The sequence below is a fragment of the Benincasa hispida genome, chromosome 9 (assembly GCF_027475165.1).
Source record: "Benincasa hispida cultivar pf3 chromosome 9, pf3_genome.v1.1, whole genome shotgun sequence".
Lineage (NCBI taxonomy): Eukaryota > Viridiplantae > Streptophyta > Magnoliopsida > Cucurbitales > Cucurbitaceae > Benincasa > Benincasa hispida.
In genome coordinates this window covers 93,213,579-93,275,628 of record NC_143486.1, presented here as the reverse complement: position 1 = coordinate 93,275,628, position 62,050 = coordinate 93,213,579, and the positions used below count along the sequence as shown (strand labels likewise).

General features: G+C 34.7%; 3 protein-coding genes, 1 long non-coding RNA gene and 2 pseudogenes across 6 annotated transcripts; 4 read left to right on the top strand and 2 right to left on the bottom strand.

The window, feature by feature from the left end:
* The first annotated feature begins 6,110 nt into the window (after positions 1 to 6,110).
* Positions 6,111 to 8,880, top strand: LOC120087325 (thylakoidal processing peptidase 1, chloroplastic-like). Its single transcript, XM_039044304.2, has 6 exons — positions 6,111 to 7,142; positions 7,601 to 7,669; positions 7,765 to 7,833; positions 7,966 to 8,052; positions 8,147 to 8,214; positions 8,408 to 8,880. Exons 1-6 carry the CDS (start codon positions 6,438 to 6,440, stop codon positions 8,523 to 8,525), a joined length of 1,116 nt encoding a protein of 371 aa, XP_038900232.2. The 5' UTR covers positions 6,111 to 6,437; the 3' UTR covers positions 8,526 to 8,880.
* Positions 8,881 to 10,721: 1,841 nt separating this feature from the next.
* Positions 10,722 to 13,357, bottom strand: LOC150034205 (uncharacterized; annotated as a pseudogene).
* Positions 13,358 to 20,960: 7,603 nt separating this feature from the next.
* Positions 20,961 to 24,320, top strand: LOC150034204 (protein TUNICAMYCIN INDUCED 1-like). The gene is made up of 4 exons (XM_090317452.1): positions 20,961 to 21,274; positions 21,362 to 21,676; positions 22,232 to 23,017; positions 23,819 to 24,320. Exons 1-3 carry the CDS (start codon positions 21,080 to 21,082, stop codon positions 22,976 to 22,978), a joined length of 1,257 nt encoding a protein of 418 aa, XP_090173578.1. The 5' UTR covers positions 20,961 to 21,079; the 3' UTR covers positions 22,979 to 23,017; positions 23,819 to 24,320.
* A 4,083-nt stretch (positions 24,321 to 28,403) lies between these two features.
* LOC120086641 (uncharacterized) lies at positions 28,404 to 42,836 on the top strand. Of its 2 annotated transcripts, none has more exons than XR_005484277.2 (6): positions 28,404 to 28,644; positions 30,273 to 30,395; positions 30,467 to 30,613; positions 30,696 to 31,523; positions 31,605 to 31,952; positions 42,227 to 42,836. It is a non-coding gene; the product is annotated as an uncharacterized LOC120086641 (long non-coding RNA). The 2 variants fall into 2 exon arrangements; XR_005484278.2 differs by lacking the exon at positions 42,227 to 42,836 and adding an exon at positions 35,699 to 35,899.
* A 1,704-nt stretch (positions 42,837 to 44,540) lies between these two features.
* LOC120086375 (serpin-ZX-like) lies at positions 44,541 to 46,279 on the top strand (annotated as a pseudogene). The gene is made up of 2 exons (XR_016531846.1): positions 44,541 to 45,166; positions 45,344 to 46,279. The product of XR_016531846.1 is annotated as a serpin-ZX-like (transcript).
* A 3,700-nt stretch (positions 46,280 to 49,979) lies between these two features.
* On the bottom strand, positions 49,980 to 50,468 carry LOC150034203 (secreted RxLR effector protein 161-like). Its single transcript, XM_090317263.1, has 2 exons — positions 50,335 to 50,468; positions 49,980 to 50,214 (listed from the first exon to the last, which is right to left on the bottom strand). Exons 1-2 carry the CDS (start codon positions 50,466 to 50,468, stop codon positions 49,980 to 49,982), a joined length of 369 nt encoding a protein of 122 aa, XP_090173389.1.
* Positions 50,469 to 62,050: the final 11,582 nt, after the last annotated feature.

Sequence of the window (62,050 nt, the reverse complement as noted above, 5' to 3'; positions counted from 1 at the left end):
GCCGACTCAATAAGACTTCCATTTCAGGGGTAAGACCGGATAGATAGTTGGGGATATAGGGTGCAAGACAGAGTTCACGCCTACCCGATTTAGGGATAGGAGAAAAGTTGTTCTCTCAAGTACTGAATCCAGGTCTTGAACAAGGGGCCCCACCCTCTCACTGGGGTGAGAGAGTTTGGTTTGGTGATTGGATCACAAATCAGTTGTTCATTAGAGGATCAGTAGGGACTTGAGGAATAAGACGTAATATCGGGGGTAAAACAGATATTTGACCCAACCGTTATTACGAACAACCTGTGAAGGGTCGACTTGCTGATTATGGTTAAATCATGTGGACATAATATATCTACGGTAAGGGGAGTGCAACTATGAGCTTTAGTGGAATGACCCATTAGTTAACAAATGAAGATTAATATGGTCTAATGAGTTTAGCTAATTAATCTCGGATCGTTGGAGCCTATGATCTGTAGATCCGCGAGGTCCTCCTACTAGCTCTAGAATAGCGTGATAAGTTAATTTGAAACGTTCAAATTAGAATTAAGGGAATTAGTAATTATATGAGATATAGTTATGTTTAATTTTAGAATTAAACGGTATAGGAGAATTTATATATTTAAATATGATTTAAATATATAAAGATAGATATGTGTTAAAATTAATTAAGTTTTATTTATTAATTAATTTATGAAATTAATTAATTTTTTATTTTTAAAATCAAATAGATTTATTAAAACAAATTTTGATTTTTGGATAAAATTGGAAAAGGAAAAGAAAACAAAAACACATTTAAAATGGAAAAATGGATTTTTCCATTATCCATCTATGAAGTAACTAGCTCACAAACATTGCATTATCTTGCCTTTGTCTTCTCCAAGCATGAGCTGCAACTCATGCAGCTCTTCTCTTTGCATGTTGATCTGCAATATAATGAGAAGATTAGAGTAAAAATCGGGCATGCAATCAAAAGGTTTTTGAGAGAAAAACTGGTTTGAAGAAAGGTTCTTCAACCTTGTTGCAGCAGTGAGCTTTTCTCCTTCATCACTTGATTCAAGCTTGTTTTGAGTCCCACAACTCAATCTAGAGCACCAAGAGAATAGTGGGAAAGATCTTGAGGTGGTCTATAATAAGATATGGAGAAGATTGCAACTGGAGATGGAGCTTTGAAAAAGTTCTTCAAGAGGTATGTCTTGAAACCCATTTTTCTGTAGAAGCATGCTATATTATGCCAAAATTAGTGAATTTGAATGCTTAGATGATCATTGTTCTTCTGCTGCATTTGATACAATCCTACAATTATATATCTATCTATGTGACATTTGCCTTTATGGCTCATCATTTGGGTTTTTGGTCAAATTAGATGCTTGCTCTATCCTTGTGCTTTTTTGGAAACTTTTGAGCAAAAGGATATTGAGTCTTGCAAGAGTTTGTCATTGTTTAGATAATTTTGATATGTTATTTATTTTTTGACTTAAATTGATTAGAATTTTATTAAGTGCCTTTTAATCATGAAGTTATACATATTCTATGGTTTACATTATTGAATGAAAATCATTTTGAGTTGATGTGTGTGTTACGTTGAAAATGTATATGATTTGCAATATTGTATAGAAGAGTTGTTAAATTCTTTTTCATAGGGTGTATTCATAAAATTGGTACTTTTTTTTTTTAATCTCCAGTAGCATTTTGTTCAAAATTGGTTTAAATTGATTTGTGTTGCTACCATGCTTATATTTGATTGATAATGTTTTCTCTTTGAGTGACATTGAATTTTGATAATATTGATTTGCCTTTATTTGGTATTATTATATGTTTTTCAATAATTGATATTTATTTTCTAATATTTGATATTTCGATTGTTTGAATTTTGTTTGAATGAGTTTATCTCCTTGGTGTTTATTAATTTTTCAATTTTTCTTAGGGGAAATTGATTCTCGTATTATTTTATTGTTGTGTGCCTCTCTTATTCTTATTATTTATCATTTTAGGGGAAGTTATTGCATTTCCAGTAAAATTGTGTTATGAAAATTTATTTGATATTTCTACCCTCAAGTTGAATTAAGTGCTAAATAATTTTTTGTTCCTTATTATAAGGAAATTCTCAATTGATTTTAAAATGGGGAAAATTTTGTGAAATTGGTCAAGATAGAATTAGCTTGAGCTTGGTTGATTTCTTATGATATCTCTTGAATTTATCGTGTTGCTTATTTTCAAAAGACATGTTAATAGGAGAAAAAATGCACAATTATGTATTCATGATTTTAGGAGAAGCCTTCATGTCCTTATGTTACTTTTTTAATTATCTTTTTTTTATTGATTCCAAAAGGAGGAGAGGTAATAGAAAAAATGAAGCACGTTGATATTGAATATTTTTGTTGTTTTTGAATTGAAAATTGTTGTTATTGAAATATTTATTATGTATGTGTGTTCATTGTGATTCAAGTTCATATTTTATATCATACACCACTTTTGATTTCATTTTTCTTGAGATGTTTGTTATCATAAAAAATGAGAGATTGTTGGTTTTCCAGTACTTAATATTAAATCAATTGATTTTAATTAATTAATTAATTAATATTTTGATGATAACAAACCTAAATTAATTTGTTAATAATTTGAGTGTTTTGAAGTGTTTATTACATAGAGCTCGAAAAAACATTTTAATGCAATTTAAATCGCACAAATCGAAGCTCAAACAAAGAAGATATAGGCAAATAAACTTAACGAAAAAATCCCAAGCTAATGACATGACATATTCTTTTTCATAGAGTGGATCAATTAAAATGTGTCATTTAGAGCATGGGAGGAATGACACATGGTGTACTTTTGATTTTTGAATTAGTTTAAAATAAGAATTAATTTAAAAAGAAAATAAATATAATATTATTCTATGTTTGTGTCTAAAGGCTAGTTGGACACATGATGAACTTTTACTTTTTGTTGGATTTTAAAAGAACGTGATTTAAGTGTGTGTATATATATATATATATATATTATGTTTGTATCTATCGGCTAGTTGGGTTTAAATCTTCACCATTCAAATTTCTTTTTCAAGATCCAATGATTCAAATTAATTGTGGTTTCCAACATTTTTTTTCTATTTAAACCCATTGTCTTCTCCAAATCATAACAACAATTTTTACTATTTTCAACCTTTCATAATTCATTAAACCACCATCGTTGCTCTCTCTCCAAGTTTCAATTTTCTTCCTTTCATCTTCTTCTTGAAGGAGATATTTTATGTTGTGAGAATTGATTCATTGAGTGCTAATTTTGGGAATCTACTCTTCAAGAGAGTTTTTCTCATATGGTTTTTCATTTCCAAATTCATTGTAAGGGTTGCTCTGGATTCCTAAAAATGGTGGTTATAATGGTTTGATCCTCAACCGTGGAAAGGGTCAAGTTCGTTCTTGCTTCCAAAAGAAGAAAACTGTAGTGGTTCAACTCTAAACCGTGGAAAGAGCCAAGTTCGTAGTGACACCCAAAAGGAGTTTGGGAACTGGATGTAGGTCATTTGTGCTGATCCACTATAAAATTTTAAGTGTCAATTTCTATATCCCTTTCCTATTTAATTTTGCAATTAATTTATTAACATATTTCATTGCATAGAGTTAATTGTTACAGTTTGTTCTTGAATTTGTTTATGCCAATTTATTGATCTTTTTGAATTTATGCATTTGCATAAAATTCTTATTTAAATTACTAATTAACAAAAGTTTGTTAATTTGTTTAATTTGGTACACATTAGTAAATAGTTTTTCATTAAGTTAAATAAACCTTATTCACCCCTCTACAGTTGCTATACCGATTCTACAAAAAAAAACTTAGAAATCAAATACACTTATTCTTCAAAATTTAGGGACAAAAAAGATAGTTTTTTCCAACAATTTAATAACCAGTTCAAAAGTAAAAATAAAACTATATAAACTTGTTGGTGATAATTGAAATAGATTCTAAAGTTGAAGGATAATATGTATAATTTATTAAAAATTTCAAATAATATGTATACCAGTGTTGAAATCAACGTATATTTATGTTTGTACTAATTTTCGTGCTGACCATTTATCTTTAATTTTTAGTTTTAACAACTATTCCAACATGAGAATAACTCGGTATTTGGGTACTATTTTCGTTTATCAACAGTTTCAAATTTTCATCTCACGTTTGTTGCATTAGAAACTTATTTTATTATTTTTTTTAATGAAAAATACTAAGAAATCCTAACAAATGTAGATAAATTTAATAATATAAACACTTTGAATATGGATAATTTTTTCAATTTATCACATTTAAAGTTAGGTTTTGATATTTAAGAGACGTTTGGGGCAAAGATTATCATAAAATTATAATAATCACCTCTAGTTACCATAAATACTATTTCAAAATCTTCAATTAGCTACAGTAAACACTATTTCAAAACCCCATTTACTACAATATTTACTATTTACCACCGTCTTTACTATTTCACATTCATCATTTTTTTTTATTATTTGCTAGAGTGCTTACTATTTCCTTTTCAAATTAAAATAATTTACACCTCAAACATATACTATTATAATCCAAACTAAAATAATCTACACTATAAACAAAAACTATTAAAACCCAACTATAATAACCTAGGAGTATAATAACCAACTATTTGCTCTAAACACCTCCTTAATGTTTTAACCCTTTTAGTTATACTTAAGTTTTGTCTGAAAAAAACTATCCTTAAAATAGGTTAAAAATAATCGTTAACAAACGTGGATGTGTGACTACATGAACTTATAAATAATAACATCGTGTTGTTAAAATTTTGTTTATCATTGAATTTTGACTTAAATTTCCACCTTGTCTTAAGAAAAGGTATATAAATGTGTGGAATTGTTTTTTTTTATGCTGATATTTGTACCAACAAAGTAACATTATACACTCTCATATTTTGCTTTTGGTTTTACTTAAAATGCCTCATACTAATGAAGACGGTTGTTATCTCACATAATATCATTCCTTTATTTAACTAATGCGAGCCTTTGATCATATTTCCAACCAATATTGAATTATATTCATTTTAGGAATAGAGTTTTTGTACTTGAAATAAGGTTTTTTTTTTTTTAAATGTATGTGTTATAATGACAGTTGGGTATAAGCGATTTAATTTTGAATTTAAATATTTTTCTTTGACCATAATATTTGCATAGTCGGAGTTTGTTTGCTTTATTATTCGTTTTTTTTAATAATTTAATTGAAGGAATTTGAAATTAAAGAAAAGAAAATAGTGCGTGAAATGTGAACAAGGGATACTATTGTCTTTTGGTTAAGTGAACTGTCCCGTTTATTTGGATGTCCACGAAGTTCGCATGAAGCATCGGAAGTTTGTAGTCGTAGCTACAAATTATATTTTAATCAAAGTCAAATAAAGTTGTCGATCTGAAATGTTTTCATTTCAACTGCCCATACCCTACACCAATATTTACGGTCATGCCACCGTTGTAAAGTTTTTTTCCCCTTATTAATCTTTATAAACAAATTTATTAGAAAAGTGAAAATACATTAGTAGAAAAATAATTTTTAAATAGGCTATTTTGATGGATTATATCACTATATAAATTGTAAGAGGCTGTTTGGAACACTGAGATGATATAAGATGTGGGAAGTTATGATGTCTGAAGAGTTTTGATCGAGTATGATCAAGTATGTTCAAGTACTAAGATGATATACGATACACGGAAAAAATGATGATGAGATACGAATCACGTTTCGAAAATGGGAACACAAACCATTAAAATCGGTGAAGATGGGATAATGAGCCTTCAAACACTGAAATGATATGAGATATGAAGATATATCATCTCAAATTGGACCTTCAAACAGACTCTAAATAGTTTGACTAATGCGTGATATTTAAAAACACCGCTTATTATTTTGATTTTGGATTGTAATTAAACGAAATGGCAATTGAGACTGAAAGTCAACAATTTTAAAAGAAATAATTATCAACGAATATTTAAAGGGAAAAAAAGAAAGAAAGAAAAAGAATACTGAGAGAAGTGGCAAAATCGTTAATAAAGTCGACAGAGAAGGCCAAATTTGTCAACGAGCATCCTCTTTAGAACCGATCGACCCAATGTGGATGGTGATTTGTTTCCTTCTGTAGAATCTTCGCGCCGTCGGTCCGAGAGAGATCGCCGGGAGAACATACGCCGTTTCTCATATCCGATCACTGGCTTGCCGTTTTTTTTCTCATTGTAAATATTGTTTCTGATTTTTCAAGCCCCTTATTGATTCGGGTTTTGTCTTCCAATATAGCGGCGTTTTCGATTCTTCCTCTCCGTCGCTGGATCGCTTGTTTTTCCTGCAGAAATGGCTTTCATGGGCTTATAGGGTTTCATTCTTATACGTTACTAGTCAGTGAGGGCTCTTTGGTTTAGGATTTTATTTGGGTTCTCCAGATTGCAGGTATGGCTATCAGGGTTACCGTCTCCTTCTCGGGTTATGTCGCTCAAAACCTTGCAACCTCTGCCGGAATACGTGTCGGTAATTGTCGCGCTGTTCACGAATGCTGGATTCGATCTCGATTTTTTGGCTCAAATCAGAAGCCGGAATTTGACCATCCCGGTTCAGTCCGCCATTACCATTCCGACGTCCTTCCGTCTAATTCAAGATGTTGGGTTAAGAATTCAGCATCTTCGTTTGGCACTATCGCTGGAGAAATTGTTGGTGAAAGCTTTAGAAACCCCATTGTTCTAGGTTTGATCTCGATTATGAAGTCAACTGTAGTTACTTCCGTTTCCTCGCCAATGGCTATGGGTGTATTCGGTGTTTCTTCCTTCAACGCCGCTTCGGTTATCCCATTTTTACAGGGGTCGAAGTCGGTAACGGGAAACGACTCGGTTCCAAGCTCAGCTGGCGGCGAAATAGAAAGTTATGGAGTTTTTGACTGCGTAATGGACGAGGGCATGAGCCTGCCGCCCAATCCTCCGCAGTTAGAGAAGAGCAGCTGGATATCGCGCTTCTTGAATAACTGTTCTCAAGATGCGAAGGCCATCGTTACAGCTTTGACTGTTAGTGTGCTTTTTCGCTCCTTCTTGGCTGAACCAAGGTCCATACCTTCTTCATCAATGTATCCCACCCTTGACGTGGGCGATCGCATCTTGGCTGAAAAGGTAAGACAATGTTTTTCTACTGAAATTTTAGTTTTAAATATCTGAAAGAACTAGAAGAGAACGTTCGTTAGACTATTGGGGTTGGTAATTATATGTTTGAATTCATATGGAAATGTTCAAATTTGTTTCCTTCGTCAAATGTTCAAGCTCCTTGAAAATTTCCTATTATTTTGCCTAGAATAGTGAAAAGCTTGTTTTAATTGTCATGGTTGGGTGTTTGATGGTGTACATTATGAGATAGAGTTTACTTTCTTTTATATCTCTTGTATAAGCCCTGCTTCCTTAAAGAATTGAATTTCCCTTTTCAGTTGTCAAATGACATCTAGGGATGATAACTGAAGGAAGTGTTTGATGATTGTTGAAGAAGGATAAGTAATATCAATATGATCAAGACCTGGTTTGAAATTATTGATCACTTGTTTCTTCGTTAACTTATCCAGTCTTCTTATGCTTTTCAGGTGTCATACTTTTTCCGAAAGCCGAGTGTTTCTGATATTGTCATATTCAAGGCACCTCCAATCTTGCAGGTAGCGTCTACGATCTCTATTTTCAGGAAACGTTTTCCTCTGTTCGAAGTTCATTCATGTTGCTTATCTCGTTGAAAATTCTGGTACATTTGCAGGAGATTGGTTACAAGTCAAATGATGTATTTATCAAGAGAATTGTGGCAAAGGCTGGTGATTGTGTTGAGGTTAGCTATTCTCATCTGTTTGAATGATTTCACTGGGGCTCGAGTCTTCGTTCTCACTGGCCCTTTTGAATGCAAATCAATTTACAATGGAATTTTCCGATTCCCTAAGCTCATTTTGTTTCATTGCTACAGGTACGAGATGGAAAACTCTTGGTGAATGGTGTTGCTCAAAATGAGAAGTTTATCTTAGAGCCACTTTCTTATAACATGGATCCAGTGGTAATATATCCCAACCCTTTAGTGATGAAACACACATTTATATTTGGTAGAGCATGCCCACTCAAATTATTGGACGTCATGTTTTATCTTGCAGCTTGTGCCTGAAGGGTATGTTTTTGTATTGGGAGACAATCGCAACAACAGTTTCGATTCTCATAACTGGTAATTTAACTATCCTGGATTCGATTTGCTACTATTTTCTCAACAAACCATGTGATACTTTATAATCAGGAGAACCAGCTCCTCATTTTTTCTCATTGTGTCATTGTCGAATTTCTTTACATGTTGCATACAAGTCTTCGACCTTAAAGAATTGTCGAAATGCTTCTAACGTGTTCTAATTTGGGTTTTCCAGGGGTCCACTTCCTGTCGAAAACATTGTTGGTAGATCAGTGTTCCGATATTGGCCACCGTCGAAAGTTTCTGATATCATGAGTGATCAAAATGCAGACGAAGATGCGGTAGTTTCTTGATGTTTCACCATCTGTTGTTTTTATTTTTATTTTTTTGCCGAGATCAGAATCTGTTTGATTGATTTTGGTATTTGTTCTCAAATTACATATTCAATTTCTTTTTTGGCCAAGTGCTGAGGGCTGCAGTAGAACATTGGATGGATGGGAATTAGATTTATCTGCAATTTCTTTGTGGTTGAAACTGTAACCACTACTGTATTTAGATTACATTTGACATCCACATTGGCCTGGGAAAAGATTCATATAAAGATGAGAACGTTTGTTCATTGTTTTCTCAAGTTTCATTTTCCCAGTTTGTATATAATTGTGAATTACAACATCGGTTTCATGTATATATTGCAAAATGTTCTTCATATATTTGTTAACGTTGCGAATCTCGTTTAGATATGAAGGTAACTAAGTTCAGTTTTGATTGGATTGTATATGGGAAAGGATTATTTAAATCCCTATTCTAATAATTGAAATGTCTGAGATGTACTAACATCCTCATCTCTAACATCTTTTTGAGGTTGGAAGTTCAAATTCTCATCATAATGACGAAATTGTGGACTAGGGGACTGCTTGGCCCTTCCATAGTTCAGCTTGTTTCTTTTCTAACTTACATTTGAAGATTTTAGATTGTACTTATTATGTGGCTGAAGAAGAGCACTGCGGTTACAATCAGCTTTTTAAGTTGACCGGATAAAGTTTGAACAAACTAAAAATTGACCCTAAAAAATAACTATTGTATATATTACTAAATTAGTTATATTTGAAAATGTTGTTAAGTGATATTATAGTCTATGTTGGCCATGGTATTAAATTTTCGTCGATATCTCAATATTTTCACATTTTTACAAATTGGATATCGACATGAAGATTTTCATTATATCATAGGAAAATTTACGAAACATAGTAAAATAAACAACAAAATATCATTGATGTAAATATCATATAAATAATAAACATGTTAAAGGTCCAAGGGTTTCAATAAAAACAGAATTGTGTTTCATACTATATTTATAAATCATAAAACTAGTTTTTAACAATTACATATTAGTTGATAATGAATGATTATTAATTTATTTACGAGCATGTTTTAGGTTTTAAAATATTTGTGTAACTATAATTTTGTAATATTATATAATTTATAATACATAACATGATATATAATTTAATTTTTAAAAAATGAATTGAGTTTATTACCCGACATACTTTATTTCTAAATGTTTTCATCTTTACATAATAGATTTTAAAATTTAAATTTAAAATTTGGATAAAATAAAAATATAAAAATGTTTGTTTTCAGAATTTACACAAAATTCGAAAATAAATTTTCAGAAATAAAATTAGACAAACAGACTTAATTGATATTGATATTTTTATAAAATTAAGGTTTCGATATTTTTTTGTTTAGATCAACATTTTAAACCGGGATGTCAACACGCTAACGAAGACAACTTTGCATTTAATAACTATAACCCACCTCCTCCTTTCTATATTCAAGCTAAGCATAAGAACCACATCTTCCTCTCTCTATATATGAGTTAAAAATACTGTTTTGAGATCTGGGCCCTCCTTTTTTCTATCATTTTATAAAGCTGACACGTTACTAAATATTCTACTTCTAATGAAAGAGCTGAATTTTATTGCTAGACATGTCTAATTGTCTAATTAGGTGATTCAGCTACTTACAATTTAATGACATAGTCAAACATATTTTTATAAAACAATAATTTTAAACACATCCCTAATTGTTTAGAAGCTTCTTTATGGATTATAATCTGTATGAAAATAAACTTCAATCATTTAGAATATTGTAAGTTTTATAAATAATTAGTGAAATGTTGTTGTTTTGAAAATAATTAGAGAAGTATGGTAGTTTTGGAGATTTGACTTGTACGATTTTTTTAATTGACGTACGTCGAGGGTTGAAAACTCGACCTAACTTTGTTCTTTTTCTTTTCTTTTTTTTTTAAAAAAATATTATTCTTTACCTTCTCTAAACAAAGTATCCTATGCAAATTTACCGTTCTATTTCTTGAAAAAAAAGAAGAAAAATTTATCCTTGTATTTCTTAATAATAAGTAAAATTTACATTATTAACTCTTAACTCCAAGAGACATCATAAAAAAGAACAAATTCTCAATCTTTTTTTCTTCCATATCAATACAACAATTTAATGTTTCTCATTCATTTTTTTTTTTAAAAAAAAAATCAATGTATTCCACAAGGCGGACGTCATTGATTTCGAGCTGGTTGTTGTCATCGACTTTGAACTTTAGGTTGCTCTAGTTCCTCTTGATGTCACTTTGGTGGCTTTTGTACATCTGTAGGTGCTTCATAGTATAAATATTCGTTACGCTCTCCACGGCCGCGACCATGTCCATGCATGTATGAAGACGATGGACCGACCTCTAAATCATAATATACTAAACCAAAAGGTGGCATCATCATCATTGGACTAGCATAACCAGTCTGGCTCTATGTTTGCGTCGTAGGAGGCAACTCTTCCACATTGTGGTTGACCTCATCAAACTCACTTCTTCTACTCGAGCATGTCCCCTACGCCTAGGTACTGACAAAGGAGCAATAGGTATATCGTACATATAATGTATCTCCTTCATATAGCTATTGTTATTACTACATATAGTAAGGACCTAGTCTGAATCATTTGCAACACCACGAAGGCGACTATTGTTCGATCTCTGTTAATTATAAAAAAACTAGACAATATTTAAAATAATTTTGAATTAAAATTAATTAGAAAATATTTAATTATGTACTAGATGACCCACAGCTGCTCTCGGACGAGTAACATATCGCCTTGTAATAATATTGTACCAATTGATGTAATTTTGAGTTGCATCCCTATCAAATTGCCCAACTGGATACCCTATTGCAATAAATCTTGCACGGTAATGCCATTGCACTACCAAATGTGCAACTTTTTCAGACCAATCTCCAGTTCTTAGGTCGATGTCATGTAGTAGAGGTTCAATATTTTATTCTGATGGGACATCTTGTTGGAGACCAAGTTGTCTTATCACTTTGTTAGGAAAATGGCACTCACAAATGTAAAAACATATAAGAGGATTTATCGTTCGCCATATGTCTTGATCGTCTGTACATAAATTGGGAAAAATGTCCACGAAAACTTTGTAAGACTCCCAAATAATCTGAAACATAAAATATTATACTAAAACTATTAAAAATGTTGGGGTTGATGTCCTAAATCTCGTAGGGTCCTATAGTTTGTAATTGTAATGTAAAAACATCTTATTTATTTAATAAAATATATGGTATTTTATTTCAGTTTTAGTTGCATTAACCACAAACCAATAAACTAAGATCTAAGGTTATCTTGTACCTTAAATATGTATGTAGAGACATACGGGTCGATCATGTTTAAGTGATAACCTAAATGGTATGTAGTAGATGGATAAGGCTTGATATCATATCCTGGTGACACTACGAGTATGACCTACTTTGTCAATGTTACAATTGTTGTAAAGTGCTACAAATAATCTGATCCTGATCATTCATGTGGAGACATGTAAGCGGTGATATTCTATATAAAGAAGTTTGTATAAGACATGTTTAGTGTCATTATATAACTGAAGGATCCTGCAGCGAAAATGGATTGTCCCAATTCTAAAAAATTTACAAAACACAATTTTACATAGAAACAGAACGGATCATGCATTTAATTAAACAAAACATATAGCATGCTTGAGAAACTAAGAAGAGAAAAATGGAATAGAAGACTTACCCCTGAAGAACACATTTCCTCTTCACTATGAAAAACACGAACACCAAAAGGGCACTACCACAAAAGCAACCTCAGTATTCTCTGGATGAGAATCCAGGAAGAGTGGACTTTGACTATTTTGGTGAGGGAATGGATTGAGAGAGAAGAAGAAGAAGAAAAAAGGAAAACCTGAGATATCAGAACCCTAATTTTTTTGGGGAAAAATATAATTTTTTTTAGAAAGAGAATAATATCATTTAAACTCCTAATTTTTGGTAATGGTATCAACTAAAACTATTAATTAATAATTATATAAATTTAAAATTTGAATTTTTATAATCCATCTATTTACACCCTCTTTCCAATTTTGCTCGATTATAAGTTTAAATGTAATAGATGTACATGTTGATGCCAAATTTAGGCCAAGAAAAAACAACCATAAATTTGTAATTTGGAGAAGACTTACAAAATAAAGAAAAAAAACTCTGGTGTTTAAGTAAGAAGTTTTCAGTTACAAAGCCATTATGTATATTTATAAGAGATTTGATTTAGAATTTATCTTAAATCTTTTCGAACTAAGATATGAAAATTTTTTAATCTAAAACAAGATCAAGCCTTATCCTATTTTATTTTGTCTTATTTTATATTATCTCATATCGTCTTTGTTGAAATTAGGGTTTTTACTCTAGGCGCATTTTCGTCTTTATACTTTACTCTAGGGTTTCCCTTTTTTTCTATTTAGGCTGGCAGTCACTGTGTATTCTTTGTATCAGTCATATAATAAAATTCCTTCTTTCCGTGGTTTTTTCTCCCTGATTAGGGTTTTCCACGTAAATCTTGTGTGTGCTATTTCTTTCTCTACTATGTATTTTTCATCATGGTATTAGAGCATGGAGACGAAATCCTAGCCACAACTAAGAAAAACCTAACAGGAGAATCTCAAACCAATGGCACAGAAATAGCCATTATTATCCAAAACGCCATTGACCATTATTTCCAATCTCGACCAGTCGGCGATTAGATCCGACCAGCCAGCTTTCCGCCCGATTCCGCTCGATCCCATACAGCCGCAACCGATCGAAGCACAGCAAACCCAGTCCATGGCTTCTACGCCGTACCGCACATCAAATATGTTTGTCGACGCGTTTTAGGTGGCATAGCCGACTGTCGCCGAATTGCATAGGATGAAGCCGAATCTGCCTTTCCAGCCAACCCACGACCTTCCGCCGAACTTCCAGCCAGGTAATGTCGTTTTTTTTTCGTCGAGCCAGGCATTTTTTCTTATGTGCGGGTTAACCCATCAAGTTCGGTCGGTAAGTTTCAGCCGATCCCTCGAATAGGTGCAGACAAAGATTTGCAGGTGGGAATAAATCTAGTCAGTGGCTATCATTTAATCAATCGGGAGGTCATGGCTCAGTCGGATGCGAATAGTAGTTTGGGACAGTCATCACCTATCATAGGTGGATTTGGAGGAGAAGATTCATCATCCCATCAACGGGATCAGGGGACTATAATCCAAGACCAGTTTACTCAGTTGCAACTACAGATTAAGAAGTAGAATGAGATGTTCCAACAACAGATGGCTGCCATTGGAGAAGCACTGGGATCGACATCCAATGTCCAGTCAGATCTGAATCAGAATCAATCGATTTACCCTGGAAATTTGATAACTTCTTTCCTTACGTACTCTTCAAATTTATTCTTTGGAGCTATAGGCAATTCTTCTAGCTTTATTGTAGGAGAAAAGTTGAATGGTGAAAATTACTTTTCCTGGTCCCAATCTATTAAAATAACCCTTGAGAGTCATCACAAATTTGGGTATTTAATGGGAGAAATACCGAAACCAAGGCCAGAAGATCCCCAAGAACGAATTTGGAAAGGGGAGGATTCTTTGCTGAGATCTATTCTGGTAGGAAGTATGGAACCCCAAATTGGAAAACCCTTATTATATGTAGCCACAACTTGAGGTATTTGGGAGGCAGTCCAAAAACTTTACTCGAGGAGACAGAACACTTTGCGATTATATACCTTATGTAAGCAGGTCCACGAGTGTAAGCAAAGGGCAATGGATGTTACAGCTTACTTCAATAAATTGTCATTCTTTCACAAGAGATGAATTTGTGCCGTGAGATTATTTGGAATTGTCCTTGTGGAGGAGTTTTGCACTATTAATTTGAGGAAACCGATCGTGTATATGACTTTCTTGCCAGATTGAATTCTAGTTTGATGCAGAAAGCAGTCGTATATTGGGAACCCGTCCGATACCGTCCCTAATGGAGGTCTGCTCTGAAGTACGTCTTGAGGAAGACAGGTCTAGGGCAATGAATAATACTATTGTAACCCTCAACATATTTTGCTGCTTTCAAAACTTTAGTCCCTAATAACCAGAACAGTAAGCCGCCACTAGTTTATGAACATTGCAAGAAACCCCTGGCACACAAAAGATCAATGCTGAAAATTACTTGGCCATCCACCGAATGGTAAAAAGCGACAGTTAGGCCGGGCATTGGTAGGTGAATCAATAACTGGGGAGACACAGCCTCAGAATCAGGAAAACAGTTAGAGCACTATTGATACAGTAGGAGTCAGTGCAATTGCTCAATTAGGTACTTTTCACTCATTTGGCTTTGTTAGTATAACTGGTAATAAACCATGGATTTTAGATTCAGGGGCCACAGACCACTTGATTGGTTCCTCTGACCAGTTTCTCTTTTATCAACCAAGTGCTGGGAATGAAAGGATCAGGATTGCTGATGGATCTTTTGCCTCGGTTGCTGGAAAAGGACGGATGTCACCCTTTGAGGGTTTAGTTCTCCAAGATGTGTTGCACCTGCCAAAAATTTCTTACAACCTTTTATTTATTAGTAAAATTACAAGGAATTTGAAATGTCGTGTTATCTTTTCACCTGATGCTGTTGTTTTTTAGGATCTAAACTCGGGGCTGACAATTGGCACTGCCCGGTATGACAAGGGCTCTATTTCCTCACTGAAGAAGCCTCATTTAGGATATGTGATAGGACTAGTTTGCTTTCATCTCATTTCTCTGTTTCTGAAACTGACTATATGTTGTGGCACTATTACTTTGGGCACCCTAATTTTTAGTATATGAATTATTTGTTCCTCATCTTTTTCATAATGTTAATATTTCTAAGTTAAAATGCGATGTGTGTGTCCAAGCCAAACAACCACGTGTTTCTTTCAAGTCTCAACCTTATAAGCCTTTGAAACCATTCACCTTGTTCCATAGCGATGTCTGGGGTTCGTCATTTATTACTACCATCACTGGAAAGCGATGGTTTCTAATCTTTATTGACGATCATACTAGGCTAACCTGGATTTTCCTTCTGACCGAAAAATCCGAAGTTACACCGGTCTTTCAATAATTCTACAACTCTATAGAAACCCAGTTCAATTCCAAAATCACTATTCTCCGGAGTGATAATGGTCGGGAATAACTTAATAATTCCTTAAGAGAGTTCCCAATCTCGAAAGGAACAGTCCATCAGAGTTCCTGTGCATACACCCTTCAACAAATTAGAGTGGCCGAACGGAAAAACCGTCACCTAGTCGAAGTTACTCGGTCTCTTATGTTGTCAACTTCACTTCCTTCCTATTTATGGGGTGATGCTGTCTTGATAGCAGCCCATCTGATAAATCGAATGCCGTTTCGAGCTTTAAAGTTCCAAATCCCCTTAGATTCCTTTAAAGAGTCATATCCAAATACCCGATTTTTTTTTTTTGATGTACCCCTCCAAGTTTTTGGATTTGTTTTGTTTGTTTATACTCATGGCCCTAATCGAACCAAGTTTACTCCTTGGGCTTAGAAATGCGTCTTTGTAGGGTACCCACTTCATCAACGTGGGTACAAGTATTATCATCCCTCTTCCAAAAAATACTTTGTCTCCATAGATGTAACATTCTTCGAAGATCATCCATTCTTTCCCAATGGTTCTGTTCAGGGGGAGAATACTAGTGAAGAAACTAATTGGGGTTTGAGTCTTTCTGTCCTGCCTAAACCCATCCTATACATCAGTACCAATGAATCTATTCTACCGACCAAACAAGTCCCATGGATCACATACTATAGGAGGAATGTTAGGAAGGAAATGGCGCCATCTGTTATTTCTCCAACTCCAGTCCATGAGTTAGAACAGAGAACAGTTCCAGGTATTAATAGTTTTTATCCCTGATGATAATAAATGTGATGAAACTGATGCTTGTGTTGAAAATGGTGAGAGCAAAAACAAGGAAGACAATAATAGCAAAGATGTCATCGAGGCAGAAAATGATGATTGTGAGACACTTGTTCCAGCAGAGAATATTGTTGAATCTGGAAAAGAAATGTCACCTATTCCAGCTGAAAACACAAATGAAAGTGGAAAAATGACAAAACATGAGACGTATGAGCATGAGAGTGAGTGTAGTTTGGAGTCTGAAGGAAGTAAAGAAAGAGATGCATCCCTTGACCTCCCGATTGTCCTAAGGAAAGGTACCAGATCATGTACAAAATATCCAATGCAGAGTTACTTGTCTTATAGCAACTTGTCTCTTGAGTTCAAGGCCCTCACTACGAACCTAGACATAGTGGTGATACCAACCAGTATACACACAACATTGAAAATTCCTGAATGGAAAGCCGCAGTCATGAAAAAAATGGGGGCTCTCGAGAAAAGTCATACGTGGGACCAAGTCACTCTTCCAAATGGTCAGAAGGTAGTTGGATATAAATGGGTGTTCATAGTAAAGTATAGACCCGATGGAACAGTTGATAGATACAAGGCCAGATTGGTTACCAGGGGGTTTTACTCAGACATTCGGGGTTGATTATTTCGAGACTTTTTCACCAGTAGGAAAGCTGAATACAGTACGGGTTCTGCTTTCAGTTGCAGTTAATAAAGATTGGCCCATTCACCAGCTTGATGTGATAATGCCTTTCTCAACGGAGAATTGGAGGAAGAAGTCTTCATGAGTCCTTCCTTAAGATTTGAGAAACAATTTAACTATCAAGTTTGTAGACTAAGAAAGTCCTATATGGGTTAAAAAAAGTCCCCAAGGGCTTGGTTTGGCAGGTTTACTATGTTTGTAAAGTCACAAGGGTATAGTCAGGAACATTCAGATCATACTCTCTTCACTAAGAGGACAGTATAAGGAAATATTGCAGTTTATGTTGATGATATTGTCATTTTAAGTGATGATACCTCAGAGATTGACCGATTAAAGGCAAAGATGGCTGAGAAGTTCGAAATCAAGGACCTTGGAAAACTAAGGTACTTTCTTGGAATGGAGGCAGCTCGATCGAGAGAAAGGATTTTAGTTTTCCAACGGAAATATACTTTGGACTTGCTTAAAAAAATAGGTATGACAGGCTGCAAACCTGTTGATACTCCTATAGAAGCAAATACAAAGTTAAGTGATATGAGTAAATGTGTTCTAGTTAATAAAGAGAGATATCAACGGCTTGTTGGAAAATTAATATGTCTTTCTCATACTAGGCCCGACATTTCATATGTAGTGAGTATGGTAAGTCTTCATGCAGTCTTCGTATGAAGAACATATAAGGGCAGTGGAGCGCATTTTGAGATATCTAAAAACCTTTCCAGGGAGAGGTTTGATGTTCAGGAAAACTGAAAGACGATGCATCGAGACATACACAGATGCAGATTGGGCAGGGTCTGTGGTAGACAGAAAGTTGACATCAGGGTATTGTACCTTTGTGTGGGATAACCTTGTCACATGGAGGAGTATAAAACAAGGTGTTGTGCCAAAAGTAGTGTCGAAGCTGAGTACAGGGCCATGAATCTGGGAATCTGTGAAGAAATTTGGTTTGAAAAAGTTCTAAGAGACCTTGACCAAGATCATACCGGTCAAATGAAGCTCTACTGTGATAACAAAGCCGCAATAAGCATAGCAAATAATCCGGTTCAACATGATAGAACAAAGTATGTGGAGATTGATCGGTATTTCATCAAGGAGAGACTTGATAGTGGCAACATCTGTGTTCCTTATGTTCATTCCAGCCAACAAATTGCAGATGTCCTAACAAAGGGACTGCCCAGACAGTTATTTAACTCGTGTGTGAGCACGTTGGGTCTTATTGACATCTATGCCCCAACTTGAGGGGGAGTGTTGAAATTAGGGTGTTTTTTTTTTTTTTTTTTTTTTTTTTTTACTCTAAGGCATTTTCCTTTTTATACTTGTACCCTAGGGTTTTCCTTTTTTCTATTTTAGTTGGTAGTCCATGTGTATTCTTTGTATCAGTCATATAAAAAAATTTCTTTTTCCGTGGTTTTTTCTCCCTGATTAGGGTTTTCCATGTAAATCTTGTGTGTGCTATTTTTCTTTCTCTACTCTGTATTTTTCATCAGTCTTGAATTTTTTTTTTGAGAAAATCTTGATTTTTAGCTTTACTACAAAATTCACTCTTCAATAGTACAAAGTGATACAATTATTTTTTCAAAGTTTAAATTAATGCAACCATCAAATTTTATATGCATTTTAAAATGGAAATATGAAGATCATAATTTAATAGAAATTTCGATAAATATTGATTTCTATAAATATTTTAAGAAAAATTCTAATAAAAAATTTAAAAATAAATTTAAATTAGTAAATAAACAATTTATGTTTTTTGTAACTAGCTGTAAAACACGTGTAATGCACGTGACTAAAGATTTTTAGAACATGAATTTTATCAATAGAATTTCAATAACAAATTAATATAACTTATATTAAGTTTGAATAATAAATATATGACATAAAATTAAAAATAACAAAATAGTTAATAGCCAAAATTCTTTCTCCCCATACACACGCGTGTGTGCACACACGTTTTGTATTTTATGTTAATTTCAACAGATATAAAAATGAGTTGCTCGTGGTTGAGGATCTTTGAAAGATTTGGAACATAAATTTTGAATCTATATACTTTTGATGGGAGTAGTATAAACTGTAAATTTTTTACATGAAACTAAAAGTGATGGAATAACAATATAAATCATCAACTAACTCAGTAATAATATCTTTTATGAATATTGTTTTTGTTGGCATGCTTATGTAATTCAAGATTAGAGATATATATGATACTAATACATTTGTTTTAGATCTATTGAATTTATCAAATTGGACTTGTTTCTCATTGTGATAATTTTCATGGGTAATTCTCCTAACACAATAAATAATAATGTTAAATCCAAACATATGAAAAATGGGTAAAAATTTTGGTTTAAACAAATAAATAAGATATCTAAAATTTTGATTAGGTTGAAACTATAGAAATCTAATAAAAGATCTAATTGAAAATAATAAAATAATTACAATATAAATTTTCAAGTACTAACAAAGATTATATGCTCAACATTTAAATTTTAAAATAAAACAAATATGCAAATATGGTTGAAAATGAATACACTTTATATAATTTCTTACAAATTAAAAAGTAAAAATTGTTTCCACTCCTTGATTGAACTCAACTGTTATATTTTTTAATTAAAAAAATTATAATTGTTAATAATATTCGCTCCTGAACTTTATCTTTTATTTTCACATCCATTCTTCTCCTATTTTCCTTTTTCAAACCCACTCCCATTTCTTATCTATAGACTCATTTTGGCTTATTGTAATTTATCTCACTCGTCTCATTACTAAAAAAGGAATTTTTTAAAAAATAAAGAAAATGAAACCAAATTTCCTATGAAATCATAATTTAAATTTGATAATAACTAAAATATTTGTTAGTGTTGGAAATAAATCTAATAATCAAATATTGTATCAAAATTTAAACTTCAAGATACCATGCACATCTGATTTTTTCCCTCAAATATAATAGTCAATGGATAATAATAAATTAAAATTTAAATATGAAGATAACAATCATACCTTTTCGTAGAAAAAAATAAGCTTATGGATTATTTAGACGAAAACTTCAATTATCATTATAGAATTCTTTCAATCACGACATTCTTAAAATGGAGATAGACTGAAAGAAAATAGGAAAACTTATTTATTCATAAAAAATATTTAGCTATTATGTGAAGGGTTGCGTACTATTTGTAAAGTATGCATTTATTTGAATTTTAGTTTTTATGTGAAGGGATACATCAAGAGGATTTTATAGTAGATGAAAATGTGTGATTATTATTTATTTAAAAAATATTTAATCATTATATGAAGTTAAAATTAAATTACTTATTCACAACACAAAATACAATTTGTTTTCCAACTATTTTATTTGTCTGAAAAATATAAAATTGAGAAAAAAAGGTTAAAAATATCAACAAAAATGAGTACAAATAAGATTGTTTTTAATTATAAAGAGATATAAATATAATTTAAACTAATTAGTTACTTTTCACTCTCTCTTCTCTCCATTCTTCATGTTGTTTTCCTCTCTCCTCCACTCATCTGATGCCTTTTCCTTAATTTGTTAAAAATAAAAATCTTAAAAAAAGCACTGATAATTAATAAAAATGATATAATAAATATTTAATAAAAAACGAAAGTGAAAGATTCCCCCTATATAATCTATTTTAATATAAGTTAATACGTCTATTATTTATATTAAATTTACATTTTATAAATTTTCCTATAAATCTAAACCTATCCACAAATAGATGTACGATATTTTATCGATAGAAATATTGTCATATGAAACTAAAATTTAATACCATGAGCGTAACTTAGATTTTTTTTTTTTTCCCTTTTTCGAAAACATCAAAAGGATGTTAGTTCAAAACTCTCCATCTCAACGTACAAGGGAAAAAAATTAGGAGAAAGTTATCAGTTCATAATTCCGGAGATACTGAACGAAGAGAGAAAGAGAGAGAGAATGGGAAGATTCAATCCGTTTGGATCCATACTGATCCGTCTCAGTGAGGCAAAGGTGATGAAGATTCCCCATCGGACGCCATTGCTGTTCCTGCTGCTTCAACTTCAAGCTTCTATATTTTTCAACTCTCTATCGATCGTTTCCTCCCTGAATCATTCCTCCTCCAACGACGACAACAATGCACATCTCTTCCAGGTATTCAGATCTCGAAATCGAGTTACGAACACAAATCTCATCACGGCGTCTATTATAACTACGCTGATTTTGATGTTTTTTTATCAGGATGTTTTGAAGGAATTAGCGGCAAAGCAGAAGTGGGATTTGGAGGGAATTAAAATATTGGAATTTGATGTTGAAAGTGTGAGGTTTGGATTTGCGGAGAGCTATGAGATTCGTCTGGGATTAGGGAAAACTCGGCTGTTGGCTAAATTTTCTGACGAGGTGTCTTCGTGGAAAAAACCGAGTTATGCTAATGAAACTAGCTTCGGCTCTTTAATTAATGGCATCGGTTCTGTGGCTGTAATTAGGTCGTTCAAAATTGTGGGTCCTTTTGATTTGATGGTTGAAGGGGATGCTCATCTTTCTATCTTATTACCTGTATGTTCACTTCTTTTAATTCAAACTTTTCATCTTCCACGCCTGTTAGCAGATTTAGACTGTAGTATGCAAAACTCGCATGGCTAGAATTTTGTTCTTTCTTCGGATGTGATTTACTACAGCAACCTGTAAAAGTTTGTTCATGAAACTTAATTTGTTGAGATTATCTGGTAGAATTAGAAATAATAGACGATCTTAACGCTTAGGGTTTTATCCACTTTTTACAAAGTCAATTAGTTTGGACTAGAATTTGACTAGGAACTATGATTTTAGTGGATGATAATAGCCTATATATTTCAATTCAGGGTGGAGTGAACATTGACGGAAGAGGATTCTGTATAATCTATAGTTAGTATATCTGTATTTAATGTGGAATGAAAGTTTCTTTAGTTTTATTTTTTTTTTTCACAACTGTTCATCCGTGTGCTGCTAGTGCTTGCTGGTTGCACCCATAATCTTTCTGTTTAGGTTTCATATTGCTAGGTAGACTTAGAACTGTCCGTGGGGGGTTTTAATTTTTCAGTTCCATTATTAACTCTATGTATTTTGACTCAGAACAATGCCACTCATGCTGGTCTTAAACGAATTCTGGTGGGAGAAGGCATAACAGTAGAAGTTAGTGACGCTGAGGAGGTCTCTGTGTTTTATTCGTCTAATCTTTCCAGACTGCTGAACGAAACCAGAACGAGCAATGGAAAAGTCAGGACTTACCCTTTCCGACTTCCATTTTGCTCACCTTTGCTTCCTCTACGTGTACTCGGCTCTGCAACATTGTCTGCCTATAGGACACAAAATCCTAATGATTATATAAGATCTAGCTTCCTTTCCAAGGATTCAATTGAGTTATTGCCAGACAAATGCTTTAGTAGAAATACTCACACAGAGAATTCTCCCCTGCTTGATTCATTAAAACCGCAGTTTAATATGCTGGAAAGTGTTTTTCAACGTTACTTGAGTAATTGGATCCTTCAAAATGGTTTGCTGGCCTTTGTTAAAGTTAAAATGAGAGCATCTGTTGTTGTTCAGTTTCAGCTAGAATTAGAAAATACTTTTGGAACGAATAGTAGTCGCTATGCTAGATTGGCAGAGTGGAGAACTAAGCCTACGGTTGAGCGTGCATCGTTTGAAGTATTGGCTAGGCTAGATGCTCTGAGGCTGAAGCCTCTTGTGATTAAGAAGTTAAAGCCTTTGATTGTGGCAGATTCAACTGAATGGAGGAATCTACTGCCAAATATATCCTTCACCAAGTTTCCATCTCTTCTTGTCCCTCCCGAAGCTCTAACGCTGGATGTCAAATGGTAGAAAATATTCTTCAAGATTTTAGTTTTTTCACAGATCAAGGTAATATCCCTCTCTTGCCAAGCTTGTTTATTCGTTTGGTAAATGTACATTGTAAATGAACAGTAAGAATTTTCTTGCATCATGCTAGAAATTTCTTGCATTATGCTTCTTGTAGTCACTAGTTAATAAAGCAATAGAAGCATCATATACTCTTTAGTTTTGAATGTAGAGATGTAAACTATTTTCTGTGCAAATGATATTTGCATTTATGGTTTAGGTTATATTGGATTACACGGCTTCCTTAGTTCTATGGATTGTATTTTCATGGTGAAAAAGGTGATCTGGACTATGTGGTATATAAAACTACAGCATTGAAACAACAATTTATCAAGAAAGAAGTTTTGGAGCAATGTAGCACAAATTATGAGGCCCCGTTTGGTAACCATTTGGTTTCTAGTTTTTGTTTTTAAAAATTAAACCTATTTCATTCACATTTCGTACAATGATTTGCATATTTCTTAATACAATGATTGAATTTTTAGTCAAATTCCAAAAATAAAAACAACTTTTTGAAAGTTACTTTTGTTCAGTTCTCAAAATTTGACTTGGTTTTTTAAACAAAATGTTTACCAAATGGGCCTGAATGTTTTAATGTCTAAATCTTCCGAATTAATTCATGCATGAAGTATAGCAGATGATCAAACCTTAGTAACTAGGAAAGAACCCAGCATCCATACACGCCCTCCCTATGAGGCTTTACTTCACCAACTTAGCTTGGTCACCTTCATTTTCTTGCGTCTATACCAAGATGCACTAGCCAGTAGAAATAGTTCAGCTGATCTCTGTTCAGAATATTACTAGCCAGCCAGCCAGCCAGCCACCAACTCGATGGAGGCATCGAATTCCTGTCACAATGCCCGTGATTCTCTGGGGCGTTGGAAGAGATCCTATAGTGAGATGAGAACGAGAGACCAAAACCATCCTTGAAAATTGAAGGAGATGGCTTCTGCCTTTGGAGGTGACATTGTTTCTGTAAAATTGCTTTCCAGCGCAGAGTTACTGGAAGATTAATGTTTCGTCGGATGCCCATCCAGTGACCGGCGGTGGGAGTGTGATTGGATCGAAGGCCGTAGCCGGCAGCCCTGGTATAAATGAATCAACGACGAGACCATGTCAACGGTACTGTTGCGGAAGCCAACTTTGAGGTGAAAATTCCACGTCCACAGATTTTTCCTATTTTAATGTTTCTTTGAAGGGTTAAAATACCCACTGGTCTCTGAGATTTAGGGTTGATGTATATTTGATTAAGTTTCAAAACAAATATTTTAGTTCTTGATTAATGGAAGGTTGATTGGATTGTTAAGTGCTGATGTGGATGGTAATTATATTTGACTATTGTTAATTGTATTTGATTACTTGAAAAATGAATTACACAATTAATTTAAGAAAAGCTAAAAAGATATGAAATAGGTTAGAGTATTAAAAACAAAACAAAAAATCGTTCACTCTTCGTCTTCCTCCCATTAGGTCCATTGCAAACTTGCCGTCAGTGGTGCACCATATCTAACAATCCAAATTTTCAGGAAAATTTTAGTTAATTTTTTTGAATTATACTGTAAAGTTGAGACAAAATCGAGTTATTGTATTAAAATAATTCCATTGTAAATTAGTATGACAAAGAACTAGGGTTTGTTTTAAATTAATGGAAGGATTTGGAAGGGTTGGATTTTATTTGAATTTTATTTGGATTTGATTCAATTGGTGGATTTATATTTGGAACTGAATAATTGGATTAAGACAATTTGTTTTTTTAAAATTGGAATAAATCAAGAGATTTGAAATTCTCGAAGGAATTTAAATCCAAGTTGGAATTTAAGAGAAAAGGAATATTTATATATATTTAATTGAAATCCAATTAGGATTGAATTTGGGGTTTTTGTACGGATGGCCTCATTTGGGAGACCCAAATGAAAAATGGCCTTATATAGAGAAAGTAATGGAAAGTGGCTTACGTCATAAGCATGTGGTTTTATCGATTCGCCTCTAAGATGCACCCTTTGCACCTGTCAATACGAATTTACTCGATCCTCGATGACTCATCACACGTTCCTCAATGCACGGTCACTCGGTACCCAGCTTCATAGTCACTCCAACGGCTGCAATCGACATGTGTATACTTGATCATATTAACGTCATACTTGATGCTCGATTACTTTATACTCGATTATTTTGAATTATCCATGTCACTCGATACAAAACCTACTTCGTAGTTAATGCTCATGTATGAATATACACAAATTGGGAAATTTTTTGAACATATACATGGTGAATTTCAAATCGATTTCTTGAAATGTGAAGTAATTTTTTTTTATTAACTAAGAACAAACAGAACTGAATTTTCTAACCCGTTTGAAAACGTTTGATTAATCCTTTGGTGCTCTGTACGTACTTGACAATACTCGATAAACGTTAACTATATAAATGGTTGATTTACATGTACTATATACTTTGTGTAATGTAGAGATGTTCTGATAAATACTTGATACACAGTCACTCGATACTCGATACTCGTTACACAATACGCGACAATACTCGATAAACATTGACTATATAGATGGTTGATTACTATATACTCGGTGCATGTTACACGGTACTCGACGATATTAAAAACATTGATGACTATATAGATGGAATAGATTTACAAATAGTGTCAAAATTCACATGGAAAGCCCTAATAAAAATAATATCAGATTTACAAATAATGTCAAAATTCAAATAGATGGTATATAAATTCACATAAATAATGTCAAAATTATGTGAAAATTTACATAGAAAAATTGATCCGTCCTAATAAAAAAAATTAATCTGCCTATAACTCGATACCATATTGCAACCTGAAATCATGCATCTTATTTTGTTGTAAGCTTTCCATACTCGACCCAGTCACCAAGTACTAAAAGTACTTGAGACTGAATATCCAACAGTCTAGTGTATTCCCCTGTAGGGCGTCTGTATTGATACGGCTCAGCTTCCAAGGACTAGATGCAAGGTCGGGCTTTACATCATATAGGTCACAGGATTGTGCCAGTGAAATGAGAGTAAAACATAGGGGCACGAGGAGTTTTAGCAGATCTTTCTCTTTGATGTACTTGGTCAATGAGTCATACAAAAGGATGCGTCTGATATTCATGTCCACGACCAACAAAAACCAATGCTGCTTGTAGTTGATTGGGCTATAGATGTAATCGACATCTGCCTAACCGAGTTGATGTTTAGGTACCAGTCCAAGCACGTAATTGACATATGTGTGCTCTTTCTCCCATACTTTAGTAGCTTCTTCCATGGTTTTCCCACGTATGGCCTCGAACAAGCTATCTGGACCTTGGAGGTTCAAGTGACTTTGCAAAATAGATAACAATAGGTTCAAGTGTATATCAATAATGCAAAATTGTACATTAAAATTTAAACCCTCTATAATACATACAAATATGTCATGTGGCAATGTCGTGAATCGATGAGCACATATCTCCGGCCGGCTAATAAACTTCCATTAGAGAAACATGAATAAAGAATCGAGAACCTGTAGTTTGTAAGTTAAGTCAAAGAATGGGAATAGTAATTAACAAGCATATAAATGTAATAAGGGATGGTAACTTATGTCATTCTTAACCCAATTACTATCACGTGTCAGCTCCTGGAACAACTCCTTCATCGTGTAATTCGTCCTGAATAGGACTTCATTTCTCGGCCAGTGAGAACCAAGGTCCACGCTGTTCAACAAGACCATGAACTCATTCATCAAGTCCTCTAGAATAGCGTGTGTTGGCCCTTCTCTTCTCCCTTCCCATCATAGCCAATTCAGTGTAGTAGACTAATGTCATCTTCACAACATCCACATCATTATCAAACTCCATCTCCTTGTACATTGTCTCTAAGGTACCAAAATGGATGTCCCCTGTGAAGTCATTCCCCAAATACCTATTATGTAGAGATTCAGTTCCTTCAACCTTTCTCACAACTACTGGATTGGGTGACTGCTAAAAACCATCACCAATAGGAAGTCTTCTTTGGTGAATGTTACAACTGTACCATTCAAATCGAATGTCATTGAATCCTTCCTATGGTCCTCAACCTCCCTTAATAGAATGTAGTGGACCAATGGATTGTTGAAGATAATGTCCATGTCCACAAATCGACCAAATACAATCTTCCTGAAGAGGGTAAGCTGAGTGGGAGTAAGCTTCTCTTTCACAATATTGTTAGCCGTCCTAATGTGAGAGGATAGACTGATCGCTTGGCCTGGGAAATGATCATGGGGAGGAATCTTGAATTGTCTAACCATATTGCACAGAATAACAAAAAACAGGGAAAAATAAGAATTCTGTTCAATACTCGATACACAATGCATGTTCCTCAATGCACGATACAAGATACTCGATTTCTCGATACTCGATACATGCAACATCGTGTCTCTTACTTGCTACATTACAAGTGACTAGATGGTTGATTGTTGAGCATTCGGTTTAATTTTCTACCTTCATGCATTATCCAACTCAAACCCTAAACTCTAGGCGGTCCAAAATAACAAAAAATTGAAAACTAAAATGAAACAAACTCGAAGTCCAGCCAAACATGCAAGATATGAAAATAGAAATGAAAACTATGTCGATCGAGTATCGATCAACATGCAAGTGCATATTGAGGAACATGATACAAAAATAGTTGAGTTTTGGGTGAATGATGCCAAAATACAAAAAATGAGAAGAATGTTACCTGATGATAGTTGAGTTAAACTACAAACAAGGAGAAGAATGTTACCTGATGTAGAGATAGTGGAGTTTCGAATGTAGAGGTGTTGTCGTCGAAGGATATACAATCAGATGAACAGAGAGAATAGTCTGAGCTCGTGGAAGTGGTGAAATAATGGACTTCAAACACCTTCAAACGGGTTTTGAATTCAAAATAATCGAGCATCAAGTATGATGTTGATATGATTGAGTATACACGTGTCGATTGCAGTCGTATCAAGTGACCATGAAGTTGGGTATCGAGTGACCGTGCATCAAGGAACGTGTGACGAGCCATCAAGGATCAAATAAATTCATATTGGCAAGTGCGAGGGGTGCATCTCTGGGGTGAATCGGTAAAATCATATGCTTATGACATAAGTAGAAGACCATTTTCCATTACTTTCTCTACTGGAGGCCATTTTAATTTGGGCCTCCAAAATGAGGTCATTCGTAAAAAAAAAAAAAAAACCCTTCGATTTAAGGGTTTTATCTATACATACACACATATATTAGGTTTTAAAATTAGTTATCAAGAGGAAAAAGAAAAAAGAAAAAAAATGTAAATTGAAAAGATGCTCCCTCTCCTTACGTTCCGCATACGCAACGTTTTTCCCTTCTTCCATCGATTGTCGTTTAGCCCTAGCTTTGACGTTGCCAACCCCAACACATCATGCTGACACTGACGATCGCCTTGCCACGCCAGTTCGTAGTCGTCCGCGCCGATAGTCCCTCCCTCCGAGTTCTGCTTTCGTTGGCCAGCCTAGCATGCCACGCCCAGCCGTCGGTCGATTTTTTTGATCCCAGTCACGTTGGTCGTCATTCAAATCTTGAACTGTTCCGCTGCACTTGTCTCTGTTTTGCCGTGCAGTTTTTGGTCACTGGAATCTTGGAATTTGGGTAAGTTTTTGGTGTATTTTGGGTGTTCTTGGAAACCCATTAAGGGTTGGTCTAAAAATCCGATTATCTACCATGTTTGAATGTAGATTTGAGGTATTGAAGGGAAAATTAATGCACAGATTTGGGTAAGTTAATTGAAGATTTAAATTTTTTAGATTAGTTATGGTGATTAAAATTTGACCCTAATATGGAATTTAAAATTGGCTAATGTTTAGGGTTTGATTCAAGAATTTTACTCAAAGATAAAGAAGGCTTTGAATTGCTATTTTACTTAGGTTTAAATTTGATGTAAGTGATTTACTACCGGTTTGTCCTTGAATCCCAAGTTGATGTTAAAACTGTGAATACACTAAAAGCATGTTTCTAGGAAAATTTGGGCCGATGACCTAATATTTCGGCCCATAATGCCAAATGACCTAATTTTATAAAAAACGGTCAATTGTTGATGTCATCACGATATAAGATTACAAAAATACCCCTATAGTTTATACGATACTTGTGCGCTCAAATGCAACGGTCGTCCCAATCGCTCAAGATTCTCGTGTAATGTCATTCAATCTCGCTTTGCAAAACCATCATCCATCTATTGTCGTAATCGAAGTACTTGGGTAAGTGAATTTAATTTTTGTCTTGCATGTGGTGTTGCATCTGTTTAGGTTGGTTTCGTTTGCCAAGTTTTTAGTTTTTTCTATTTAGGTTGGTTTCGTTTGTTAGGTGGATTTTGGGGTGTAATCGCTTGCGTTTGTTTTTTATTTTAGGTTTTGATGTGTTTTGCATTGGCTGAGGACGAAGAAGGTATAGTTAGAGACAGACAAGGTAGAGAGCGAGTTTTGCGAGAGCGAGATGGGCAAGAGTAAGATAAGTGAGATTGGCGAGAGTGAGATGAGCGAGATTGACGAGAGCGAGATAAGCAAGATTGGTGAGAGCGAGATAAGCGAGTTAAGCGAGATTGGCGAGAGCGAGACTTTAATAGTTAGTGATTTTTTTTAAGTACGAACTTGTTAACTGATAAATTGAATGTTCATACAATGCAAGAGTAATTCAAGATGTCAAAAGCTTTAAAAGGTTTTTCGGGCAAGTAACGAGCTTGGCCCATATTGCGAATGCTAACAAGATTGTGAAAGAGAAGCTTACCAGAAGGCAGTTAGAGATGTTCAAGAGAACAATTTTTGGGCGATTTGTAGACGTTGAACTTGTATTCAACAACCCACTTATCCACCATATGTTATTGAGGGAAGTAAAGAAGTAGGGAGCAAACTCGATTAGTTTCCTTGTCAGAGGAAAGGTCGTCACATTTTCAAAGGATTATTTTTTTATTGATCACTGGTTTGTGGCGATCCCCTACGCGAGTTATACGGAGTGAGGAGTCCTCACAATAACTTGCGACGAAGTACTTTGGTAATCGGTCAACCTCAGACGCATTCCACCTGAATTTACTGAAAGAAGAATACAAGAATTTGGTATTTGAAAACGAAGATGATGCTTTTAAAATCACCCTAGTATAGTACATAGAGATTGCAATGATAGGTAAGAACAAGAAAATGAGTGTTATCGATCATACTCTTTTTGAAGATCTTAAAAATATAGACTATTACAACAGTCTTGATTGGGGTATAATTATTTGGCAGAGGACACTTGACGGCCTCAAGACTGCACTGAATGATAAAGTTGGTTTATACAAGGAGAAGGTGAGGAGAAATAAAAATTATGTTGTGAAGTGCTTGCTCCGTGGATTTCCCAAAGCATTCCAGGTAGATGTTACTTAACTTTATCTTTGGTTTAACATTAACATAGTTATAAATACGAGTTATTTCATATTTAGGTGTGGACATACAAGATCCTATCATCAATAGCAGGGAACGTCGCCACTCGAAAGAGCAAGGTAGCTGTGCCTCGTATATTACGGTGGTCATGAACCCACTTGGTGTCATTCAAAGTACTCGAGAGAGACGTTTTTGAGTCTCAAAATGTAAGTGTAATCTAGCCACAGTGTGTTTATTCGGTTGTTAAATGTACACTAACCATCTTACTGGGTTGGATCCTTAATGCAGACAAAAGTCAAACAGGGTCTTGTCATGTCCGATGCTGAGAAGGAGTTTCGGGACACCCCAATTGATAGACGGCTTGTAAGATAAGTACATTCTGACATCGAGAGTCCAGGGAGCTCTAGTAGTTCAGAGAGTGGCAGTAGTTCAGACGATAGTTCTGAAGGTAGGGAAGGTGATGAGTAGGATAATTCAGAAGGTGGAGTAAGGGACAAAGAATCTGATACGGACATGAACATCCACCAATCTACTTACACCCCCAGCGAGGATATGTTTCATGATGTGTTGATGGGTGACGTACGTCTTGAGCTTGAGGAGGAGCATTCTGTCCTCGAGAAGGACCATTCTGAGCCTGAGGTTCCGGGTCACAAGGAGGGAGCCAATATTGATCCTCTTGTATATTCGTACCTGTGGAGTATTGACAGCTCAATATCGGGCTTGGATGATTGTGTAACGAAGGTGGAAATTGACACAAAAGACATCAAAGCACAATTGTCAACCATTTTGTCTCTATTATAGTCTATGAAGGGTTCCACGGTGTTTGAGGTGACGAGGTCCCATATTCCATAGACAGGCCACGATGCCACGATGTCACCCAGCCCGCCTCTATCTCGGTCAACCACCCAACCTGTACCTAGGTCACCTATTGAGCCTTTACCTAGGTCATCTACCCCACCTGCAACTAGGTCACCTATCCCACCTGTACCTAGGTTGCTTACCCCACCTCTACCTACCTCACCTGACACTATACATCTCGATTCTTCTGTACAGCCTGAGGAGTATGAGGTTTCACCTTCTGAGGAACACTCTGACACTATACATCTTGATTCACAGGTATGATTATTATGTGATTCGAAAATCTCTTTCTTCATATTTGTTATTTGATATGTTCACCATTTTGTTATATTTCTGTAGGTTATGGTTGAGAGTCGAAAAACAACACGTAAGAGAAAGACTGTTGACAAATACACACCTCTAGTCGAACCAAAGAAGAAAATAAAAAAACAGAAGAAAATTGAGGTTCAACTTATTTTGAATTGTTCGGATATTAAGTACCCTCTCCCTGGGGTACCTACAACACTGTTTAAAGCGACGATCCAGTACTCCTTGGAGCATGAGGTTCCACATGCTGTATTCACGAAAATGATGAACTGAATTGCTGATAATAATACGGACAATGAGGTTCGAGAAAATGAATTTCGGCCATTGTCCAAGTTCTTTTTCTAGGAGTCGACCGAACCAAGTTCATGAGTTAAGTGTGACGTAAGTTTACGATCCTTGTCCTTTTTACCAATTACATACACTGAACTCCGCTCTCCTAACATATATCTTGTTCTAGATGTTACCTCAAAATATCCTTCTTCCATTTGTAAAAGATAAATGTTAGAGTTAGAAAACACATAGCGGAAGTAAAAAGATCAACAAGCATTCTAATTCATTAATTTTAGTTTTAAATTAAGCATGCTCATAAACTAATAAAAGAGGTTTCATAACATAACTTTGAAGAAACACTTGAATCTTGATTCCAGCTACAAATCTCCTCCAAATCTGCTTGTGAACTACCTTAAGGCCTTCCCTACTATCCTTTTGGTGCCTTAGATTGAGTTGTGGGACTCAAAATAAGCTTAGATTAAGAAAATTTGGAGAAGAAGTCACTGCATCACCATGGAAGAAGACCTTTTTAACCTCAATTTTTTTAGCAAAAACTATCACAAATGCATGCCCGATTTCCACTTCAATCTTCTCTATTTATTGCATGACTTTCATGAAAAAAGAATTGTTGCATGAATTGCATCTCATGCTTGGAAGATTGACTCAATGAAAATGGTGGAGAATGTGTGAGCAACTTGGTTTGAAAGTGGAGAAATCCCACTTTTGGTTAATTTTACAAAATTAATTCATTAATTAATTTTCTAATAAAATCAATAATAAATAAATAATTAAAAATTTTAATTAATTCTAATTAATTCAATATTAAATATTAAATTAATTTAACACTAATTCCACCATCATGAATCCTTATTCATGAATTTAATATTTAAATCATATTTAAAAACATGGTATTAATTGCCATGTGTCTTAGATACATCTTAATCCAAGGAAATTCTAGAGTCTACCAAGTACATACATGAATGTTCTAGACACTTCTAGTCTATTCTAAACTCTTGTAGAGTATTCTAGTGTATGTACATTTGGACTGGGTGTTGGGGTCTTCCAGCATGGTCTAGAGTCATCCGATACTATCCAGGATGTTCCTGCACCTTCTTGGGTCTTCTAGAGGTCACCGGGACTGTCCAACACATTCTAGCACCGTATGGCACTGTCTTGGTCCTTTCAGACGTATCTCGGACGTTCATGAGGGGCGCTGGCCTTGTCCAGCATCGTCTAGGTTTGCCTGGCCCTGTGTAGAGACTTCCAGTAGCTTCTCGAGCAGTCTGGAGTGCTCTAGGGTCGCCTGGCATCGTCTGGAGGCGTCTGTCACTGGGTTACACGCGCAGGGAGGCGTGTACGTCCATTGCATGCTTGCGGAGTTGCCCAACTGGGTGTTGTGCGCGTGCTGCCACGCTCATGCTGTGGTGTGCACGTTGAGCCTTCGACCGTGCACCTGGGCAATGTGCACGTGCGCTTGGCCGCGCGCACGTCTACGTGCCTGGCCACGGGCACGCTTACACTGATGGCCATGCACGTGTCTGCTGCATTAGGCACTTGGCTAAATGCTTGTCCAAGCATGCACTTGCCTTGGCATGCCTTTGCCTGCTTATGTCCTGGCATGTCGGCATGTTGGGTGTAACGGTCATGCTTGTCCAGGGCCTGTTGCCCATGGCCGCATGCCCAATCCAACCCCCTTCTAGCTTACTTTCGTATCCTATATTGTATTAGTTTAGTTAGCTTGCTTTCTTTGCATTTTCATTGTAAGTGACCACTCGCCCTTTTGCATATGCAAGGGTGCCAGTTGGCTTTTTGTTCAGAATGCACTATATGGGGATAAGACTAACCATCATTTCCTCATACCCGGAGTAGTACTCTATAAAGCCGTTGTTGTTGCTTATTGCTTTCTAGTCTACTACAATCTTTCTTTCTTTATACACACTCTCAAATCTTCTTACGAAAACCTTTTCTCTAAACCCGTTTTCTAAAACCATTTTCCCTCGAACGGGATTGGAGGTTGCAAGAGGCACTCGGTGTGCCATCGGCAGTCCGTATTCGAGTTGGCTGGCTTGTTCGTGAGCGGGAACAAGTGCCGCACAATCGCTAAGAGAAGCTTACGAAAAAGCGATTGTGACAGTGGCGTCCGTGATGGGCTTGCGCCAATGATAGGGGCACATGAGTGGTCATGTGTGGCGACTTGGGGAGGCCTTCCGATGGGTCATGACTCCTTCTTGGTGGTGCTAAAGGAGCCTTGGGCCTTGTATTGCCGTGATTTGAAAAGCCATTTTCATGGGGTGTGACACCCTCCCCCACTTGATTTCGCAACGTCCCCATTGAGCTTCTTCTCTTGCGGTGCTGTCTCCTAATCACTTGCATGGCTATCATTTCCTGGGACTCAGGTTTCTCCATGCTCTTTAGGGAGATCATTCGGATATTGTGATCCTCAAGCACCAAGAGAGCATCGCGGGATAGGGCTAATAAGGCATCGACTTTCCTAAAGAAGGCTAGACCAAGTATTGTCTTATGATCATCCATAGACACAATTGTAAAGTTTAGCTCACCATGCCAATCACCAATCTTCATCTTGACTCCCCAGGCTATCCCTTTTACTTGCTTGGCCTTGGAGTTGACGGCTTTGATTGATGCTCCGTCCCTTGTATATTTTAAGCCAAGTCTCTGAGCTTCTTACACATCCATGAAATTGTGCGTAGCTTCGGTATCCAACATCACGATTGCGTCCTTCCCATTTATTGTGGCATCTGCAATAATAGGCCTTTGTCCTACTTCTTATCAGCAAGAGCCTCGAAAATGGCCGTTATGCACTGTAGCGAGCCCATGTATGCCGTGGACTCTTCAGCCTTGTCCCGTTATTGTTCTATAATAGCACTAAGGGTGTTCTTGCTCGGGCAGTCTCTTGTCCAATGTGGCCCATTACAAATGAAACAGGGCTTAGGAGGTGTGGACTTAGAAGACTTACCTTCCCCTGTGGCCGAACCTCGCCCCTTTTTGCCATTCGTCATTTTTGAGTCCCCCTCATCCTTGCGGGTGTGATCCTTCTCTGGTTTAAACTCTCCTTCTTCCATCAAAGGAATGGGCTTCTTAGTCCGATCTTATGCAAACTCATTGCATAGGACGCCCCCACTCTTCATGTCATAACATGTACGAATTAGGATCACATTGTATGTAGCACTTTACAACTCTTTGTAACAACTACAGAGTAGGCCATATCCAATGGTGTTACCAAAATAAGGTACTCAACTTTATTCATGTACCATAGATCATTTTGACTATTTACTCGAACCTGATCCACTCTTATGTCTCCACATAAATTTCAAGTACTCATATAATAGTCATGAGTCTTAGTTTATTGGACTTAAACTTTCATGCAATTTATAAAATCAATAATAAGTTTATTGATTATAGAAAATGTTTATCATTTTACAAACTGCGAGTTTTAGGACATTAAAACTCAACAGAAACTTAAAGAAAGTGAAGTAAATGTTATGTCACGGCCAAAAAAGTTTCTCAAGGGTTCTTCGTCAGGAATGAAACCCACTGATAAAGAGAAGTTAATTTCGTCATCTTCAAAAGACAAAAGTGTTCAAATGAAGAAGAAGGGAAAAGGGAATAAAAAAACCCACTGCAAAGAAAAATAAAGGTCCCAAAGGAAAATATTTCCATTGCGGAGAGGATGGGCACTAAAACGTAACTGCCTAAAGTATTTAGCTAAAAAGAAAGCAGAAAAGGAAAACCAACGTAAATCAGATTTACTAGTAGTTGAAACATGTCTAGTGGAGAATTCTCACTTAACTTGGATATTAGATTTGGGCGTCGCTAATCATGTTTGCACTTTTCTACAGGAAACTAGTTATGGGATTGAACAAGAAATGACTTTCAAGATGGGAACAGGAGAAGTCATTTCGGCGTAAGCAGTGGGAAATGTCAAGCTATTTTTTGGAGAATCTTTCATCTTACTTAAGAATGTATATTATGTATTTAAGATAACTTAATCTCCATTTCCTATCTGCTAGAAAATATCTACAGAGTATCTTTTTAATTTAATGAAGCGTTTGTTTTTTCAAGAAGTGTTCATATTTATTCTGCAAGACTCAAAAATAACTTGTATATATTAAAACCAAATGAAGCAAAAGCCATTATAAATATATAGATGTTTAAAACAGTTGAGAATCAAAATAAAAGACGAAAAATTTCTCCTAATGCCTATCATTGGCACCTCAGACTTGGTCACATTAATCTCAACAGGATTGAGAGATTGATTAAAAACGGTCATCTAAGTCAGTTAGAAGATAGTTTTTTACCTCCATATGAATCATGTCTTGAGGGAAATTAACTAAAAGATCTCTTTTTGAAAAAGGTCTTCGTGTCAAAGAACCTCTTGAACTTATACATTCAGACTTCTGTGGTCCGATAAATGTAAAAGCATGAGGTGGATATCAGTATTTTGTCAATTTCATTGATGATTACTCTAGATATGGCTATATTTACTTAATGAGTTATAAGTCTGAAACTCTTGAAAAGTTCAAAGAAGACCGAAACAGAAAACTTGTTTGGTAAGAGAATTAAAATACTTTGATCTGATCGAGGTGGTGAGTATATGGACTTACAATTCCATAACTATTTAGTAGATCATATAATTCAATCCCGACTTATAGCACCTAGAACACCATAACAAAACGGTGTTACAGAAAGGAGAAATCGAACCTTGTTGGACATGGTCCGATTAATGAGGAGTTACGCTTAGTTACCTCAATCCTTTTGAGGGTACGTAGTACAGACTGTGATATATATTCTGAACGTCATTCCCTCAAAAGGTGTTTTAGAAACACCGCATGAGTTATGGGAAGGACGCAAAAGAAGTTTACGTCATTTCTGGATCTGGGGATGTCCAGCACACGTGTTGCTACAAAATCCTAAGAAACTGGAAACACGTTCGAAATTATGCCTCTTTATAGGATACCCAAAAGAAACAAAAGGAGGATTTTTTTATGATCCCCAAGAAGATAAAGTGTTTATATCGAAAAATACTACATTCTTGGAAGAAGATCATATTAAAAGGTAAACGATCATTTAGTAAATAGCACGCGAGGGTGTAATCGGTAAGCGATCGCTTAGAAATATCATAAAGGTAAGCGATCGTTCATGCACTATCGTATAGGCACTGATTTTCTAAGCGATGACACATTCTTTAACACATGTCCGCGCATCTCATGCTTAACACACCGTGAGTTATTTATGCGTCTCAAAGTGATCTTTCAACTCACTCATTCGTTATCAAAACAGAAGAGACGCTGTCCCATTTCCCTTTTAACCGTTCAATGAATGTGATCTCATAATATTTATAACATATAAATTAATATCATATATTAATTATAGTATTTTCCTCCACTAGATATAGATCATATTTATATCTAATTTCCTTCAAATTAATGTATCTCATACATATAGTTAATTATATCATATATAATTAACTAGTTAAATTATATCATATATAATCGAACTCTCTCTTATCAATTTGAACATTTCAAACTAACCCAAAAACTGACTCTCAACTTGTATCCAAGCTACTAAGGGGACCTTGTGGACTTATGGCTTGAAGCTCCAACGATACGTGAATAGCTGACTAAACTCTTTAGCCACGAGATCCACCATCCGTTAACTGTCAGATATTCCACTAAAGACCGACAGCTGAGCTCTTCTTACCATAGATATATTTCTGTGTCCATCGGATATAGCCAATCATGAGTGCGATAACCCTTCACAGATGCTCGTAAGTACAGCTGGGCCAATTTACCATTTTGCCCCTATAGTTACATCTTACTCCTTAAATACTACTGATCCCTCTAATGAACAATACAACATAGTCCAGCTATGTGTGAACACCTTTCGGGCCAAGAGAAGGTATGTGGCGCCACATCGTTCAAGCCCTAGAATCAGCCCTTGCATCAGGGAAGGAGTGACTCCATCTCGTGTAGTTGAGTTCCCAACTCCCAAATCAGACGAATCTTCAAAGTGATAGGTTTGAGTTGGCAAACTGGCCACTCGCACCCATGCAAATCAAAGGACTGCCCTCAATGACAGAAGTTCCCAACTCACTCAGGATTGAGGTCATGTTACCTATGTTCATTCTAGTGAAGTGAAGTCTCTGTCATGAACGACATTATATCACGAGACGTTAACACTTCGTGGTCAGGTCTTATACAAACTCTTTGTATAGGAAGCCCCCACTCACATGTCCCCTACACGAATGATCAGGATCAGACCATCTGTGACAAGTCACAACACTTGGAACTATTCCACAAAGCGGGCCGCATTCATAGCGTTACCAGGATAAGGTTTCCCTCATATATCCATATACTACAGACCATTTTGGATATCACTTAAGACATGATCCACTTGTATGTCATTATATACATGCTTAAGTTACATAAAGACAACCAGGGATATTAAGTTTATTGGTTGTGGAAAAATAAAAACATCTAAATGTGCAAAATCAAGAAGTGAAGTAAATATTATATATATTATACATCACAAGTGTTCTTACAAAGTTGTTTACAAACTACGGGACATAAGACTTTAGGGCACAAACCCCAACATAAATAATAACCTAAACGGTTTATAGTAACTGGATAAGGTTGGGTACCTTATCCTAGTGACATTATGGATATGACCCACTTTGTAGGTGTTACAAGTGTTGTAAAGTGCTACAAATGATCTGATCTTGATCATTCATGTGGAGACATGTGAGCAGGGGTATCCTATACAAAGAGTTTGTATAAGACCGGATCACGAAATGATTAGTCTTTTTATATAACACCGTTAATAATAGAGACTTACATTTCACTATGATGACCATAGGTGACATGAGCTGAATCTTGAATGAGTTGTGAACTCCTACTCATGAAGGCAGTCCTTTGATTTGTATGGGTGAGAGTGGCCAAATTGCCAATTCAACAAGCCTACCATTTTGGGGATTTGTTTGACTGGGGAGCTGAGAACACAACTACACAAAACGGAATTCACACCTTCCCCGATGTAAGGGTAAGTAGATAAATTGCTCCCTTAAGGGCTGATTCTGGGTCTTGAACAAAGTGGCCACATCTTCTCCTGGCCCGAGAGGGACTTGGTCATAGTGGGACTATGACTTATTGTTTATTAGAGGAATTAGTGGTACTTAAGGAGTTAGATGTAACTACAGGGGCAAAACGATAATTTTGGCCCAACATACTTACGAGCAATTTGTGAAGGGTCATCACCTATTGATTGGTTATATCCAATGGACATAGAAATTTATTTGTAGTGTGAAGAGTGCAGTTGTTGGTTTTTAGTGGAGTGATCGGTAGTTAACTAATGTTGGGTAATTTAATTAAAGAGTTTAATTAATTATCTGAGTACCGTTGAAGTTCAATCTACAAGTCCATAAGGTCTCCTCTGTAGCTTAACAGGGATTTAATTGAGAATTAATTTTGGATTAAATTATAATGGATCAAATACATTATAATAATTATATCACATATAATTAAAACAACTTAATTATATCCTATATAATTAAATCCCTCTACTAATTTGAACAATTCAAATTAATCCAAAAACTGATTCTCAATTAATCCTATTGAGTTACCAAGGGGACCTCATAGACCTGTAGCTTGAAGCTCCAACGGTACATGAATAATTAATTAAAATATTTAATTAAATTATTCACCATCTGTTAACTATCGGGCATCCCACTAAAGACCGACAACTACACTCTGCGCACTATAAATGTATTTCTGTGTCCATTGGATATAACCAATCAACATTACGATGACCTTCACAAATTGCTCGTAACTACAACTAGGCCAAAATTACTGTTTTGCTCCTATAGTTACATCTAACTCCTTAAGTACCACTGGTCCCTTTATTGAACAATAAATCATAGTCCAACTATCACTAAACCCTTCTCGGGCTAGAAGAGGGTGTGGCGCCACATTGTTCAAGACCCAGAATCAGAGAAAACCATTTCTCTACTTACCCCGACCTCGGGGAAGGAATAAATTCCTTCTTATGTAGCTGTGTTCCCAACTCCTCAATCAGATGAATCCTCAGAATGGTATGCTTGTTGAGTTGACGATCTAGCCACTATCACCTATACAAATCAAAGGACCATCCTCATAGGCAGGAGTTCACAACTCACTCAGGATTTAGGTCAAGTTACTATGGTCATCCTAGTGAAATGTAAGTCTCTAATATGAACGACGTTATATAATGAGACTAAACATTTCATGGTCCGGTCTTATACAAATTCCTTTGTATTGAATATCCCTGCTCACATGTCTATACATGAATGATCAGGATAAAATCATTTATAGCACTTTACAACAATTATAACACCTACAAAGCGAGCTATACTCGTAGTGTTACCAGAATAAAGTACCCAGCTTTATCCATCTACTACAAACCTTGGATGTTAGTTTATTGGTTTGTGGTTCATGCAACTAAAATATCACATATTTTATTAAATAGACAATGAGTTTGAATAAAATATCATATATTTTATTAAATACACAATGATTTTGTTTAATAATGTTTACAAACTATAGGACCCTACGAGATTTAGGGCATCAACCCAATACTAACATAATGTTAGATGGTGGCACTACAAAAAGAAAGGCCTACTTCGATCATCTTTTATCGAAGGATATAAAAACCTTTTGAAAAATGTTACATTAATCAGAGAGATTTAAAAGTCTTTAAAAAATATTTGGTCTTTATTAAAGGTTATTGAAAACTCTTTGAGAAAAATATTATATTTATCATAGGACCTTAAAAAAAACATTTGAGAAAGATATTATATTTATCAAAGGAGTTTAAAAATTATCTACTCTTTATAGAAGGTTATTAAAAACCTTTGAGAAAGATATTATATTTATCAAATGCTTTTAAAAAACCTTTGAAAATTATCCACTCTTTATCGAAGGTTATTGAAAACCTTTGAAAAAGATATCATATTTGTCAAAAAGTTTAAAAAACCTCTGAAAATTATATACTCTTTATCGAAGGTTATTAAAAACCTTTGAAAAAGATATCATATTTATCAAAGTAGTTTTCAAAACTTTTGAAAATTATCCACTCTTTATCAAAGGTTATTGAAAACCTTTGAGAAAGATGTTATATTTATCAAAGGAGTTAAAAAACGTTTGAAAATTATCTTACTCTTAAAGTTATTGAAAACATTTAAAAAAGATTTTATATTTATCAAAGGACATTCAAAACCTTTGAAAATTATCTACTCTTTATCGAAGGTTATTGAAAACCTTTGAAAAATATATTATTTATTGAATGTTATATTATCCAAGAAGTTTAAAAAACCTTTGAAAATTATCTACTATTTATTGAATGTTATTAAAAAATTTTGAAAAAGATGTTAAATTTATCAAAGAACATTTAAAACATTTGAAAAATATATTATTCTTTATTAAAGAAGTCTAAATAACCTTCGAAAATATGTTATCCTCTATTGAAGGTAATTAATTAACCTTTGAAAGTAATATCTATTTTTAAGTTTAATATATATTTTATCAACAACCACATTCTTTAAAATATATATATATATATATTATCTTTTATCAAAATCTTCACATACTCATTTTTTTCTTCCTTTGTTCAATATTTTACTATGATTCTTCTTTTATATTTTGCAATTTCATATACATTGTTTTCATCATTCACCCACAATTTTTAATTTTGGAGAAGCTTGTCATCTCAACTTGATCGGATAGCAAGGAAGATTTGAGTATTTGAGGCCAACTAAATGAAGATTTGGTTTCATGAATTAACAATGAGGATTTTCGACAAAAGAGATAATCACCAAAATGGCTCTATTTCTAGTTGCTTTGAGCTTAGACATATCTGGAACAACTTCTAGATCAATCAAGAATTTCCTGAGCCAAACAGCTTCCTTAGCAACTTCACAAACCGCTACATACTCAGCCTCCATGGTGGAGTCAATGATGCACCCTTGCTTAGTGTTTCTCCATACTACTACCCCCATTATATTTTTATATTTTCTAATTTAGAAAAGAAAAAAAATCCTTCTAAAGGGTAATTCTCACTTCGTCTCCTAGGGCTGAATTTCCTTCCTCTCTGGTTGAATTTCCTTCATCTGTTCATCTCTAACTCGATTGTCGAGGCTGTTCGATTGCATTGTTCAATTGTCCTCAATAGTGTGGTGACAATTTCTTTCTTTTGCCTTTCGAGTTTCATCATGAAGTATGGACTTAGACGATTTTTGTTGTTCAATAAACTCTACAATTTCATTTGCCTTTGGATCTGGATTTTGAATTATTGATTGTTTGGATTTGTTCGTTTATTGTTTGTATTTGGATCCACAGTCACTTCCAATTTCGATGACCAAGTAAGAGAAAATGGCATCAACCGTGAAGGAGGATAGCGATCGATTTTTTGAATGCTTCAAATGTGGCATTTCTCCACCTCGTAAGTACTATATCTCTTATTTATTTCGACTCCCTTCTATCTTGGAAGCCTAGCATATTTCACAAAGTAATGTAATGTGAATCTCATTTTAGAAGTTATCCATCATCTTCCTAGTCAGAATATGATGTGAGGGAAAAAAAAAGAGAAAAAGTAAATTGAAGCATGTTTATGAGTTTTGGAGAAGAAACATGTGATATCTTTATAGAATGATTAAAAACTCTCTTCGAAGAAATTCTTTCTTTTCAAAAGGAGAGAGAGAGAGAAAGGGAGAGAGAGCTAGCTTCGTACAGAATATTGAAACACTTAATTTAATTTGAAACTTTGTCAAAGTCATTCTCTCTCTTTTTTAGTTTACTTTTTTTTTTTATATTATTTTATTAAATTATATTAATTTGTTAGCTTTGTACAGAATATTGAATGCATTTCTTGTTGACTGCTTTTTTTTTAGTAATTGTGGATAACTTCTTCAATTATAAGAGAAGGGTTAATTTATTCTTCTCTTATTGATCAAAGTTGAACCCTGACAAAGTATTTTCTGTATCTTTTAGTTTATTTTATTTTATCAAATGTAGAATTTTTTTATATTTTGTTACATTTTTAGTTTTATCTTGTTTGGTAAACAGAAATATATTTTCTATGTTTTAATTTCTTGTTCACTCTCTTTTCTATTATGTGTCATTCTTTAGTTAGAAAACATTTGAATTGAAATAGAGAATACTACAAATTGGATCGAATCGAATGATGTTCTATTTCTTACCCAATTATATTATATAACACAATTACACCCATTAATAATCAAGAGTTGTGTTAAAGTTAATATATTATGTTAAATCATCAATGTTTATTTTGTTGTAATTGAGTGCAAATTTTTGTATTAATTTGAATGATAGAATATATTTCGATGATAATTATATGGAAACCTTGATGTTGCAAGATGATGTATAGATTTTCATGAAGTGACATGTGTTTGTTGTAAACACTTGAATTTATATGTGTTAGTTTTGAATTATAATACGTGAATTTGTAGTTGTAGTCGGAACTTAAATCATATGCTTCTCAACTAATCGATGGTACACTTGACATGAATGAGGATGAGATTTTCATACGAGTATTTGGACCGGAGAAACACGGGTGTGTTCATGGTTATGAAGTAGGTGTTACTCCTTCTGAGTTGTTTGGATCGTCGTCTAGAATACACAATCTTGAGTGTCGCCATAATGAGTCCGAAGCTTCAAGAATCTGAATGACAAAGAAAAGAATCTGAACAACAAAGAAAGGTTGAGGTAGAAGCACTTAGGCATCAAATAAGTGAATTAGAAAATCGTTTTGAGGATATATTTCAAAAAATGATGACAGAGATGCGAAAAAAATTTGTTTCTAGTTGATCGATTGTAGTTTGATTTTTATGACATATAAGTTTATTTTCATCCATGTTGTTGTCTTTTTTTTTGTTATTCCATTCTTATACTTTGTAATTCATGGTACTATAGGTAGTAAAAACAACATTCCGAAATTTGTCAATAAATGTGCTAAAAGGTCTTGTAAGAGAATTTTCGAAGGATGTACAATTGTTGATAAATAAGTTTTTATGAAAGTTTTAAAATTTTTGAAAATAACATGATAAGTCTTTAAAAATAATAGAAAACCTTCGAAAAAGACCACTTAATTATCGATAAATAATTTGACAATCGAAGGTGTATTATTAAATGTTTTTTTTTGGTCAATGTTCTTGTAGCGTGGTTTTAAACTGCCTGCCATCTAATGACATCAAAATGCCGGAATTAGGCGTGCCAAAGAGCTTGGATATGATGGCGGTTTTAACCCGTCATCTAAACCATTAATTTTGGGTTCTAATATTCATTAATAAAGAACGTAAAACGGTGGCATTTTGGGCGTAGAAACTACCATCTTTTCCTTATTGGATACAATGTCATTTTGGCATAGGTTAGAAATCCCAAAAAACCCTCAACCATTGTTCCAACCGGCTGTTGACGAAGGTTGACGGCGACTGACGACGGCTAAGCGATAACGGTTGATGACGACAGCTATCAAGTTGCGGCTGACGATCACTATCAAAATGGCGCATGATCCTACAGTAAGCATATAAAAAAAAGATTAGGGTTCGAATCTCGCGGGGTTTCAAAACTTGTGGTCTCAGTTGAAAAGAATAAGATCCTACATTGACATTTTGGTCAGTTCTTTGTCGTTTTCCCAAGGTATTCTCTTCTCCTTTTCATTATTTATTTGCTTTTACATTAGATTTCCATATTCCAAAAAATCAAATACGTTTGAGTTTCATATTCTGCTCAGAAAGAATAATTGCAAAGCAAGTGCCCCAAATCAGATATATGAAAGTGACCACCTCTTTCAAACAAAACCCTAATATCCGCCATTGAACTCTTCCTCCTCAAGCTTTTCCATCTCTTTCTTCCATTACAATGGACATTATTCGAGAATTGGCGAAGAATCAAAACGACGTCGGATTCCGCCTTCTGAAGCAGCTGCTGCAGACTGAACACAAAGCTAACAACATCATCTTCTCGCCATTGTCAATCTACACGATGCTCACTCTCCTCGCCAATGGAGCTTCATCCGACGCCCAAATGCTCCAACATTTGCTTTCCTTTCTCAACTTCAAATCCATCGATCAACTCAACTCCTTCCTTACTCAGCTTTTCCCCTCCGTCTTCCGCGGCACATCCGCCGATACCGGTCCCTGCGTCACCACCGCCAACGGTGTTTGGATCGCCGATGATCTTCCCGTCAAGCCGTCGTTTCAGAAGCTTCTCGAAACTCTCTACCAAGGAAAACTCAATCTCGTCGATTTCGTTAACAAGGTACGGGTACCAATAAAACTTCATCATTATAACTCGATTTTAATCGTTAGGGCTTTTTTTCGTTCCATCTCCTCCAAATCTGAGCATTAATATTCTAAAATTTCAATTCGATTGATTGAATACTGGTTGTCAAAGGTCTAATTAGTTAATAATTTGTATCAATGCTTGTGCTTAAAGCCGCGTGAAGTGATGGAAGATGCAAATGCTTGGGTTAAAGAATTGACTCGTGGACTCATTCCCGAAATCTTGACAGACGTAGACGAATCAACCAGAATGATTTTAGCCAACGCCGTCTACTTCAAAGCTGCTTGGTCTGATAAATTCTCCAAGGCCTTAACCTAGGACCAAGATTTTCACCTTCTCGACGGATCCTCTCGCAAAGTTCCTTTCATGACTACCTCTGCTTATGCCCTCCACGCCGTCTCTGTTTTCGACGGCTTCAAAGTCGCATCCCTCTCTTACCGAAGCGGCGGCAAAAATTTCCACAAGCCTCGCCGTTTCTCCATGCTCATCTTCCTCCCAAACGATCGCGACGGATTGCCTTCTTTGATCGAAAGAGCCTGCGATGAATCTGGATTCATCGATCGCCATGTACCTCCATATCCGGTGAAGGTAGATGAATTTAAAATTCCCAAGTTCAGATTCGGTTTGGATTTCGAATTGGAGGATATGATGGGGGAATTAGGGCTGGGTTTGGTGTTTTCGGCCGGGTCGGGTTTCTCGGGAATGGTAGAAGATCCGGCGGGGAGACAACTGTCTGTTTCGAAGATGGTTCATAAGGCGGTGATAAGCGTCGACGAAGAGGGGACGGAGGCAGCGGCGGTGACGGTGTGCAGAATGGTGGGATGCTGCCTTGTGGAAGAGAAAGCGATGAGGATTAAATTTGTTGCAGATCATCCGTTTTTGTTTGTGATTAAAGAAAATGTGAATGGAACTGTTGTGTTCATTGGTCAGGTGCTTGATCCTTCTCTCAATTAACGGAATGAATCACTGTTCATAAGTTTGGAAATTTAGTTTATCGATCTGACGTGGAAATGTGTATGTTACTGGACTACACCTTTTGGTGTTTGTTTTATAGTATTTCTAATTATGACAGTGAGAAATTTTAACTAATTAATATTGAGTTTCTCAAGGAAAAATTAAACATTTACATTTAATTAAAATTTAAAAATTTGTTTTCAAAAAAAATAAATAAATAAATCTTACGCCCGACTTGGTTTTTGATTCTTGAAAATTTGTTTTTAGTTTTTAAAAATGTTTTTGAAGTTGAAAATAACAATCTTGTATATTGTTAAAAAAAATGAAAATGACAAAAAAAAAAAAAATCAATTAGATATCAAATAGACTCATATTTTAAAAAATAAAAAAAATCAAATAATTATCAAATGTTTCTTAGATGCTTACCGTAAATGAAAACATATAGGAGGTATTTGATAAATAGGTATCAGTTATTGGGTTGGGTGGGTATTTATTACTCATATTTGTTAAGCTAAAGAAAACCTATGGTTATTAAACCCTTTTTTATCCCTCAAAATTTCCTCTTTTTTTTTTTTATAATCTAAAAATCAATATATTTTCATTTCTTTCTATCTTCTCCATCTTTGCCGTTTGGATCCAGATCTGATTTTTTTTATCGTCAAACCTTTGGATTTGCCCAGATCGTCAAACCTTTGCTTTCTTGCAGTACCAGAACATGCACGAAAGAGGTACTGCCTCCATCTACTAGGAAGAAACATGTAGATTGACCACATCCCTGTATTTTATTTATAGTTCTTTTGAATAACAAATGGATAATCGACCGTCATGTCAAAAAGAATGATAACTTTTGCATACGTCATGACATGTAATTTTTGTGTTTGTATTATGACACGAATATTATAAGTATCGAAAAGAACATATATTTTGTGATTTTTTTGGAAATGGCCACATGTTCGGTCTGTTCATATTATTTTTATGATCTTATGAAAAATGTTACTGTACTACATCACATTCTCACCATCATAATCAAATGAAAGGTAATTATCCTATGTACAATTTCAATTCCAAATATACTATCCATATTATATAAAAATAAATTGTATGATATGTGAAATAATAAAGTTAAGTTAGTAAGATTCAATATATATACAAACAATATACCAATTAGTAATTGGGATAATTACCTTCAATATATATACATACATTCAATATATATACAATATACAATATATCAATTAATTGAGCAGAAATATGAAATATATTTTGTTGGTATGTTTTATCGACTGAAGAGAATTAGAATTATTACAATTTTTGAAAAGAATATATGAAAAATAATCCATTTGTTCTACAAATTGAGAAAAAAAATTGAGATTGTCTAGTTTATGTCATAAATGATTTGAGAAAATACGTGTATATTTGAAAATTAATCAACAATAGCAAAACATAAAAATAAAAAATAAAAGAATGAAATAAAAAAACAAACAGAAAAAAATAGAACTAATCTCATTCACAAAAATTCGCATCAGATCCCCAACTCAACTTAGCTCAACTCTGCAAACAAACACAGAAAATTTAATTTCCCAGCTAATTTAACTCTCCAGATAATAATTACCAACTCAACTCAACTCAACTCTCTACTTTTATCAAGCACCAAACACACCCATAATGGTAATATAGAAATTTTTGCATTATATCTTAGCTAAATGGTCAGGGGAAATATGTATTTTCTCCAAAATAGTAAATGTGTAAATAATGTGATAATAGATGGAGTGAATTCTTTATAATCAGTTTGGTAGAAAATTTATAAACACGATATTGAAAATAAGGGATTCAATGAAAAAAAAATTTATATTTCATATATTCAGATATACATTTGGTAGTAGATTAAAAAATTGAATTCTAATTTATATAATTGTTTAAAATGTGTTTGATATGGTAGAACTAGTTATATTTACCCATTAATATTTAATTGACAATGAACTATTATTAATTTATTAACAAATACGAGTTATGTTAAAACAAATTATAATTATTAATTTGTAATATTATATAATTTATAATATATTACACACTACAAAAATTTTGGTTTTTTCCGACGACACTTTTTCTCGACAGTAATTAGTGGCGTTGGGAGAAAACAAAATCCTGACGGAAAATTCACTAGCATTGGGATAAATTGCCTATCCCAACACCTTTTTCTTTCACCGTCGGCATAAACTGCATGAATAAAAAGTGATACAAAATTTTAAACTTATCCTGACGGTATGTAAACACAACATTATCCTGACAGTTATTTGAACGTCGGGAGTGGCTTAATTTTTTTAAAAAAATTGAAAATTGCATTGTACCTTATCCCGACGATAGAAGGAACGTCGTCGGAATAGGGGGGGTTGAAATATAAATATAAAAAGTGATAAAAATTTTAACCTTATTCCAGCGATATGTAAAACAACTGTCGGGATAATGTTGAGTTATCCCAACAAGTATTTGATTGTCGGGAGTGGCTTAATTTTTTTTTAAAAAAAATCTCAAATTACATTCTACCTTATCCCGATGGTAGGAGGAACGTCGTCGGAACAACCTTATTTAGCCCGACGGTTACAGAACCGTCGAGAGGTGGTGAAATATAAATATGAAAAGTGATGAAAAATTTTAAACTTATCTTGACGGTATGTAAAACAACCGTTGAGATAATGTTGAGTTATTCTGATAGTATGCGCGTCGACCGTCGGGGTTTTACTCATATGCCGACGGTTATACGATCATTGGGGGACTTAATTTAAAAAATAGGATTTTGGAATTTTGTTTTGCATTATTCCAATGGTGGGGGAAAACCTTCAGGATATTGTAAGTTAGCTCGACGGTTTACCAAACGACTGTCAGAAAAGTTCGTTTAAAACCTAACCACCGCCCACAGTTTCTTCCTTCTTCTTTCTTCCATTTTTTCTTCTCTTCGTTCTTTCTTCTTCCAGTCACCGTCTGAACATTGCTCACAGTTTCTTCATTCATTTAAAACTCACCCATCGTTCGGTGTGGGGATTCTCGCCATCCGTCCGTCCATAACCAGGTACAAAGCGTATTTTTCCAGTTTTCTCTCTTTTTTTTTTTGTTCTTTTTCATTGTTCGCTAAACATTTAGTTTTTTTTCCCTTTCTTCTTCTCGTCACCATCCGTACATCACCCACAGTTTCTTCATTCGTTTAAAACTCACTCGTCGTCCAGTCACCGTCAGGTACGAAGCATTTTTTTTTTCCGTTTTCTCCATTATTGTTTACATCAGATCTGTCCTAAAAATGGGTTTTTTTAATTTTTAGTATATATAAAATTTTACTTTATTAATAAGAAAAAGGGAAACTTGTTCATGTTATATGTTGCGAAATCGATAATTAAAGAATACAAAAAAGGAAATGTAGAGTAGGGAAGATCGACACACAGATATACGTAGTTCACTAACAGTGTGTTAGCTACGTCTACAGGCAGAGGAGAACAATATTATTTCGAGAGAATGTTTTCAGAATTATATAAAAAATGGCGCCTCTAGGTTAGAGAGTTTATATATCGTACTGCTCTAAACCCTAGGGTCAAAAACGTAAATAACTGCAAATAAATAAATATGTTGAATACAAAAATCTGAATATATCAACAGGGTTATCTTCAGTATCAATTTTCATCACTTTAACTCTCTGCTCACCTCTTAAGAAGTGATATCTTACATCTATGTGCTTAGTTCTCTCATGATGAACTTGATCCTTGGCTAGGCATATTGCACTCAAACTATCACAATATACAATAGCTTGGTCATGGTGCAAACCAAGATCACCAACTAACCCCCTCAGTCATATTCCCTCTTTAACAGCTTCTGTCGAGGGCATATACTCTGCTTTAGTAGTAGACAAAGTAACTGTAGGCTGTAAGGTTGCCTTCCAACTAACAACAGAACTGCCCAGAGTGAACACATAGCCAGTCATAGACCTTCTACTGTCAACATCTCTAGCATAGTCAGAATCAGAATAACCAATCACCAAATACTCTGTGCAATTCCCATAAACAAGACCAACATCAGATATACCTCTAAGGTAACGAAAAATCCTCTTAACGGATTGCCAATGCTCCTTCCCAAGTTGACCCATGAACCTGCTGACAACACTAACAACATGGGCAAGATCAGGCCTAGTACAGACCATAGCATACATCAAACTTCCCACTGCACTAGCATAAGGAAAGCAAGACATGTACACCTTCTCAGCTTCAAATTGTGGTGAAAACTCAGATGACAAACGAGCATTTACAGCACTAGAAGTATCTATAGGCTTAGCTGATGACATATCAAACCTGGACAATATTTTCTAAATATATCCTTTCTATGACAAGAAGAGCTTATTCTTATCTCTGTCCCTATAAATCTCCATCCCAGAATTTTCTGAGCAGCACCCAAATCCTTCATATCAAACTCAGCACTGAGAAGATTCTTTAATTTTAGAATATCAGACTTGGACTTTGCAGCTATGAGCATATCATCTACATATAAAAGTAGATAAATCATCGAACCATCATCAGCTTTGTTGTGATATACACAACAATCATATGGACTTCTATTATAGCCAAGTCCAATCATATAGTTGTCAAATCGTTTGTACCACTGCCTTGGAGACTACTTTAACCCATACAAAGATTTCTTCAACTTGCAAACATAATCTTCTTTACCTGGACACTAGAACCCATCTTGTTGGGTCATATAAATCTCTTCCTCCAATTCTCCATGTAGAAAAGCTGTCTTCACATTTAGTTGTTCAAGTTCCAAATTCTGATGTGCTACTATAGCTAGTAACACCCTGATAGAAGTATGTCTAACTACTGGTGAGAAGATCTCATTATAATCAACTTCTTCCCTTTGTGTGAACCCTCTAGCAACAACTCAAGCTTTATATTTAATGCCCTCTGAAGGTGATATTCCCTCCTTTTTCTTGAAGACCCATTTACAAGTGACAATTTTTCTCTCCTTTGGTCATTTAACTAATTCTCAAGTCTGATTTTTGTCAAGAGATTCCATCTCATTCCCCATAGCAGCAAGCCATTTAGCAGACTCACTACATGACATAGCTTCTCTATAGGTGGATGGCTCATGAGGATCCACCTCTTCAGAAACCTGCAATGCAAAAGTAACCATATCTTTAAAACCATACCTCATAGGAGGTCCAACACTAACTCTTCTAGTTCTATCACGAGCTATACTCGGTTGATCTACTCGTGATCTAGAATTCTCAGACAAATCAACTGTTGACGTTCTAGGCACATTAATTTCTGGTTGCGCATCAGTTTCTGTAGTAACGTGTTGATCTTCTCCACCTTGATGTTGTAATTCATTCACAGCTGAAGTGAATTGCATCTCCACCTGTTTATCAACATTACTATTTTCTCCCACATCAGTAGACATCACAAAATTTTATTTAATTGATCAAGATGGTCTCGTAGAGACGTACCTTTCTGCATACGTAGATGATACAAACGTTTCTTTAGAAACAACTTCTTGGTTAAAGATTTCATCATGTAAAGACTCTCCAACTTCAACCAAAGACAGCGACAGTTTCTTCATCTGCGACCTCGATGATGACGTCATCAGCCAAACATAGCATGATTGTCGAATGAGCCTTCTCCTCAACAGTCTGCCACTCTTTATCATCCACGGTAGCCTTCTTTGACTTACCCATCAGCGGCGCCCACAGCCCCTACTGCTTTAGCAGGGATCGCATCTTGATCTTCCATAAACCAAAATTGTTCCTCCCGGTAAATTTGTCAATCTTTACGTTCACGCCAGACATCTTCAATTGTCGAACAAATGCGAATTTCGAAAAATCCTAACAAGGCTCTAATACCAGTTTGTTGCGAAATCGACAATTAAAGAACACAAAAAAGGGAACGTAGAGTAGGGTAGATCGACACACAGATATACGTGGTTCACTAACAGTGTGTTAGCTACGTCCACAGACAGAGGGAGAACAATATTATTTTGAGAGAATGTTTTCAGAATTACATAAAAAAAATGGCGTCTGTAGATTAGAGAGTTTATTTATCGCACTACTCTAAACCCTAGGGTCAAAAACGTAAATAACTGCAAATAAATAAATATGTTGAATACAAAAATCTAAATAGGTTTCGGGGGCGTTGCCCCCGAACCCCTACTAGGACGCGCCACCCCTGGACCCCAGCAAGACCCCCGTACTAGGTTGTTCGAAGCGCCAACAAACAAATTCAAGGTATTTCAACATTATTCACTTTCTTTTTCAATAATTATTTGTTGGATTTTATGTTATGTAATGTTTGAGTTCAACCACAAACCTTTGAGATTTGGAATTGAGAATATAATATCTTAACCATTTAATAATTGTGTTAGTGTTAAATAATTGTGTTGAACCTGTACTTTTGTTTTTGAGTTATAATTTTTGGCTGCATTAGTGGTAAAATTGAATTGAGTTAAAGTGGGAATGATTAAAATTAATGAATTAGTTGTGTTGGAATGAAAATATAAAAAGATTGAAAGTGAAAAAGAGGAAGAAAAAGAAAGAGAAGGAAGCAAGATTTACATTCATGACAAAGAGTGAAGTTGAAGACGGGTATCGATGGAGAAAGCATGGCCAAAAAGGCTTTCTGATCATTGCAAAAGAATATTCAAGAAAAACACTCTAATTTACCATTTGATTGCCTTCGAAAAACCCTAACTTGTGCATCCAAACTATTTAAGACACTTCCACCATGACAATGACAATGACAAGAAGTCTTAGCCTCTTCCAAATCCTTCTCTTAGTATTTGCTTGTATATTTTTCATATTCATAATTTCATATTTTCCAAATCCTTCTCTTAGACACTTTCACCATGACAATGACAAGAAGTCTTAGACACTTTCATGAACTAAACAATTCATATAATTTCATATTCATGTATATATTCCTTATTTTTTTTCAGATATATTACTCAATTACCTAAATATAGCTCAAGTATATGTTGAATTACGTTTCCTTTGTTTTCAAGTTTTGTTTGTTTGATATTATTACTATTGTCGAACTTTTGAACTTTTATCGATGGTTTTCATCGTCGGAAAGACCCAAAGTATTGTAGTGGAAGGTAAATTAAAATCACTCCCCTTTATTTTATTATAGGGGTTCGAACATAGGATCTCGTGCTCTAATTCCATCTTAAATCACAGATAACCAAAAAACATAAATTGATGGAGTTGAAGATGAATTTAATATTATAACAAAAGTTACTTCAACATGTGTTATTTGTTTATCCCCGAATATGTCTCCATAGTTCCAAAGCTTTCGGAAACTAATTTGGAATGGTGCTCTTTTGAAAGGGTCGATCTCCTTTAAAATAGACGAAAATTTTCGAAAGTCACTCCTTACAAGAATGACACAAAAATGCCCATGATTGGTTTAAATAAGCTCATCGGTCTATCACTAACAATGATCATCAACCATTTTAATTAGTTTCATTTTTCTTGAATGCATGTTTTATTTGGCTGAATTTTTCTTTTTCTTTATCAACTAAGTTTCTTTTCTTATCAACTATGTTTTTTATTAGTTCATAGCCTAGTCTAATAGAAGTGATCTTCATAATTTCTTTGATGTTTATTTTAAAATTTACACTATTTAGATATTTCTTTTTGATATATAATTGGTGTTAAATATGACATTTTCTTGTATAAGTGTGTTTCTTATATCAACTGCCATATATATTTTTTGATTACACAAACATATATGGTGTTTCAATAACTATACCCAGGTGTTGCGGGGTTATAGAGAACACAAGAGTAGTATCTTATTTTTAACCAAAATCTAACAAATTCTCAAAAGGGAAATTGCAAAATGACCACCATATAAATTGGTGAAAAGCAACATAATTGTTCTAGTGGAGAACAAGCAACATAATTGGCTTTGTGTTTAGGTGGTCCTAAACTAAAATTTACTAGGTGGTGATTGTTCTATTAATGACATGTTTAAGTTTAGAAACTATAATCTAGTTGTTGACGCACAACCCTCCATTAAAGGGTTTACTATACCAAAACTAAAATTTACTTTGGTAGGATTGAAAGACATAATATAAGAAGCTTTTAGGTTTTATAGACCTTTTTTTATTATATTATTAAAATTACAGCTTATTGTCTAAATCATATAGGTTTAACTTATCGCATATATTATTAAGAATGGATAGAGAGTGGATTAAGATTAGGAACAAGTTATCAACTGAGTATGTAGAAGGAGTATATCGATTCCTTGAAGTTGCAAAACTTCATGTTAATAACTCGGGAAAAACAACATGTCCATGCAAAAAATGTATGAATGCAAAGTGGGAGCCAATAGATGGAGTTGAACGACATATATTCATTAATAGAATTTCTCCAATGTATCATAAATGGGTATATCATGGAGACCCGTCGAATTGTTTATGGGATACGAGAGTCATACATCTCAATCGACAGATGATGATGGATTAAGTACAACAGAGATGAATGTTATAGATGAAGAAAATAAAATTTTGAATATTATAAATGATCTATAGTGTCCAATTGTCGATGTAAATGAAGAAGAAAATGAGAATGAGATGTACACCATTACCCAAGAAAGAGATAGCAATTCAAGCTTATTTGAAGACTTAATAAATGAAGCATGTAACCAGTTATACCCCAGTTGTACAAATTTCTCTTCATTGTTGTTCTTGGTGAAGTTGATGCATATTAAGGTTCTTAGCGGTTGGACTAACAAGTCGTTTGATTTGTTACTTGAATTGTTAAAAGAAGCATTTATAGTTGGAGCATTTATACCAAGTTTATTTTATGAAGCTAAAAGAAAATTACGTGACCTAGGACTAGGTTATGAGTCTATTCATGCTTGCAAATATAATTGCATCCTATATTGGAAAGAATTTGTCGATTTGCAACAATGTCCAATATGTGGTGAATCTCGGTACAAAATTGAATATGGAAAAAGTAAAAAGATTCCACATAAAATTTTACGACATTTTCCTTTGATACCAAGATTGAAACTATTATTTGCATCTAAACATATTACACTTGAAATGAGGTGGCATAAAGATAAACGTGTTGAAACTAATGGAGTGTTGCGACATCCAGCTGATGCTAAAGGGTGGAAGCATTTGATCGTGAGTTTTCTCAGTTTGCTTCAGACCCACGAAATATTCGTTTAGGACTAGCTTTAGATGGCATCACTTCATTCGGGAATATGAGTACTTCATATAGTATGTAGTTAGTGGTGTTGATTCCTTACAATTTTCCACCTTGGAAATGCATGAAAGAGAAAATTTTCATTGACTCCCTTCTTATACCCAATCTAAAATCTTCTGGAAAAGAAATTGATATTTACTTACAGCCATTGATTGAAGAGTTAAAAGAGTTATGGAATGATGGTGTACACACTTATGGTTGTGTTAGCAGCGGATACTTTCAACTACGTGCAAGCTTATTGTGGACTATTAATGACTTCCCTACGTATGGTGACCTATCTGGATGGAGTACCAAAGGTTACCAAGCATGCCCTATTTGTAAAGAGGATACATCATCATTGAGGCTAAGAGGAATATGTTTTATAGAGCATAGAAGTTATCTTCCAGATAATTATAGTTGGCGCAAAAGCAAATAATATGATGGAGAAGATATCATGGATGGAGACCTCCTCCAGCTTTCATGGATGGAGAAGATATCTTACGAGAGGTGAACTTGTTAAACTTTCCTGTGCTTAGCAAATATCCAGAAAAACATGATAAAAAATGGAAACGAAGTTTAAATTTGAATAAAAGAGGTATAATTTTCCAACTTCCATATTTATGATAATTTGATAGGCACATTGTTAAATATTGAGGGAATAATAAGGATACAACTAATGCTCGTTTGGATTTAGAAGATCTAAATATACGAAAAGAACTACACCTACAAAAAGTAGAAGATAAAGTTGTAAAGCCACATGTTGCATACTCATTGACTACTGATGACAATGTTGCATTATGTAAATGGATAAAATCAGTTAAATTTCTTGATGGGTTTGTATCAAATATATCAAGATGTGTGAGTGAGAAAGATAGAAAGCTATGGGGGCTAAAAACTAATGACTCGCATATTCTCCTTTGGAGGCTTCTTCCAATTGGTGTTCGAGCATACTTAAAAAAAGACGTGTCCACTATTGTCATTGAGTTATGAAAATTTTCTATGATCTATGTACAAAAAAAATATCTATAATGGATTTGGATCGATTACAAAAAGACATTATAATCATACTTTGTAAGTTAGAAAAAATATTTCCACAGGCATTTTTTGATGTAATGGTGCACCTAGTAGTCCATTTGCCCTATGAAACAAAAGTTGTAGGTCTAGTTAGTTATAGTTGGATGTACCCTATCGAAAGAAGCTTACGGACATTGAAACAATATGTAAGAAACAAAGCACGTCCTAAGCGTTCTATAGCAGACGCATATATAATGAATGAATCGTTGGTATTTTGTTCTTTGTACATAACTGGAATTGAGACTAGGTTCAATAGCGATGAAAAAAATGATGATAGACTTCCAGAGGATGAGATATGAGGTGAATTTTCAATGTTTAGACAAAATGCACGACCATTAGGAGCACCAAGAGTAAGGACATTATCGAGAGGAGAAATGCAGTGCACATTGGTATATTTTGAACAATTGCATGGAAACAAAATCTTATCGAAAGTATGTTTTGAACATTCTATCGTAATTGATGATTTTGATACAAAGTGTGAAAGATAAAATTGAGACACGTCTCTTATTTATAGGCAATATTTGAGACTAGTTCGATATGAAGCTCAAAGTCAGGATGATTTATACAAAAGGCACCAATGAGGCTTTCCTGATTCGTTCAAATCTTTTGTAAGTATGGGTTTAAAAGATAAGTAAATATTCAATTAAATTAATTCAGGTGACATTAGTTTTTTAGATCTATTGTGTTTACTGAATTAACAGGTTCTTTCATTGCATGAAAATGGAGATATATCTGATGATATATATTCACTAGTGATGGGGCCAAGTTCAGAAGTGTGCTCATACAGTGGATGCATTGTTAATGGAGTACGTTATCACAGTATTGAGCTTGATAATTGTCGGTGTACATAAAATAGTGAGATCACGGTGCCTTCAGAAAGTGAAAGTGGAAGAAATCTCCATAATTTCTATGATGTTGTCAATGAAGTATTTTGGACTTCCAATATTCCAAGAGAAGACGTGTAATTATGTTTAAGTATACTTGGTTCGATACAAACCCTAAAAAGACCAATAGAATACACATGGATTTGGGGTATATATCAATTAATACAGCTTGTCATTGGTTTGTTAACGATCCCTTCGTATTTTTCAGTCAAGCAAAACAAGTGTTTTACATCAACGACCCCAAATATGGTAATAATTGGAAAGTGGTGCAAGTAGTATAAAATAAGCGTGTGTGGGACATGCTAGAAGCAGAAGAACGTGAGAATGACAAACTTGCGTTATTAGAAGTTGTGAATAGTATTACTTGTACAATCGATAAATCAATGAACAATATCAGTTTATGTAGAGTTGATGTTGATCCTATAGTCATAGAAGAACAGATAATTCAGCGAGTTGATGATGACTTCATAAATGACAAGGAAGAGGATGTATAATCATCTTCTAATAGAAGTTTGAGTTTCGATGAACATCTTAATGATATGAAATAATCACGTAAATATGTATCTTCTTTTTCATTTCATAACTTACATTTTGTTGTATAACATATATATATTGTTGTTTGGACAGGAACAATGGTAGGTTACACTAATGAGGAGACAGTCTTGGAGTATTTAAAGTCCGAGCATATTGGCGCATCATCCTCCGTGGGAGAGAATTCAGGTTATTTTAGATCCACATTTTATTTTATATCCATAATCGATAATTTGTATATAAACTAATATTTAATTAAACTAACAACTTATAATTTCTTCAGAGTCTGGTTGTACGACTAATAGGGTTGGACGCGGATACTCTCGAAATGTTGATCTGGATAAATATGTGCAACAATTTAGGAGAATTCCTATCGAGGTCGGCCCCATATAGGGGAAACCAATTTACAACAATGCAACAAGGTTTAGCAATGCCATTAGTACCAACTTCGGGAATCTTTTTTCTTTCGTTATGGATCATGGAAAGAGGTATCAATAGAAACTAAAGAGCTAGTTAAAGTCGATTATTGGTAAGATGGTTATTTGATATTTTACAAATTATATATTTTTTTCTGTATCTGCAGAGATGCTAATTAGTTTTTTCTTTTCTTTCTTAATTCAGAACCATTTTGTGTTAGACTTGCCCAGCCAACTGGTCAATAATTTCATTGATGAACAGATGAAAAATTTGTTCAAAGGGTATAGGGGGAACTATAAAAAATATGCAAGTACTGAAGAAGCATGAGCACACCCACTTGATAACTTAAAGACGACATAGAAGACTGGCACATTTTATGCAACAAGTTCGAATCCACCGAATGGAAAGTAAGAACTTTTGTGTTTTTTTTTTTTTTTTGTTTATTTACATTTCAATTACTCATTTCCTCTTAATTTCTCATTTTCTTAGAAAGTGGCAAAGACTAATCAAAGGAATCAATTAGCCCTAAAGTACCCTCATATAGCTGGTTCTAAGACTTTCATACGCATATAAGAATCCACGGTAAAAATTAAAGTATTTCTATATTTGATTTCTAAGAAAGTATTATTAATATCTTCTATATGAATTGTTTTAGAGAAAGGACCCGATGGTTAAACAATGGACCTAGTTGGACTTATCTAAGCAAACACACTATAAGAATAACCAGTCGTTTGTTAATTAGATTGCTAATGATGCATATGTAAGTTTTTATTATGCAATGTAACTTTATTTATATACAATCTGAAAGATATCTTACCGAAGAGTTCCATGAGCGTGTTTGGGTTGCTCCAATCTCACCGTGACCAAAATACACATTATACATTATACATTCAACGGCATGCTAAAACAAGATATACCAAGGGAGAGAGTGTCATACCAGTTGAAGACAATCTTCAATCTTCAAAACTTAACGCAGCGGAACCCTCCACCCGATCAACCAACGTCTAGCAGCAGCGTCGACAACAGCAGCACGAAAAATCGCACGAACACGAACGCTACAGGGACGACACCAATCTTAATTAACGGCATGCTAAAACAAGATATACCAAGGGAGAGAGTGTCATACCAGTTGAAGACAATCTTCAATCTTCAAAACTTAACGCAGCGGAACCCTCCACCCGATCAACCAACGTCTAGCAGCAGCGTCGACAACAGCAGCACGAAAAATCGCACGAACACGAACGCTACAGGGACGACACCACCAGAAAAGAGCCCCAGGTATTCTCGGAGTGAGATCCCAAAGCATGGTCTTTGGTGAATTTGGTAGAGGACGGAGGAAGCATGGATCGTGTAGGCGATAAGCAAGTGGGAGGGAAAAAGGCGCTATCGCATAACACAATGCTTATCGTTTAGGAAACGCTACACGATCGTGTAGGTTTTATTGAACGATCATTTAGGAAATGGTATACGATCGTTTAGCAAACTCGGCACACACTACAATCATTTAAAGAAGCTATGTGATCGTGTAGGAACAAGTGTGCGATCGTTTAGGCGCGAGATGGATGATCGTTTAGGCACAAGGTGGACGATCGTTTAGGCAAAGAGTGTCTATCGCATATGCTCTCGATTCTTTTAAGCGATCGTTTTCCATTTTACCAACGTGCGCTCTTTTTCTCTTTTGACGGGCAATTGAACGAACCAAAACAAATGAAACAATTTCATTTTTATTTCATCGGTTACAATAACCGACTCATTCCCACTAACCCATGTCCAAACGTAATTTTTGGGTTAATTATCATATAATTAACCAACTAAAATATTAATAAATATAACCATATTATATTTTTATCCTATAGTTTGATATCACATATCTACTATAGTATTTTCTCCTCTACTTGATATAAATCATATTTATATCTAATTTCCTCCAAAATAATGTATCTCATACATTTAGCCAATTAAATCATATATAATTAACCAGTCCAATTATATCATATATAATCGAACTTCCTCTTGTCAATTTGAACATTTCAAATTAACCCAAACACTGGTTCTTGACTTTATCTAAGCTATTCAGGGGACCTAATGGACCTGTGGCTCGAAGCTCCAACGGTCCTGAATAGCTGACTAAACTCTTTAGCCACGATATCCACCATCCATTAACTGTCAGACATTCCACTAAAGACCACCATCTGAATTCTTCTTACCACAAATATATTTTTGTATCCATCGGATATAGCCAATCATGAGTACGATGACCCTTCACAGATGCTCGTAAGTACAGCTAGGCCAAATTACCGTTTTGCCCCTGTAGTTAGATTCCTCTAATGAACAATACAACATAGACCAACTATGTGTGAACACCTCTCGGGCCAAGAGAAGGTGTGTGGCACATCGTTCAAACCCTGGAATCAGACCTTAAAGGAGCTATCTATCTACTTACCCCTGCCTCAGGGAATGAGTGAATTTCATCTTATGTAGCTGAGTTTCCAGCTCCCAAATTAGACGAATCCCCAAAATGGTAGGTTTGAATCGGCGACCTAGCCACTCGCATCCATACAAATCAAAGGACCGCCCTCAATGGCAGGAGTTCCCAACTCACTTAGGATTGAGGTCACCACATACATGTTTGAGTCACATACAGATAACCAGGGATTTTATGTTTATTGGTTTGTGGTAAAGCAAATAAAACAAGCAACTGAGCAAAATACAAGATGTGAAGTAAATATCATATATTATACAACACAAGCGTTCGTACAAACTACAGGACAGGAGATTTTAGGGCATTAACCCCAACACAATCGTCATACAATAATTAGTCCTAATTATTTATGTAAAGTCAAATGATCGACCTGAGAGAAGCCTCCACCCAAAAGGGTTTGAACCAATATCAGAAGAAGAAATATGCGAGCATGTGTTGGGCACAGGAGTGGACCTTGGTAGGACACCAAAGGGTAAAAAAAAATGAAAAAAAAATTATCATCCAGTGCATCCTCACCAAAAATTATAGTGGAGCAAAAACAAGAGATAGAAGAGTTAAAGGCTAAACTGGCTAGATTGGACAAACTTGATGCAAAAAGACAATCTGAGATGGATGATATGAAAGCTATGCTCTTACAACTCATGAGAGATAAATCGAACTAGGTATAAGCTCTTCAACGTTTTTAGTAAACTAATTAGAAGATTGTGTATGTTGTTATCCTGCAGGTTAACAACATAAACGTATAGTTATGTAAAGTATAGTTAGTGTTATGAAGTTGAGTTTGAATTTCAGTTTGTGCTAAATTATGTTGGTTTGTATATTGGGATTGAGAATAATTTGGAGGGTAAATGTATATATAAGTTTAAGTAAATATATATATGTGTTGGTTTGTTTCAATTGTTATGAGTTGGTTGGGTTTTAAGTACAAGTATGTTTAAGTTTAAGTTGGTTTGTTTAAGTGAATGTAGATATGTTGGTTTGTTTCAATTCTTAATTATGTTGGTTTGTATATTGGGATTGAGAATAATTTGGGGGCGAGGGGGAGGGGAGAGAGGATGATAAGTTGGTTTGTTTAAGTAAATATAGATATAAGTTGGTTTGTTTCAATTGTGATGAGTTGGTTGGGTTTAAGTCGGGTTTTAAGTACAAGTATGTTTAAGTTTAAGTTGGTTTGTTTAAGTAAAGGTAGATATGTGTTGGTTTGTTTAACTTCAAACCTAATATAAAACTTAAAACCCAACTTATAGCCAACGAACTCATATCTACATATTTCAATCTCAAACCTAATATAAAACTTAAAA

What these genes read in the sequence shown, in the direction of transcription:
- LOC120087325 (XM_039044304.2), top strand. Translation starts at nt 6,438, where the DNA reads ATGGCTATCAGGGTTACCGTCTCCTTCTCGGGTTATGTCGCTCAAAAC. An exon ending in ATCGCATCTTGGCTGAAAAG is followed by an intron (nt 7,143 to 7,600) that starts GTAAGACAATGT and finishes TATGCTTTTCAG; the next exon opens with GTGTCATACTTTTTCCGAAA. An exon ending in CTTATAACATGGATCCAGTG is followed by an intron (nt 8,053 to 8,146) that starts GTAATATATCCC and finishes TTTATCTTGCAG; the next exon opens with CTTGTGCCTGAAGGGTATGT.
- LOC150034204 (XM_090317452.1), top strand. Translation starts at nt 21,080, where the DNA reads ATGGGAAGATTCAATCCGTTTGGATCCATACTGATCCGTCTCAGTGAG. An exon ending in ACAATGCACATCTCTTCCAG is followed by an intron (nt 21,275 to 21,361) that starts GTATTCAGATCT and finishes TTTTTTTATCAG; the next exon opens with GATGTTTTGAAGGAATTAGC. An exon ending in ATCTTTCTATCTTATTACCT is followed by an intron (nt 21,677 to 22,231) that starts GTATGTTCACTT and finishes ATTTTGACTCAG; the next exon opens with AACAATGCCACTCATGCTGG.
- LOC150034203 (XM_090317263.1), bottom strand. Translation starts at nt 50,468, where the DNA reads ATGTCATCAGCTAAGCCTATAGATACTTCTAGTGCTGTAAATGCTCGT. An exon ending in AGTGCAGTGGGAAGTTTGAT is followed by an intron (nt 50,215 to 50,334) that starts GTATGCTATGGT and finishes TCGTTACCTTAG; the next exon opens with AGGTATATCTGATGTTGGTC.